Source organism: Armigeres subalbatus, unplaced genomic scaffold (genome assembly GCF_024139115.2).
Source record: "Armigeres subalbatus isolate Guangzhou_Male unplaced genomic scaffold, GZ_Asu_2 Contig1306, whole genome shotgun sequence".
Classification (NCBI taxonomy): Eukaryota; Metazoa; Arthropoda; class Insecta; order Diptera; family Culicidae; genus Armigeres; species Armigeres subalbatus.
In genome coordinates, this window is record NW_026942073.1 from 5,176 (window position 1) to 76,499 (window position 71,324).

General features: G+C 40.1%; 4 protein-coding genes, 3 long non-coding RNA genes and 3 pseudogenes across 13 annotated transcripts; 6 read left to right on the forward strand and 4 right to left on the reverse strand.

Annotated features, from left to right (window-relative positions):
• Positions 1-3,360: 3,360 nt before the first annotated feature.
• On the reverse strand, positions 3,361-8,133 carry LOC134202607 (uncharacterized). 2 transcript variants are annotated; one of them, XM_062677633.1, is made up of 7 exons: positions 7,971-8,133; positions 7,576-7,700; positions 7,384-7,457; positions 7,065-7,220; positions 6,109-6,210; positions 4,540-5,602; positions 3,378-3,925 (listed from the first exon to the last, which is right to left on the reverse strand). In XM_062677633.1, exons 2-6 carry the CDS (start codon positions 7,589-7,591, stop codon positions 5,165-5,167), a joined length of 786 nt encoding a protein of 261 aa, XP_062533617.1. In that variant the 5' UTR covers positions 7,592-7,700; positions 7,971-8,133; the 3' UTR covers positions 3,378-3,925; positions 4,540-5,164. The 2 variants fall into 2 exon arrangements, with proteins under 2 accessions (XP_062533616.1, XP_062533617.1); XM_062677632.1 differs by lacking the exon at positions 7,384-7,457 and having other exon boundaries at positions 3,361-3,925.
• A 341-nt stretch (positions 8,134-8,474) lies between these two features.
• LOC134202617 (uncharacterized) lies at positions 8,475-9,390 on the forward strand. The gene is made up of 3 exons (XR_009977277.1): positions 8,475-8,594; positions 9,063-9,175; positions 9,252-9,390. It is a non-coding gene; the product is annotated as an uncharacterized LOC134202617 (long non-coding RNA).
• Positions 9,391-13,934: 4,544 nt separating this feature from the next.
• LOC134202609 (uncharacterized) lies at positions 13,935-15,954 on the forward strand. Its single transcript, XR_009977275.1, has 3 exons — positions 13,935-13,993; positions 14,097-15,460; positions 15,538-15,954. It is a non-coding gene; the product is annotated as an uncharacterized LOC134202609 (long non-coding RNA).
• Positions 15,955-24,086: 8,132 nt separating this feature from the next.
• On the reverse strand, positions 24,087-25,319 carry LOC134202610 (RNA-binding protein spenito-like; annotated as a pseudogene).
• Positions 25,320-28,052: 2,733 nt separating this feature from the next.
• Positions 28,053-28,796, forward strand: LOC134202611 (caldesmon-like). Its single transcript, XM_062677634.1, has one exon. The coding sequence runs from the start codon at positions 28,053-28,055 to the stop codon at positions 28,794-28,796; it is 744 nt and encodes a 247-aa protein (XP_062533618.1).
• Positions 28,797-28,888: 92 nt separating this feature from the next.
• On the forward strand, positions 28,889-34,172 carry LOC134202612 (uncharacterized). The gene is made up of 4 exons (XM_062677636.1): positions 28,889-29,272; positions 29,348-30,355; positions 30,442-31,155; positions 31,221-34,172. Exons 1-4 carry the CDS (start codon positions 28,889-28,891, stop codon positions 34,170-34,172), a joined length of 5,058 nt encoding a protein of 1,685 aa, XP_062533620.1.
• A 1,197-nt stretch (positions 34,173-35,369) lies between these two features.
• Positions 35,370-36,522, reverse strand: LOC134202615 (uncharacterized). The gene is made up of 3 exons (XR_009977276.1): positions 36,339-36,522; positions 35,849-36,273; positions 35,370-35,783 (listed from the first exon to the last, which is right to left on the reverse strand). It is a non-coding gene; the product is annotated as an uncharacterized LOC134202615 (long non-coding RNA).
• A 1,911-nt stretch (positions 36,523-38,433) lies between these two features.
• On the reverse strand, positions 38,434-43,196 carry LOC134202606 (transformer-2 protein homolog alpha-like). 6 transcript variants are annotated; one of them, XM_062677627.1, is made up of 6 exons: positions 43,051-43,196; positions 42,714-42,942; positions 42,592-42,656; positions 42,051-42,303; positions 39,070-39,428; positions 38,434-39,014 (listed from the first exon to the last, which is right to left on the reverse strand). In XM_062677627.1, the coding sequence occupies exons 2-6, from the start codon at positions 42,741-42,743 to the stop codon at positions 38,885-38,887; spliced, it is 837 nt and encodes a 278-aa protein (XP_062533611.1). In that variant the 5' UTR covers positions 42,744-42,942; positions 43,051-43,196; the 3' UTR covers positions 38,434-38,884. The 6 variants fall into 6 exon arrangements, with proteins under 6 accessions (XP_062533611.1, XP_062533612.1, XP_062533614.1 ...); XM_062677628.1 differs by having other exon boundaries at positions 43,066-43,156; XM_062677630.1 differs by having other exon boundaries at positions 42,051-42,297; positions 42,714-43,175.
• Positions 43,197-44,826: 1,630 nt separating this feature from the next.
• Positions 44,827-47,109, forward strand: LOC134202613 (RNA-binding protein spenito-like; annotated as a pseudogene).
• Positions 47,110-51,014: 3,905 nt separating this feature from the next.
• LOC134202614 (RNA-binding protein spenito-like) lies at positions 51,015-56,825 on the forward strand (annotated as a pseudogene).
• The last annotated feature ends 14,499 nt before the right edge of the window (positions 56,826-71,324 follow it).

Consider the following 71,324-nt stretch of genomic DNA (forward strand, 5'->3'; position numbering starts at 1 on the left):
ATAAACGGGAGCGGAACAGACAAAACTCGATTTTCCGGAGGAAAAAGCGCCAGCAGGAAGATCGAGACCGTGATGAGACGGAGCAACTGTACCGCGCTAATAACACACGAAAGTTCTATGATAAGTACTACAAGTGCTACAGCCTGGTATGTAAAAGGACATAAACGGGAACCTTCTTACGAACGAGCGTGAGGTGATCCAAAGGTGGCAGCAGCACTACGAGGAACACGTGAATGGTAATGTGGCAGACAAAGATGGCGGTATGGTGATGGACCTGGGAGAACGCGCGCAGGTCATAATTTTACCGGCTCCGGATCTCCAGGAAATCCAGGAGGAGATTGGCCGGCTGAAGAACAACAAAGCCCCTGGGGTTGACCAACTACCAGGAGAGCTATTTAAACACGGTGGTGAGGCACTGGCTAGACCGCTGCACTGGGTCATTACCAAGATTTGGGAGGAGGAAGTTTTGCCGCAGGAGTGGATGGAAGGTGTCGTGTGTCCCATCTACAAAAAGGGCGATAAGCTGGATTGTGGCAACTACCGCGCAATCACATTGCTGAACGCCGCCTACAAGGTACTCTCCCAAATTTTATGCTGTCGACTAGCACCAATTACAAGGCAGTTCGTGGGCCAGTACCAGGCGGGTTTTATGGGCGAACGCTCCACCACGGACCAGGTGTTCGCCATTCGCCAAGTACTGCAGAAATGCAGCAAATACAACGTGCCCATACATCATCTATTCATCGACTTCAAAGCCGCATATGATACAATCGATCGGGACCAGCTATGGCAGCTAATGCACGAAAACGGATTTCCGATTAAACTGACACGGTTGATTGAAGCGACGATGGATCGGGTGATGTGCTTAGTTCGAGTTTCAGCGTCATTCTCGAGTCCCTTCGAAACCCGCAGAGGGTTACGGCAAGGTGATGGTCTTTCGTGTCTGCTACTTAACATCGCTTTGGAAGGGGTTATACGAAGAGCAGGGATTAACACGAGTGGTACAATTTTCAATAAGTCCGTCCAGCTATTTGGCTTCGCCGACGACATGTAAATTATAGCACGTAACTTTGAGAAGATGGAAGAAGCCTACATCAGACTAAAGGGTGAAGCTAAGCTGATCGGACTAGTCTAGCTAAGTGGATCGGACTAGAGGACCGACGCGCATTTGGAGTTTTCGAAAGGAAAGTGCTGCGTACCATCTATGATGGGGTGCAGATGGCGGACGGTACGTGGAGGAGGCGAATGAACCACGAGTTGCATGTGCTGCTGGGAGAACCATCGTTCACACCGCGAAAATCGGACGACTGCGGTGGGCCGTGCACGTAGCCAGAATGTCTAACAGTAACCCGGTGAAAATGGTCTGACAACGATCCGACGGGCACAAGAAGGTGAGGTGCGCAGCGGGCAAGGTGGATCGATCAGGTGGAAGATGACTTTCGGACCCTCCGCAGACTGCGTGGTTGACGACGCGTAGCCATGGACTGAGCCGAATGGAGAAGACTCTTATATACCGCACAGGCCACTTCGGCCTTAGTCTGAATAAATAAATAATAAATTGATTACCAGCTTCTGGTATACTCAAAGTTTGTTCCAAAAATTAGGTGTTGAATGGCCTTACATAGTTGCATAAGAAGTAAATTAGCAAAAACTATACCTAACTAGCTGACCCGGCGAACTTTGTCTCGCCCAAAACTGATCAATTTGCTGATATATTTTTTTACGTACACAATTTATCTAAAAAACAAACCGGTTTTTTTTAAATATTTTTTCCTTTTTTCGACATTATTTTATCATGACACTTTTCGAATTAATTTAGTAGCCAAACCAAAATTAATTAACAAAAATCGATCTTTCCGTTATCTGATGATAATGTCAACTTAGATGACATGATTTGAAATTATCATACAAAATGCACGACAAACCATTTCATCGGAGAGATTTTATTTCGATTGTCAATTTTTTTCAACTTCATCGTAAATAAAAAAAGAAAGGGATATAAATTAGCAAAAATTGAGCTGTCTATTCTTGAGTCATGCGCGGTCGTACAAATGCCAACTTTGTTTTATATATATAGATGATCAAAATTGAAAAAAAAATCATGCAAAATTGTACGAAAAACTATTTCAACGAAAATATTGGGCATTGAGCTGCAAAGTATTCCATTCCATCTTAACATTTTTCCTCGTAAATTAGCAAAAAATGGGTTGTCTTTTCTTGAGTGATGCGCGGTTGTACAAATGCCATCTTTGAAGAAGAAGAGATGATCAAAATTTTAAAAAATCATGCAAATTGTACGAAAAACCATTTCAACGAAAAGATTGGGCATTGATCTGCAAAGTATTCCATTTCATCTTAACAATTTTCCTCGTAAATAGAAGAAGAAAAAGGGATGTAAATTAGCAAAAATTGGGTTGTCTATTCTTGAGTGATGCGCGGTCGTACAAACGCCAACTTTGTTTTATATATATAGAAGATATTATTGACATATCAGCCGGATGACACACAGCTATGCTTCTGCCTCCAGCATAAAATTCGCGTAATTATTTTGCTGTGGACGTTATTTTCTGATACAAAGTTGTTACCAAATATTCACATTTGTTTTGTATTGTACTAACCGTGTTGTGTTGAATGACGGTGTTATTACAATTAAATTGAAAATCGAACACATTATACATACCATGGTACAAGCTATCACGAGTGTGTCATTTTGTATCATACTAGTACAATTGTAATAATATATAATAATAATAATAATAATAATCATATATATAATAGCCCTGTTTGTCTGTCCGGTGACTAGGTAGTATATAAAAATTATGCACTAGAACTAGGGTATATATAACCATGGTATACCAAACATCTTTTATTGTATAAAGTATTTTCTTTGAATACCAAATTAATAATACAAAAAGTTTTAAAAGTTAAGTTAAGTTAATAATACAAAAAGTTAATAATCTTACCTATAGGTAACATCAGAGGGCATGCGGGAAGTATATATACGATATTTAAATGGACAGGGTTCTGCCAAATCGCGCGCCTTAAACAAACTTTTTTTTCAGCCCAAGCTTTCGTTTAGCAGATTTAATTGATCACAATATCCCTCAACCTAGGCCTGCACCCCCTATCTGAGGATATCCTACAACAAAAATGTACGTATGAATCAGTGGCGTAGCCACGGGGGTGGTTTTGGAGATAACCCCCCCCCCAGAGACAAAAATTTTAGAAAAAATTTTTTTTTTAGAAAAAAAAATGTTCAGAAACCCCCCCCCCCCCCCCCGACCAATTTTCTGGCTACGCCACTGGTATGAATTGATATGAAATGATTTCCGATTTTCTTTTATGAATAAAATATCATAAGTCAGTCAAAATGCCGCTTATTTCGATTTGGCAGAACCCCGACAAATATGGTTGAGATATTTATGAGCTTTATACATTTAACATTACAACTTCTTACCATGTCAGCTGATTCTTTGGGGAAGCGTAGTTTTATGCAATTGACATAATTCTCCAGCATAAACTTTGAAAGCTTCCGTTTGTTGGAATCTGGGTGACTCCGGGAACTATCGAGGTGGTAGGCAGCAATGATGGAAGCGAGCTCTTTTTTACTGTCAGTGGACAAGATGTTTTTGGAATTTTCTAGTAAACGTTTGCCGATGTCTGTTTGCTTTAGAAGTTCCGTGAGCCCATTCGGTGTGAAAAAAATACTTGGCGCAACATTTTTCAACTCACCGACCACTGTGTCATCTTCTTCCACCCCCGATGATAATGAATTTTTCTTTTCTGGTACTACTGCATCCTCACGCACATGGTTGACATGCTGATCAACTTGGGATTTTTCGCTGGAAAGTACTGTCACTTTATTTGATGCGGACAAGCTTTCTATTTTTGCTGTACCATGTTGCTTCTTGGACGTTGATGGATGCTGAAAAAAAAGTATAAGAATCGTTATAGCATATATAGAAGAATTAGAAAACGAGTTTGTGTTATTCATAAAATAGGCCACATCAGTAATGAATTAAAATGTAATACAAGAAACTTATTTTTGAGAATTTCAATTATAAGTGTCATCAGATAAACTTCAACAAAAACAAAAGTATTAGAATAGGTATGTAATATTAATGAAAGAACAATGCTTAGTAATCATATTATTCTTTATCTTCTCTTTGTTGGCATTACATCCCCCACTGGAACATTACCGCCTCGCAGCTTAGTGGTCATTAAGTACTTTCACAGTTTATCACTGCAATGTATCTATAAGCCAAGTTATCATTTATGCATTCGTATAGCAAGAGGGCAACACGATGAAACTTTTATGCCCGGGGAAGTTGAGACACGAAACCAACCGGAAATTTTCTAGACCGAACCGGGAATCGAACCCAACCATCCGCAACATGGTCTTGCTTTGTAGCCGCGCATCTTACCGCTAGGCTAAGGAGGGTTTCAATAATATTATTATTGGGCATCATTTAATCAACAAGAGCCTTAAAATTATTAGATTCGTTATGATTTTGTCACAAACCTTACAAGTTTCCTCACCTGATAATCTATGCCTTTTGTAGATGACTGAGTTCCGATATGCTTATTGTCATTTTTGTTCTCCACGGTAGCAATCGATTCCGACGATACACTACCGAATATTGTGGGATTTTTCGGCAATAACTCAGGTATAACTTCAACCTGTCGGACAATCGTATTCAGTTGGATTGTTTTCCTCATAGGTGCACTTGTATCGATGCCGTCGTATGCTTCAGACTTTTTCGGCGAGCAATCAGGTGTAGGAATGTGGGTCACTGTCGCGCATCGTGATGAACTGGGTGTACCTCCAGAAAAATCAAACAGCTCAGTTGCTCCGGTTGGTGGAACAGCCGCACCGGTAGGCAGCTCATTTGAAGCTGCGGTCGCATTCGTTTCTGATTGTTGCTCAACAGATAGATTGTTTTGTCGATTAAATCCACTTGCATTATGCGGAACATCCTCAAAAAGAACGGTTGCATTTGGCAAGCACGCAGGTTGAGGTAGAAATTTTCCGGGAGTAGTAATATGTGTCACTGCACAGCTGGTCTCCTTAAGCGACAGTTCAAGTGTAGGTTGTGCCTGACGAGGCAAACTACTCTGATGATGCGGGTTGCTCACAGCACTACACGTTCCGAGATCGACACTTTTAAACGATACGGGTTTCTCCAGCAAATTTGGCAGGTGCTAGTAAAGACCTCTCACATCTAGTAATGCTGGATGCCATGCATTCAGTCAGATTGAACAATGCACTTCGTGTTGAGTTTTCGTAAGACGGGTCTGTTCTGATATGTTGGCGAATGTAGCATACATCAGGTGCACTCGATTTGGACAATACACCTACAGAAAATTCCGTTTCATTCGGTGGCATAGGCTGCGATCCCTCTAATACAGGTGTACGTGCAAATGTAACGGATGATCCGATCTCGGGAAGAAGACAATCCCCCGGCGGCTGCTCAGGTCGGCCTCCGGTTTGCCGTAGGCTCTGTTCTACAGGTCTGCTTCTTTCGCACGGAACGGATTTTTTTAGAAGAATCTTCGAGGATGATGGAGATCGTTCTAACGAATTTGCTTCCGCCAATGATTGCTATGAACCAGAAAAAGACATGAATTAGAACTACATCGAGACCTTTTTGCGATTATGGCGAACATGATTTTGTAAAAAAACATTGGATGGCAAATAAGAACCAGCAAATATCTATTGTATCCAGCAAGAGGAGCTTTCCTCTATCAGAAAGGGAATTAGTTTTGAAAAAACGCTTACATTCCACGGAATCGATAGAACGTTGTTTGTTTATAAAAATAACACACGCCCAAATAAGGATTGCTGACATTTAATCATCTTTCCCTTGCACACGCACGGCAGGGATGGAGCTTGTTTTCATCGGGAAACGATTCCGAAGCGTTTCCCGATTAAAACAAACTCCATCCCATCCGTCCGCGTGCAAGAGAAAGATGATTAAACGTCAGCAAGCTTTATTGAAAAATAATTCCGAATATATTCTCTGCTGTCACATATCAGAATTTTTCTTTTTGACCGCACATCAGCGTTAAAACTCATTTGTAGTCAAAAGATTGCCTAAGTTTAGTTACCTGATCCTCTCCCGGGTCGCGTTCTGTTGAACAGCTATCCGATGCTCCACCGGAAAACTCCGCTTGATCTGTACATTTCTTCGCACTAGTCACAAATGTTCGCTATAATTAAATAACAAATAATAAACAATAAAAAAACTATTTGAGCGATTTTTAAAACGTAGCAGAAAAATAATGATGTCTATATTGGAAGAAAATAAACAACGACCTGTCAAAATTATCACAATGCGTGAACACTGAGTGAACTCAACAGATTATACTTTCCAGGGGACTGAAGAGAAGGCTAATACGCGTACCCACCATTCATTCAATATGGCATTCAATGTTTTTATTTTAATTTCATTTTATTCATAATAACAAAACTTTGGAAGTATCGATGATCTATTTTTCGACATAAAGAAGCCATAGAAACACAAAAGGCTCGATGTACCTCGATTTAATGCAAGTTTTCGCCAGAAACTGGGTACCAAAAACAGAAGGATGAAACACGATGTTGGGTAGAGTGCCATTGTACCGCGGATGACAGGCGTTTCACCCTCATGATACTTTCCAAGGTTTCAAGCAAGAGTAACATTCAAAATAGGACATAAGCATTTCTATTTTTTTAAAGAATTACGGAGAAAATGCATTGTTTAACGAGGACTCAATAAATAATACTGAACTAAACTGCACTGGTTATGATTGATCACTAGAAGTGTAAGTGTACCAGCAGTTTATAATAACGCTACAATAATTTTCTTTTATAAAATTACGAACTATTAATAACTAGTTACGTACTACGTAACTTTCAACTACAATAGTAATGTAAATGAGTGTGGAATGAAGCGAAGAGAAAAGTTATCTTTTGTATTTATTAAAGTAGAAAAAAGTTGTATTACTTTGTATTACATTAACGAAAATAATATCCAGGAATTATTTTCTAATCGCCTTATCATGGTATATGTGTATTTACTCACCGGTTCGATCACCCCCGGAGGATCTTCATAAGTTTTCTGATCGCGACAAGCTTTTGCCGTACGTATTATTCCATCAGCTGGCTGTGTTTTGTGTACTTGCATCAGTACACATGACGCTTCCAATGCAGGAATGCACGGTTGTTTTTCGCCAATCCCCTGAAAAAGTAAATAAAATATAGGGGAACTGTTCCGATCTCAATCTCACTGTACATATATCAATCTCATCGCTAAACAAAGAAATACGGCACCAAATTCGTCGCTTCTTTTTGTCAACATGCGTGCTCACTGCTGAAAAAAATCACAAAAATAATAAACAAACCAAATTCCTTTCCATTTCTTTGTTTTTGATGGGATGGAAATAGGAGCTATGAGATGAAGTGGCGAACCGTTCCCCTATATAATTATTTTTATCAACTGAATGAAATCTTCTCTCTCTCATTAAAACTCGAAAGTAAACTAGTTTGTATAGGATTAATTTCAAAGTTCGTTACATAGGGTCTTGAATGCTTACCATTTGCCGTTTCCATTTCGATATAGCTTGATGTACGGAAGTGGCGTCTATCGTGGACCCATCTAGAACCCACCTCCACTCTTCCACGGAAAGGGAACCGAACGATTCCGCGGGAAGCTGTTGATCTGTGGGAAATAATGAATGATTCAATATAACAGTGACTTGAATAAATATCGTGATGAAAATAGTGGCTTTGGTAAAAATGCTCCTATAAATAACCGGCAAAACTGTTTTCTAAAACATCTTAACTTGGCATGCCTTTTTCCTGTGACCATTGAAAAATAAAATGTCAATGAAAACCTTGGTGTTATCATAGAAATAAATCTACCAACATTGTTTTCATGCTATATGTTTGTTTCATGTTGTTCGGGGTTTGGATATTTTTAGAAACTTACCCATTAATGCTACAACCACATTATGCGGGAGGTTTATAGTTGTAGCCACACGAATTAGGTACTGAAAGTTTTGATCGACTACTCTAACGTCCATATTTTACCATTTTAATTAAACTTGCACTTTTTTCACTTCATACATCACGAGCTATCAATTGCAAATGGCGCAGCTACGGGCTCTTAGGTGCGGCATGAGTTGTGGAATAAACAGTTAATATATTTGACATATTCATTTTGAATGATTTTCGTAAAGGGGCCCAGCCATGATCATAAGCATTCCAATTCATTATATAAATCATTTGCATTACAAGTCATTTGGTTACGGAATGCGGGAGAATTCATTTTTCATACCGACATTCATTCAGTGTTTGTATAAAAGTTCATCCAAACATAAAAAGATTGTCATCCAGTTTGTGGTCATACGGTTGTCGTCTGATCGTCACACTGAAATAAGATTTTCAGATTTTGATGAGGACGGTCGTACAAATCTTACGAATCAAGGAGGATGTTTCTGTTCAGTGTAGTGAAGAGATGAAAATAATGAAACTGTATGGTGCAGAAAGTGTCTTTTTCATTACAGTTTCTGCTGCTGGGCAAGCGGTAGATCACTATGGCTTCTGTACCGTGGTAAGTATCTGAAGTGTTGAAGCGCGTTTGAGCATTATTACTGGGCGCATTATTACTGGGCGATCACCCTCACTGTACTGTCATTTTAGATTAGTCACTCTTTTTCGCATCGGTCACTATTTTCGGTATTTTCGGTTATCATTTTGGTGGCTGCATTCCGTATCGGTGACGTTCGACGTTTGATAGTTCATCAAATAGTAAAGCTGTTATTTGGTCAATTTGGTCACCTGTCAGCTGCGCTACTGTTTTAGCAGCGCGTTTAGTAGCGACCGGTAAAGTGTCAAGTAATGATACTGCGCTGACAAACGGTTTATACTCACCACCGGTAATCGTAATCTTATATGTACTACAAAAGTTCAATGTACATAATGAACGCAGTGGTTCATCCCGAACAAAAAATAAATGAAAATTTTATCATCATAATACCTGATGACATGCCTGGTAACATGTATCCTTGTTCCTTTACAGAAATGAAGCTTATGATAAATAAAATCCTGCTGCTTGCTGGTCACTGATTCAAGATCGTTCAGTGGCTACCATTGGCCAATCTCACCAACAGGATATAATAAGAACTGATGCAGGTAATTTTTTCTTTTCTTCTCGACGTATTTTTTTCTAATAAAACTGACATTCTTTTATAATTTACATCTTTCACAGGTTTATATCTAAATGTATTGTCTATTCGAAACAAAGTTAGTACGCTTTTTAAACCGATGTTGGATTTTTCTCCAGATACAGGCAATCCACTTAACTTTGGAAGTAGTGCGCTGGATTCGTCTGAAGATATGCTAAACAACCGAAGAAAAATAAAATAATTTGTGAAACAATTAATTGTATTGTATTTTTATTGTAATATTGGAGTATAATGTATTCTAAATCCTGTTGTATTTCTATTGTAAAACAATAGAAACAGTAATTGAAAACATTTGAAACACAATATTTTCTATTGTTTTGTCGCTCGAAATCATCCCATTGAAATACCGTAAAATCAATTGTTTTGCTCCGAATTTTGTATGGAAAATTTTCGATTTTTTTATTGTAAAGATACATAACAACCCCCTTTTTTAATTGTAAAAGTCCCATTTACCATTCATTTTATCGTGGAAAACCATTATTCCTCATGTGATTTTATTGTCAAAATTCCATTATATTCAATGGTAAAAATTATGTTTTGAATGGTGTTGTAACAATAAAATTTATGATATTTTAATGATATTTTTTATCCGGGTAGTTTGAGTATGCAGAAAGTAGAAATATTTATCAATGATCTCCAGATTCCCTTTTCCGCAAACAGACCAGTTTCATTCATATTCTTGTACCTAAAAAAGGAAAATGTATTAGTAAATTTTTATATGATTTATTGTAGCCCATTTGAAAACTGAAATTCTTTGATGTTTTGATGTTTTCCACGAATCTATGCCTACTAGAACAGTGCTATAAATTGTACACAGCAAATGTCAAAACTGGACTACCATAGTTGATCCGTGGCTATAATAAAAAGCTGGATTAGAAATAGGGCAATCCTACTTTCAGCATGCATTGATGACAGATATGCAAATATCGTATAACGGTTTGGTTGCTGTCGTAGCCAAGCAAATTCGTCTTCCGATTTGCTTCTTACCAACGAAAACAAGCGCGGAACACCGAAGGATAATTCGCATGTTCACGCCTCAAAAACAGAACACTGAATGATCGTTTATTTTCACCGTTCCTGTCAGCCTACTGAGATTGAATTTCAAATTTCTTCTCATTAGCTTCTTAGTATGCTGGCATTTCAAATGCCAACTACGATTGAATTTCAAATTCGTTATCATTTATTCTATTAATGTCATTTTTGAATATTTTTGTATATTTCATTATTTTTATCATGAAATAAGAAATACGTTCCACTTTATCCATCAATGTAACCAACAAATGCAAATGCATTTTTCGGACTCACTTTATTCCCCACAATATTCACCGTCTCTACTCTTTCTTTTTTTTTCGGTTAGGAAATTTTTTTTTGAGCTGTTATTACGAAAACATAAATTTAATTGTATTCTTTTTTTCATACCGGCGCAGTAGTTTATATATCAATAACAGCTGTGAATTTATTATTTGTGGCACTAAAGCATTGACGCTGTCCTTAAACTGTCCTTAAATTCTATTGAAACTATTGATTTACTAAACCATTAACTAAACCAATCTAACCCAAATCTAATCCACATTCTACACAAATCCAATCCAAATCCAATCAGAATCCAATCAGAATCCAATCCAAAACTAATCCAAATCCAATCCAAATCCAATCCAAATCCAATCCAATCCAAATCCAATCCAAACCCCATCCAAATCCAATCCAATCCAAACCCCATCCAAATCCAATCCAAATCCAATCCAAATCCAATCCAAATCCATACCAAATCCAATCCAAATCCAATCCAAATCCAATCCAAATCCAATCCAAATCCAATCCAAATCCAATCCAAATCCAATCCAAATCCAATCCAAATCCAATCCAAATCCAATCCAAATCCAACCTAAATTAAATCCAAATCCATTCCAAATTCAAATCCAATCCAAATACAATCCAAATCCAATCCAACAAATCCAAACCAACCAAACCAATCCAACCAATCCAAACCAATCCAAACCAACCAAACCAATCCAAACCAATCCAAACCAATCCAAACCAACCAAACCAATCCAATCCAAACCAAACCAATCCAAACCAATCCAATCCAAACCAATCCAATCCAAACCAACCAAACCAATCCAACCAATCCAAACCAATCCAAACCAATCCAAACCAATCCAAACCAACCAATCCAAACCAATCAAACCAATCCAAACCAACCAAACCAACCAAACCAATCCAAACCAATCCAAACCAATCCAAACCAACAAATCCAATCCAAATCCAATCCAAATCCAATCCAAATCCAATCCAAATCCAATCCAAATCCAATCCAAATCCAATCCAAATCCAATCCAAATCCAATCCAAATCCAATCCGAATCCAATTTCAATCCACATCCAAACCAAATTCAAATCCAATCCAAATCCAAATCGAATCCAATCAAAATCCAATTCAAATCCCATCCAAATCTAATTCCAATCCACATCCAAACCAAATTCAAATCCAATCCAAATCCAAATCCAATCCTAATCCAATCAAAATCCAAACCGAATCCAATACAAATGCATTTGGTACCTGGTAAGTCGCAAAAATATAGGATTCTGTCAGGTCTGTCAGGCTTATCCAAAAAGTTTGAGAACTTCTGATAACAACGTTATAGGAAACGGCTACTCACCGAATCTCACATCTCTGGAGGTCGAGCTCACGATCTTGAGATCAATAGCCTTTAACTCTTTATACGTCCAGTTGGATTTCACCTTTCAAATTCTGCCAATATAATGAATTGCAAATTATGTTGAACACCCACTCGATGATTCTAATATTCTAGACAACTTTGTAGAAGACGCTAATTTTGCAATCGCCTGATTTTTGTTTGTTTCACCCGCGATCGCTCGTCTTTATTTCTTTGCCTACCAACTAAATTGACATACTCTTCTTTTGCCGATTCATCTATGAACTTGTCTGCATGGCTTACCATAATTTTTTTGCCATATCGTTTTCTTTTCTCTGGCTTACCATTTTCTTTTGCCAGTCATGGCTTACCACAATTTTTTGCCATTTTTGTTGCCGGTAAGCCTCAAACCATTTTTTTTTTCGCTCCACATATTATGGCTCACCATTATTTTTTACCATTATATTTTCCAGCTTACCTTTATTTTTTTGCCTTTCAGACCTCATGGCTTATCATAATTTTTTTGCCAAATTTTCCTGCGTCCTAGGCTTATCATTATTTTTTGCCCAAATTCTTTCCTTTTCAATCTCCTGCTAACTTATCTTACCATTCGTGGGAGCAACGACCACGTCATTGTCGTAGCCAAGCAAATCCGGTCACCAACTTATTTTGTTGTTGAAAATAAGCGTTGGACACTTGCAAACAAATGACGTGTTCACGCCTCAAGAAACGAACACTGAATGATCGTTTATTTTCACCGTTCCTGTCAGCCTACTGAGATTGAATTTCAAATTTCTTCTCATTAGCTTCTTAGTATGCTGGCATTTCAAATGCCAACTACGATTGAATTTCAAATTCGTTATCATTTATTCTATTAATGTCATTTTTGAATATTTTTGTATATTTCATTATTTTTATCATGAAATAAGAAATACGTTCCACTTTATCCATCAATGTAACCAACAAATGCAAATGCATTTTTCGGACTCACTTTATTCCCCACAGTTGCCAACATTGACTAGTAAATAGCAGGCCTCTTTCCTCGTCGGGTAACCAACGAAGTTGCACCATTGACGAATACATAGACGGAGGGGTGGCCATTTTTCCGGGCACCACTATATACCCCTGGGGAGTGACGGGTTACAATTATTACAATCACTCGACCATTGAGAAGCCCCTCAATTCGAATCACGTCAGTTTGACAACAGTTGTCATTTCCAAGGTTGTGGACTGTCGTTTTCGTTTGCAATGAGTGTTTTTGTTGGCAAAAAATTGGGGAAGTTTTTTCATTTTCAGGTAGGTAAACGAATATTTCTTTTAAACTAATTAGAAAGTACGATTCATATTGACCCGAACACGTTAATTTATGGATGTTCCCTCATTCGGCTCCAAATGTACATATTTTTCTAATATCATTTATTGAATCGTATGGAATTTAAAATGTGAGTGAAGACTGATTTGGTTTCTTCTTCCAATTTTAGGTTTCTCAAAAAAGTGGCACGGCTTCCACTGCGCCAGTATCTAATGGAGGACTATTTTTACATTGCTGCCAAATTTGCTTCCACTTCAACCAAAAGAACCGCCGATGTCGGGATGGTCTGGCTGGAATGTTTAACACACCCAATGTTGAGGAACAACAAACGCAGAAGGATAAGCAGTTGGCAAACGGAAGAACGATCTATTAGAGCATCATTATTGGTCGCGAGCATTTTAATCACCCGCGCAGCGCTTTCATTTTCGTCACTCGTTTTCGTATCGGTCACTATTTTCGGCTCTCAATTTGGTTGCTGTATTCCGAGGTATTCCGTACCGTGATGTACTGTCAACTGTCAAACGTCACCGGTACGGAATACAGCAACCAAATTGAGAGCCGAAAATAGTGACCGATACGGAAACGAGTGATGAAACTAAAATGAAAGCTGCGCGGGTGATTAAAATGCTCGCGACCGATAATGATGCTCTTAGTGGGCGAAAATGTTTTGAGTCAAGTCACGTTCTAGCCGAAGAACACGAACAGCATAACTCTATCACGGAGGATTTCAAAATCAGGAAGGACATGAGCAGAATAACAAGCAGTAAGGATCAGTCCCATCATCAGCCAGCAATAATGTAAGTATTCCAAAAATCTTTCCAAACCCATGTATTTTGAAACTAATAATTTCAGATAAAATTATAATAACAATATTTTGTAATGTCTGTCTCTAAATTTCAGCAAATGAATTGTTTTCGAAGGAAACGAAACTTTTTTCAAGGCAGAAATCGGTGATGAGCCAGCCGGAGCCAATTAGGATGGTGATGGCAACTAGGGAAGCCCTCCCAGGTTAGGTCAAGAAACTCGGACCACGAATGTCAGGAAGGCCAAAAGCAACCAGGAAACGTGTGAAGACATGTGTCCGAAGAAGAAACATATTGTTATATGCATGTTTCAAGTGGCATCATACGGAACCGAGGAATGCTCTCATATTGATCACGAAAAGGCGATTAACAATAGTCGAATAGTTCGGCATCAGGAGGCTGCGTTAGCGATCAAGTTGCATTCGGAGAAGGGCATGACGCTATATACTGTCAAGGATTATGAATGTGAGCGAAGACGCGAACGGTATCATGACCTGGGGCTGATGTGGATTCGCTGTCCGAATGAAGTGGAACTCCTGGTTTGGGTGGTGCTGCTTAAACGATAAGAACCTATTCGGAAGTGAGCTAGATGGGCAAAGGAATTTTACATTCGAAGGAGATGCGATTCGTGATGCAAACCAATTTTGCAATTAAATGACTATGTCAAGTTCTTCCGCTTGGTTCGACAAGCTACTCACATGAATGCTTACATTTTATTACTATTCATCAAATTCATACACTTGGCTTGGAAACCATGTTGATGACCTACACGTATCAGAGCACCTATTTCCGAGAACGCTGAACACTGCTGCGCTGCTACTTCGTTTCTGTCTGCGTATGGTCAACGAGTCTTTGGGGATCATCTGGGGTCTCAAATAATACAAGCGGCCAGAAATTCGATACCAACTGGAAAGAGGAAACAAGAACCAGAAAACCTTTTAACGTCGGATAAGCCATTTGCGGGAAACTTTGGGAGAATTGTCAGTCCTGGACGATTACCAACTTGAAACCAGTTTCCCTAACTCAGGATACTTTCGAAAAGATTTGTACCACGCCATTCTAAATCCGATCGAGCTTAATAGACCCTAGAGCCCCGAAATTATTGACGACGACAAAGGGATTCCGAATAGAATTTTAAAGAGACGAAAATCCGACTAAATGACGTATTCCGAAAATAATCCTTTGCAATTAATCCGTCCATTGAATCTTTTAATCCTGTAAAACTAGTCTTATGCTATTTTTGTATTTAATTTCAAACAGATAAAGCTATATGCGGGCTCCACTCTCTTATGAGCCAAACACAATGGATACGTTTGCGTGGGTTTTGACAGTTTTCCTATGGGAAATCTGTCAAAACGCACGCAAACGTACCCTTTGTGTTTGACCCTTTACTTTAAGAGCATAATTGACTGGCGCGAGTATTCTGAGCATACGGATCATGCATAAAACAATGCACCTAAGGTAAAAAATATGAATTTCTTTTTTAATGCACTGTCAAACAAACATGTTTTCCTTCGTAATCATCGGAAATCGTGAAGACACTAATAGAGGCGTTCATCTTACGCATAGCTGCCCGTCGTTCGTCGCGCGTCTCACGTTTAGCACCCTTATCACAAGAGACTTCGATTCGACAGTAATCCCTATGCCACATGCTGGTGTCTCGTGAATCCTCGAACGTTTCGCAACAGGTGCTGTGATAGACCCTTAACACCATTTCGGCTGTTCAAATCTGTACTTACATTGGACGACATTAATCTTCGCAGAATTCACCAACGGGTTGCAATAATCGACAATGTAATTGTGTAGCACTTCCTCTATACATCCGAATAGACCTACAGAGTTTTCGTATTATAGTGTCCACTATTCTTTGCTTGGCCGAGTCCTGTTAACTGTGCCAAAAGAGTTGTTTTGTTGATTGCTTGGTTAATTAGTTGGTTGCTTGCTTGATTGGTTGATTAGTTAGTTGGTTGCTTGATTGCTTGGTTGATTGGTGGCTTGTTTGACTGGTTGGTTGCTTGATTGGTTGGTTGATTATTTGGTTGGCTGCTGCTTGATTTGTTAGTTAGTAGTATGGTATGGTTGATTGGTTGGTTGCTTGACAGGTTGATTGATTAGTTAGTCGGCTGGTTAGTTGATTATTTGTTTTGCTGATTGCTTGGTTGATTAGTTAATAACTTGATTGGTAGCTTGCTTGAATTGTTGGTTGCTTGATTCGTTGGTTATTTGGTTGGTTGGTTGTAGCTTGATTTGTTAGTTGGAAGAATGATTGATTGGTTGGTTGCTTGATTGTTGGTTGGTTGCCAATCCAACCAACCAATCAGGTTATTTGGTTGCTTGACTGGTTGATTGATTGGTTGGTCGGCTGGTTAGTTGATACTGTTTTGTTCAACCGTCTAAGACGAGTTTAGGACTCTCCATTTAATTCCACCAATTATTTTGATATCTTTGCAGATACGTATTTCGACCACAACTGTGTGGTCGTATTCAGTGTCTTGTACTTGACTCGACTGTTTTGTTGCTTGCTTGATTAGTTCGTTTGTTGAATAATTGATTGGTTGATTGGTATATTGCTTGATTGATTGGTTATTTGGTCGATCGCTTGATTGATTGCTGCTTGATTTGTTAGTTGGTTGAATGGTTGATTGGTTGGTTGGTTGCTTGATTGTTGATTGATTGTCAATCCAACCAACTAATCAGGTTATTTGGTTGATTGGTTGCTTGATTGGTTAGTCGGCTGGTTAGTTGATTAGTTGTTTTGTTGTTTGCTTGATTGATTGGCTAATAAGTTGATTGGTAGCTTGCTTGAATGGTTGGTTGTTCGATTGGTTAGTTGATTGATTCGTTGGTTATTTGGTTGTGGTTTGATTTGTTAGTTGGAAGAATGGTTGATTGGTTGGTTGCTTTTTTGTTTATTGATTCCTTGATTGGTCGGTAATTTGGTTGATTGGTTGCTTGACTGGTTGATTGATTGGTTGGTCGGCTCGTTAGTTTATATGTTGTTTTGTTGATTGCTTGATTGGTCGGTAATTTGGTTGATTGGTTGCTTGACTGGTTGATTGATTGGTTGGTCGGCTCGTTAGTTTATATGTTGTTTTGTTGATTGCTTGATTGGTTGATTAGTTGGTTGGTTGAATGATTGCTTGGTTGATTGGCAGCTTGCTTGAATGGTTGGTTGCTTGATTGCTTGGTTGATTGGTAGCCTACTTGAATGGTTGGTTATTTGATTGATTGCTGCTTGATTTGTTAGTTGACAGAATGGTTGATTGGTTGGTTGATTGCTTGATTGGTTGGTAATTTGGTTGATTGGTTTGCTTGACTGGTTGATTGATTGGTTGGTCGGCTGGTTAGTTGACATGTTGTTTTGTTGGTTGCTTGGTGGTTGATTAGTTGATTGGTTGCTTGATTGCTTGCTTGATTGGTTGGTTGCTGCTTGATTGTTGGTTGGTTACTTCATTGTTGGTTGATTACTTCATTGTTGATTGGTTGCTTGACTGGTTGATTGGTTGGTTGCTTGTTGGTTAGCAGGCTGGTTAGTTGTTTAGTTGTTTTGTTGGTTGCTTGGTTGATTGGTTAATAAGTTGATTGCTAGGTTGCTTGATTGGTTAGTTATTTGGTTGATGGGTTGGTTGGTTGCTGCTTGATTTGTTAGTTGGTAGGATGGTTGATTGGTTGGTTGCTTCATTGTCGGTTGATTGATTGATTGGTTGGTAATTTGGTTGATTTGTTGCTTGACTGGTTGATTATTTGGTTGCTTGATTGGTTAGTAGGCTGGTTAGTTGATTAGTTGTTTTGTTGGCTGCTTGGTTGATTGGTTAATAAGTTGATTGCTGGATTGATTGGTTATTTAGTTGATTGGTTGTTTGATTGGTGATTGGTTGGTTGCTTGATTGGTTGATTAGCTGGTTGGTTGTTTGATTGCTTGGTTGATTGGTAGCTTGCTTGAATTGTTGGTTGCTTGATTGTTGGTTGGTTGCTTGACTGGTTGATTGGTTGGTGGCTTGATTGGTTAGTCGGCTGGTTAGATGATTAGTTGTTTTGTTGGTTGCTTGGTTGATTGGTTAATAAGTTGATTGGTAGCTTGCTTCAATGGTTGGTTGTTTGATAAGTTAGTTGATTGATTCGTTGGTTATTTGGTTAGTTGGTTTGCTGCTTGATTTGTTAGTTGGAAGAATGGTTGATTGGTTGGTTGCTTTTTATTGATTCCTTGATTGGTTGATAATTTGGTTGATTGATTGGTTGGTCGGCTCGTTAGTTCATATGTTGTTTTTGGTTTGCTTGAATGGTTGATTATTTGGTTGGTTGAATGATTGCTGGGTTGATAGGTAGCGTGCCTTAAGGGATGGTGATCTGATTGATTGATGCTTGATTTATTAGTTGGTAGAATGGTTGATTGATTGCTTGATTGGTTGGTAATTTGGTTGATTGGTTGCTTGACTAGTTGATTGATTGGTTGCTTGATTGGGTGGTCGGCTGGATAGTTGACATGTTGTTTTGTTGGTTGCTGGGTGGTTGATTAGTTGGTTGGTTGGTTGGCTGCTTGATTGATTGGTTGATTGGTAGCTTACTTGATTGGTTGGTTGCTGCTTGATTTGTTAGTTGGTAGTATGGTTGATTGATTGGTTGCTTGATTGTTGGTTGGTTACTTCATTGTTGGTTGATTGGTTGACTCGTTGATTGGTTGGTTGCTGGTTGGTTAGTTGATTACTTGTTTTGTTGGTTGCTTGGTTGATTGGTTAATAAGTTGATTGCTAGATTGCTTGATTGGTTAGTTGATTGATTGGTTAGTTATTTGGTTGATGGATTGGTTGGTCGGGGGCAGCAGGGACTATGTCCAAGGGCTTGACGATCCCTCCCCAGGCCATCTGCGAGTTGTGGCGCCTGCCTAGGATGTGGTGGGGTTTGACAGTAGGCCCTGTTTAACCTCTATAAAAAGCTGCATGTTTCCGCAAGTAGGCTCCGCCAAAGCGACCGTGTGCTGCTCAAAGCGCACAAGCCCAAGTCCTGGTGTTAGGTGAGACGCTAAACAGCCCTGACACGACGGCCCTCCGACGAGACAGGAGGTTTGCACAGGCCCAATAAGCCGCCTTTAAAAACAACCATTACGAACGACATAGAAGATAATACGACTCGATAAAACCGGCAACGACCGGGGCGACGAATAAAGGACCACGATTGGAAGCTTGGAACATGGAACTGCAAGTCGCTAGGCTTCGCTGGTTGCGACAGGATAATCTACGATGAATTACATCCCCGCAACTTCGACGTCGTAGCGCTGCAGGAAATCTGCTGGACAGGGTTGGTTGGTTGCTGCTTGATTTGTTAGTTGGTAGAATGATTGATTGGTTGGTTGCTTCATTGTTGGTTGATTGATTGATTGGTTGGTAATTTGGTTGATTGGTTGCTTTACTGGTTGATTGGCTGGTCGGCTGGTTAGTTGATATGTTGTTTTGTTGGTTGCTTCAATTGCATGGTTGGTTAATTAGTTGATTCGTAGCTTGATTGATTGGTAGCTTGCTTGAATGGCTGATAGTTGGATAAATTGGTTGGTAGCCTAATTGGTTGGCTATTTGGTTGATGGGTTGCTTTACCGTTTGATTGAATGGTTGGTCGGCTGATTGGTTGATTAGTTGTTTTTTTGGTTTCTTGATTGGTTGATTATTTCATTGATTGATTGATTGGTTGGTTGTTGCTTGATTTGTTAGTTGGTAGAACTGTTGATTAGTTGGTTCCTTTATAGTTGGCTGGTTGCTTCATTGTTTGTTGGTTGCTTGGTTGATTATTTAGTTGATTGGTTGCTTGATTGGATACAGCCATACAAGCAAGCTACCAATCAATCAAGCAACGACTCAACTAATCAACCAACCAAGCAACCCACAAAACAACATATCAACTTACCAGCCGACGAGCCAATCAACCAAGCAACCAAATTACCAACCAATCAATCAACCAACCAACAATGAAGCAACCAACCAATCAACCATTCTACCAACTAACAAATCAAGCAGCAACCAACCAACCCATCAACTAAATAACTAACCATTCAAGCAAGCTACCAATCAACCAACCAAACAACTAATCAACTAACCAGCCGACTAACCAATCAAGCAACCAACCAATCAACCAGTAAAGCAACCAACCAACAATTCAAGCAAGCTACCAATCAACCAAGCAATCAAGCAACCAACCAGCTAATCAACCAATCAAGCAATTAACCAATAACCAATCAAACAACCAATCAACTAACTAACCAACCAATCTAGCAATCAACTTTCTAATCAATCAACCAAGCAGCCAACAAAACAACTAATCAACTAACCAGCTTACTAACCAATCAATCAACCTGTTAAGCAACCAACCAATTAACCATACTACCAACTAACAAATCAAGCAGCAATCAACCAAATAATCAACCAAGCAATCAAGCAACCAACCGACCAACCAATCAAGCAACCAACCAACCAATCAAGCAACCAACTAACTAATCAACCAACAAGCTAATCAACCAAATAAGCAACCAACCAATCAACCATTCAAGCAACCAACAAAACAACTAATCAACTAACCAGCCGACCAACCATTCAATCAACCAGTAAAGCAAACAATCAACCTAATAATCAACCAATTAAGCAACCAACCAACTTATCCAGCAATCAGCCATTCAGGCAAGCTACCAATCAACCAAGCAATCAAGCAACCAACCAACTAATCATCAACCAAGCAACCATTGAAGCAACCAACAAAACAACATATGAACTAACCAGCCGACCAACCAATCAAGCAACTAATCAATCAACCAGTAAAGCAACCAATCAACCACATAACCTGATTAGTTGGTAAGATTGAGAACCAATCAACAATCAAGCAAACCAACCAACCAATCAACCATTCTACCAACTAACAAATCAAGCAGCAACCAATAAACCGATCAACCAAATAACCAACCAATCAATCAACCAACCAATAAAGCAATCTAACAATCAACCAATCAATTATCCAACCTACGAACTAATCAAGCAAGCAACAAAACAGTCGAGTCAAGTACGAGACACTGAATACGACCACACAGTTGGGGTCGAAATACATATCTGCAAAGATATCAAAATAATTGGTGGAATTAAATGGAGAGTCCTAAGCTCGTCTTGAACGGTTGAACAAAACAGTATCAACTAACCAGCCGACCAACCAATCAATCAACCAGGCAAGCAACCAATCAATGAAATAACATGATTGGTTGGTTGGATTGGCAACCAACCAACAATCAATTGGTTGATTAGTTGTTTTTTGAGTCTTGATTGGTTGATTAGTTGATTGATTGATTGATTGGTTGGTTATGTTTGATCAGTTAGTTGGTAGAACTGTTGATTAGTTGGTTCCTTGATAGTTGGCTGGTTGCTTAATTGGTTGGTTGGTTGGTTTGTTTAGTGGTTTGTTTATTGGTTGCTTGGTTGGTTATTTAGTTGATTGGTTGCTTGATTGGCTAATCCAGCAATCAGCCATTCAAGCAAGCTACCAATCAATCAAGTAACGAATCAACTAATCCACCAACCAAGCAACCATTGAAGCAACGAACAAAACAACATATCAACTAACCAGCCGACCAGCCAATCAAGCAACCAAACAATCAACCAGTCAAGCAATCAATCAACCAAATTACCAACCAATCAATCAATCAACCAACAATGAAGCAACCATCCAATCAACCATTCTACCAACTAACAAATCAAGCAGCAACCAAACAATCAATCAATCATTCTACCAACTAACAAATCAAGCAACCAACCAATAATCAGGCAACCAACCAACTAATCTACCAATCAAGCAATCAACAAAAACAACTAATCAACCCATCAAGCAACCGACCAACAATCAACCAACCAACTAATCAACCAATCAACTAATCAAGCAACCAATCAACTGAATAATTAACTAGTCAACGATTCCAGCAACCAACCAATCAAGCAAGCCACCAATCAACCAATCAAGCAAGCCACCAATCAACCAATCAAGCAACCAACTAATCAGCCATTTAAGCAACCCACAAAACAACTAATCAACTAACCAGCCGACCAACCAATCAATCAACCAGTCAAACAACCAATCAACCAAATAACCAACCAATCAAGCAACCAAACAACTATGAAGCAACCAACCATTCAACAGTTCTACCAACTAACAAATCAAGCAGCAACCAACCAATTAATCATTCTACCAACCAACAATCAACTAACCAACCAATCAAGCAACCAATCAACTAAATAACCAATCAATCAACCAACAAACAATGAACCATCCAATAACCAACTATCAAGGTACTAACTAATCAACAATTCTACCTACTAACAAATCAAGCAACAACCAACCAATCAACTAATCAATCAATCAGTCAACTATTCAACCAATCAAGAAACCAACAAAACAACTAATCAACCAACCAGCCGACCAACCATTCAATCAAACGGTAAGGCAAACCCATCAACCAAATAACCAACCAACTAATACAGCAATCAGCCATTCAAGTAAGCTACCAATCAATCAAGCAACGAATCAACTAATCAACCAACCAAGCAACCAACAAAACAACATGTCAACTAACCAGCCGACTAACCAATCAAGCAAGCAATCAACCAACCAATCAATTATTCTATCATCTAGCAAATCAAGCAGCAATCAATTAAATAACCAACCATTCAAGCAAACTACCAATCAACCAAGCAATCATTCAACCAACCAACTAAAATACCATTCAAGCAACCAACAAAACAACATGTAAACTAACGAGCCGACCAACCAATCAATCAATCAGTCAAGCAACCAATCAACCAAATTACCAACCAATCAAGTAATCAATAAACAAAAAAGAATCCAACCAATCAACCATTCTTCCAACTACCAAATCAAGCAGCAATCAGCTAACCAAATAACCAACGAATCAATCAACTAACTAATCAAACAACCAACCATTCAAGCAAGCTACCAATCAACTTATTAACCAATCAACCAACAAAACAATTAATCAACTAACCAGCCGACTAACCAATCAACCAAGCAACCAATCAACCAGTTAAGCAACCAACCAACAATTAATGCAAGTTACCAATCAACCAAGCAATCAAGCAATCAACCAACGAATCAACCAATTAAGGAACCAACCATTCTACAAACTAACAAATCAAGCAGCAACCCATAAACCAAATTACTAATCAATCAAACGACCATCCATTCAAGCATGCTACCAATCAACCAACCAACCAATAATCAAGCAACCAACCAACTAATCAATCAATCAAGCAACCAACCAATTAGCCATCCAAGCAACCAACAAAACAACTAATCAACTAACCAGCCGACCAACTAATCAAGTAACCAATCAACCAACCAGTCAAGCAACCTATCAATCAAATAACCAACCAATCGACCAAATAACAAAAACAACTAATCAACTAACCAGCCGACCAACAATCAATCAACCAGTCAAGCAACCAACCAACTATCAACCATTCAATAGTTCTACCAACTAACAAATCAAGCAACCAACCAACTAATCTACCAATCAAGCAATCAACAAAACAACTAATCATCCCATCAAACAACCGACCAACAATCAAGCAATCAACTAATCAACCAACCAATCAAGCAATCAATAAACTGATTAATTAACTAATCAACCATTCCAGCAAGCTACCAATCAAGCAACCAACCAATCAGCCATTCAAGCAACCAACGAAACAACTAATCAACTAACCAGCCGACCAACCAATCAATCAACCAGTCAAACAACCAATCAACCAAATAACCAACCAATCAAGCAACCAACCAACTGTGAAGCAACCAATCATTCAACAGTTCTACCAACTAACAAATCAAGCAGCAACCAACCAATTAATCATTCTACCAACCAACAATCAACCAACCAACCAATCAAGCAACCAATCAACTAAATAACCAATCAATCAACCAACAAACAATGAGCAAACAACCAACCAGCTATTAAACTGATCCAAAATTATCTATCAGATCGCTCACTGCTAAATATTTAGGACTTCTGCTAGATCAAAAATTAACTTTTAAAAATCACATTGAAGGCCTTCAAGCCAAATGTAACAAATATATTAAGACTCTATATCCACTTATAAACAGAAAATCAAAACTTTGTCTTAAGAACAAATTTTTGATTTACAAACAAATTTTTAGACCAGCCATGTTGTATCCTGTGCCAATATGGACTAGTTGCTGCAATACCAGAAAAGAAGGCACTTCAGAGGATTGTTCCTCCTCGGACCACCACGATTACCAGATGGTCTTCCTTTAGTCCCTCCTCGGTGAGGTTGTGACATGTTCGTTTCAACAATTCTGTCGAAAAATCGCATGGCGGGAATGAGTAGAGCACACCGGTTGCTTCCGTTTCTTTATTGAGTAAGGATATAACGCCGGCCGCTTCTTTCTGCTTCAGGTAGGACACGAGATTACGCAGTGGACGCGTCTGAACGCTGGCATCATCCGACGATGCTACCGATGACGTAGATCCTGGCAGGCCGAGGAAGATTGCGTGTGACGATGACGTCGATATGCGCTTCTGCACATCTTCCAACTTTGGTTGATCGAGGCGTAGTCGCTGAGTAATACGAAGGTGGTGTTTACCTTCCTCGTCCTTCATCAGGCTGTCCACTTTTTCGTTGTCTCCGTCCCTTAGGTGCAACTTGGCGGGGAATAGTGAACTCTTCAAAATCAGCGCCCCTTGCCAGACTGTGGTAGTTTTCCGAGCCACTTCTGGTAACGTTCCTGCATTCGATCACATGCCATTCCTACAAGAAGACGAATCAGAATCAGCCGGACTGCGTCGCCTCGGTGAACAGGAGCGAGATCTATCGATTCCTGGTTCACGTGATCCAGAACGACGGCGTGAATCATATTCGCCATCGGCTCCTGATCGACGCCATTCATCATTGTCCCCGTGGTGCGGTGGGCCATCACGATGAAAACCGCCACGGAAACCACCACATCCGCGGAATGCTCCACGGCCGCGGAACGGTCTTCCACCATACCCGTACGATGAATTTTCCTCGTATGATGCACCGCCTTCCGGATATTCGTAGTCGGGGCCGCGACGATACTCACCGCCTTCCTCAAAACCTCCACTGCTCTTCGAGTACGATGGTGTTGTTCCGTTATCAGCAAAATCGATACGAATACGAAATACGACGATCCGGTGCCTCTAACAGGAATCCACGCATTTCCTTCACAGCAGCGGTAGCAGCCTGGGTGTCCCCTTTGTTATATTCGATCTTTTTGATGGCACCAAAACGGTCGAACTCACGCTCATGTCATGTTTTCGATACGGATTCAAGACAAAATTTTCAAAACGACTTATCTGCTTTTGTAAACAAAGATTCAAACGACGATTTGACGAATCGGATAGCTCTCCCACGCAAACCAACACCATCAACAGGTAGCGGAAACCTTCATCTACCTATTGGTGGTGCTGGTTTGCGTGGGAGAGCAAACAGATTCGTCAAATCGTCGTTTGAATCTTTGTTTACAAAAGCAGATAAGTCGTTTTGAAAATGTTGTCTTGGATTAATATTTATGCTTCGATGCAAAGCCGAAACGACGTCGCAAAGGTGAGGGAGAAAAACAAACAGACAAACTGTCAAAACGTCAAGAGGGGTAAGTCAGCGCTCGTAAATATTTATGTATAATGTAATTCGTCACCCACGAGGGGTATTTTCTTCAAAATGAAGAAGAAGACATGGTGCCCGATTTTCTGATGGCTTTGTACCGGACATTTCGGTCTATGTATTCGTCAATGGTTCAATCCCAGGTTCGTTGTAACTGAATTTTCATATTTTTTGTTCCGTTTTCTACCAAAACGATCCGTTCCTTCTGCACGAAAAATTCCAAAAACTTCCTAAACCTATAGCAAATCTGCGTCTTTCCTAATCCAGTGATCGTAATTTTCACTCATTCTCACGAGAAGAGAATGCTCATTCACGCAGATTTTTGCATAGCATTCTTTTTACGGGGAAAAAACAGGTGTTATGAGCAGGGTTTGCAGAAATCCTCTCAATAGATAACGAACAATGATAAAAGAGAGGCAAAAACTGTTCCGAATCATAACAAGCCATGATAACAAATTTATCAAACTTGTATTTATCGTATATGTATACAAAGATGATAAGTGAGAGACTTGCTCTTTCTCTTTAGGATTCAATCCCTGGTTATGAGTGATAGATAACCATGTTTCCCCGAGCAGCACAAGTCAGACAAAAATGGTTACCACAACTTGATTGTGACTGACTTGATGGTCACATATAAGTTGCAACAACCTATATGAAACATGTGTGCTGTTAGGGTCGTTCACTTTCAGTGGCGCAAAAGTTTTATTTTCTCGCAGGACTACTCATAATTTTGAATAGTCCTGCTTTTGACTGCTATTTAGTGAAATAATTAAAATTGAGCGTCTTAGGGGGAAATATTACAAGGTTAAAATACTTCAAATTTCCATTTGCCTCCGCTGTATTCACTTATGTATCATCAGATACGTATTTCGTTTTCTAAGAAGTTTTCAAGTAGAAAACGAAATACGTATCTGATGATACATAGGTGAATGTAGCGGAAATGAATGGAAATTTGAAGTATTTTAACCTTGCTATTTAGTAAAATTTCCTTGGGATAAAAAGAGAGGGCAAAAGTTAGCGTGCACGATCTCCGTTTCTTTTCTGAGTTCGTTATGAGAGAGTGGTCAGTGAAAGATGGTTTCCGCCACAAATTACGGAAAAAAAAATTCTCCCTCGACTCAAAAACGCTTAATTCCGTCTCATCGAAATTGCAACTAAAACTATGAAAGTCACTATTTGGTCACTTTTTCTGCAACTGAAAGTCACTATTTGGTCCCTTTTTTCGACAACTTTGGTCACTAAAGTCACTATTTTGAGCGGCATTGGTCGCTACCCGCCCTGAAATGTACTATTGGTTCAATAGTGTAAACAATGGAATTACTATACAATATACGGTATACAATAGGATACATTGTTTCTTGTTGGTTGCACAGATTGTAACAACACTGAGGATACAATACATCAACATATTTCTCTAATGTAACAATACTTGCAATTGTTTTTGAAACGTTTTCGTACATAAGAATCATACAATGATAACTTTTGAAACGTTTCATTGCATTGCATATAAACTATAAAACAATTTTTGCCTCATAGAGCCAAATATGCATTTTTTTCCTTTAAATTGCATTGTTGAACAGTAACGCTACTACTAGTGATCACTACTGAGAAATAAAAAATCGTATTGTTTTACTATACAAATACAATACAATCAATTGTATTTTGAACAGTTTTGTTCGGATATTTCAACAATATATTAACCATACACTCTATTGTGTGACGAAAAAAATGTATGGAAAAATCTCAGATTTTGTATAGTTACGATACTTATCAACCCGTACATTCTATTGCGAAAACTTCATTTACAGTAAATGAGTTGAGTAAATGGTTCATAACAATGCATTCTAATGTATTTCTTTGGTTTCATTTACAATATAATTTATTACCAATTTAATGTTATTAATAGTAGTGTTACAATAAAATGTATTGTTATTCTACTGTATTTTTTGTTCGGGCAGCAATTCCAATAAGACATTGATACGAAATGATTCGATATCTGTCAATAGTAGAGCGAGCAGGGTTATTCGATAATTATTGAATTGTCACTTTTAAGTTTAATTTCAGTTTAATTCTCCAAATGAGACAGACCCTAAGAACACACCTGTGGTACTTGTACCATGGTACAAGAGGACAAGAAAATTATTCCAAGACAATTGACCCGTTTACATATTCGCTAATTCTAGCGGGCAATGCACTGTCCGACAATACTAGCGCGAAATTAGCATAATGTAAACACTATTAGCAGATGACAATTCCTGTTTACTTTGTGCTAATATCGCGCTAGTATTGTCGGATAGCGCATTGACCGCTAGAACTAGCGAATATGTAAACGGGCCATATCTTTGATAAACACAATAATTGTGTTGTGGCAAGCAAGGATGGATGGTGAAAAATCCCAAAACCCGGACGCCCCACGGAACTGCCAGTCCTGCGATCGGCCCGATACAGCGGAGAGCGAGATGGTCCAGTGCAGCGCCTGCAAACTATGGGAGCACTTCGGATGTGCTGGAGTCGATGGGAGCGTGAAACAACCCGACATAAGGTATGTCTGTGAGAAGTGCATGGCCAAGCAGGGACCTTCTACCGGAGGGGCCCTCCAAGTCCCCGGGGACAACAAGACGAAGAAGAAAGCCGCGAAAGGAAGTTCTAGAACAACGTCGAAAAGGGGGAAAACGGCTGCTAATCCACCGAAGAGTGTCTCGTCCAGTATCCGGGAGAAGATATTGGATGAAGAGTTAAAGGTCGTCGCGGAAGAGCAGCGGCTGCAAGAAGAAGCACTACAGGAGCAAGAAGATATTCGACGGCGCCAGTTGGCCGAAGAGGAACGCCGACTGGAGGAAAAACGGCGACTAGCGCAAGAGGAAAGTGAGATGCGCGAGCGAAAACTGCAGGAAGAGCTGGAGTTGAAGCGGAAGAAGATGCAGATTCGGAAGGAGTCGCTCGAGAAACGCCAGGCTCTCATCCGAGAAGCGGCGTTGACGAGCAGCAGAAGTGGTTCGGTCCAGGATTCAAGCGAGAAGGTGAAACAGTGGCTAGATTTGCAGAACGGTGTTGGAAGATCCAAAGGAGAACTAGGGACGACGGCAATGGACAACGACAGCCTGCCAATCACGATCCACTAGAAAATCCTGTGGACCCAGCACTCGAATACCCCGATATCGGAGCGCTTTCGGTCGTGCCGGACCTTTCCCGCTTTCCGAACGCGTCAGCTCAAATGATGCAAAATCCTTTGCGGCGCTCGTCAAGACAGTCTGCCGATCACGATCCACGGGAACATCCCGCGGACTCAGCATTTCAGTACCCTGGTATCGGGGCACTTCCGGTCGGGCCGGACTTTCCCCGCTTTCCGAACGCGCCAAGTCAATTGACGCAAAATCCTTTGCAACGCTCATTGCCCATTCGTCCACCGGTTCACACGCTCACACAGGTGCAAATCGCTGCGCGGCAGGTTCTGGGAAAGGAGCTTCCTACTTTGAGGGAATCCAGAAGACTGGCCTATCTTCATCAGCAACTTCGAACAGTCCACAGCAACCTGTGGATACTCAGAAGCGGAGAATCTAGTCCGTCTTCAACGATGTTTGAAGGGGCACGCGCTGGAGTCGGTTCGCAGCCGACTTCTCCTACCAGGAAGTGTACCGCACGTCATTCAGACCCTGCGTACGCTTTACGGTAGGCCAGAGCTGCTTATCCGTACTCTGATGACGAAGATCCGCCAGGTTCCAGCTCCTACGCACGATCGAATGGAAAAACTGATCCAATTCGGTCTCTCGGTGCAAAATCTGGTCGACCATATCAAAGCAGCAAACCAGCTGAACCATCTTTCGAATCCGGCGTTGATGCAGGAGCTTGTAGAGAAACTGCCTGGTTCGATGCGACTCGACTGGGCAATCTACAAGAACAAAACCAGCCGGCGACCCTCGAAACATTCGGGGACTTCATGGCCGGGCTGGTAACGGCGGCGAGTGAGGTGTCTTTCGAGCTCCCAGGAGAAAGTGCAACAGCAAGAAATGACAAGCGAAAGTCCAGGGAAACCGGGAACGTCTACGCACATTCCGGTGAACGAATCCCCCTTTCCGCGTCCGGTGGATCAGCTACCCCTGGAGCAACCGGCGGGCTAAATTCTCCAGTCAACACGAAGGCTAGCAAGCCATGCGCAGCGTGCGGTCGGAGCGGCCATCGGGTGGCAGAATGTCATCAGTTCAAGGGTGCGACTTTGGACGAACGCTGGAAACTTGTTCAGCTGAAGGGTTTATGTCGGACGTGCCTGAATAACCACGGCAAATGGCCGTGCCGTTCCTGGAATGGATGCGGCGTCGAAGCTTGTAGGCAAAAGCACAACACCCTCCTACACACCTCCTCTCCCCCCTCGGGAAACGTAGGAATGTCAGCGAGTCACGTGTTGTCGGACGATTTAAAATGGCCACTCTTTCGCATCGTGCCCGTCGTTCTTTTCAGCGACAGATCCTCCCAACCAATATTCGCCTTCATCGATGAGGGCTCTTCCTACACTCTGCTGGAGGAATCAGTCGCGAAGCAGCTAGGAGTTAGAGGTCAGCTAGAGCCACTAACACTCCAATGGACCGGCAACGTACAGCGGAAAGAGGCGAAATCACACCGTGTCCAGGTCGAAATCGCCGGAAAGGGTTCCGCCAATCGGCACAAGCTGGTGGATGCTCGTACGGTCAGCCGGCTTGTTCTACCTTCGCAATCTCTGAAATATGGGGAACTGGCTAATCGGTTTCCTCACCTTCGTGGTCTTCCCTGGAGGACTACGAACTCGTCCAACCTAAGTTGCTGATAGGGCTAGACAATCTCAGACTGTGCGTCCCGCTGAAGCTGCGAGAAGGAGGACCGAAGGATCCGATCGGGGCGAAATGTAGACTTGGGTGGAGCATCTATGGCTGCATACCCGGTCAGCCGCCGCAAACGGCAATCGTTAGCTTTCATGTCGGGGCGGCATCTGATCCGGATCGAGAGTTGAACGAGCAGCTACGTGACTACTTCACCTTGGAGACTGCAGGCGTTTCGGGTCCTCGTGAGATTCCGGAGTCGGAAGAAGATAAGCGTGCTAGACAGCTGCTGGTGGACACAACGCGCCGCGTTCCCTCTGGATCGGGGTACGAAACCGGATTGCTTTGGAGAGCGGACGATCACAGTTTTCCCGATAGCTACCCCATGGCTGTACGTCGGTTGGAGGCGCTAGAGCGAAAGCTGCAGCAGAATCCAGAATTGGAACGACGAGTGCGAGAGCAGATCGTGGAATACGAGCGTAAGGGATACGCCCACAAAGCAAGCCTGGCTGAACTGACGTCCGTAGCAGCTGAACAAGTCTGGTATCTCCCGTTGGGCGTCGTTACGAATCCCAGAAAACCCGGCAAGGTGCGGCTAATCTGGGATGCAGCAGCCAAAAAGAACAACGTTTCCTTCAACTCCAAGCTGCTCAAGGGCCCGGACCTACTGTCCCGCTTCCGCAAGTTCTCCGTCAGTTTCGCCAGTTTCCAGTCGCCGTGTGTGGAGATATCATGGAGATGTTCCACCAAATAAAGATTCGAGCACCCGACTGCCAGTCGCAACGGTTTCTGTTCCGCGACAACCCGTCGGATCCACCTAGGGTGTATGTGATGGACGTCGCCACGTTTGGTTCGACCTGTTCTCCAACCTCTGCACAGTATGTCAAAAACCTCAACGCGGAAGAGTGTTCATGCGAATATCCGCGGGCTGCCGCGGCTATCAAAAACAAGCACTACGTGGATGACTACCTGGACAGCTTCGAGACAGTCCAGGAGGCGATCGAGGTCGTCAACGAGGTTAAGTTGGTCCACTCTCTGGCTAGTTTCACGCTGCGTCACTTCTTGTCCAACGAAGCAGGTGTTCTCGAGGGAATCGGTGCGACATGCGAAATTGAGCCGAAGAACCTGGACCTAGAACGTGGAGAAAAGCTGGAATCGGTGCTCGGCATGAAGTGGATTCCATCCGACGATGTCTTCGTGTACACGTTCGGCCTGAGGGAAGATCTACAGTCCATACTCGCCGAAGGTCACATTCCGACAAAGAGGGAAATCGCCAGGATTGTGATGAGCTTGTTCGACCCTCTCGGGTTCATCGCCTTCTTCCTCGTACACGGTAAAATTCTGTTACAAGACATTTGGGCGAAAGGAACGGAGTGGGATCAACAGATACCGGAGGACATATATGAGCGGTGGCAGCAGTGGTCAAATCTCTTCGGACGACTGAGTGAGCTTCGAATTCCTCGGTGCTATTTCCGCTCGCCCTTTCCTGCAAGTCTCGACGGTCTTCAAGTACATCTATTCGTCGACGCCAGCGAGTCAGCATTCGCCTGCGCAGTGCACTTTCGCCTGGAGACAGACAGTGGTATACAAGTGGCGCTCGTCGGCGCTAAGACCAAAAGTAGCTCCGCTAAAACGCTATCTATCCCTAGACTCGAGCTGAAAGCAGCCGTCCTCGGCGTTCGACTGTTAGAGACCATCCAGAACCAGCACAGTTTCACGATCAGCCGTCGCTTCTGCTGGAGCGATTCGGGTACGGTACTTGCGTGGATTCGCTCCCATGATCACAGGCGCTTTCACAAGTTTGTCGCCGTCCGCGTCGGTGAAATCCTGACTTCCACAGAGCAACGTGAGTGGAGGTGGGTGCCTACGAAGCTCAACGTCGCCGATCTAGCTACCAAGTGGGGATCTAGTCCGCAGTTAACCATGGACAGCCCTTGGTTCCAGGGGCCAACCTTCCTTAAAGACCCTGAAGAGGACTGGCCGCAACAACGAACGATCACTTCAACTGACGAAGAGCTACGACCTGCAAACTTTCTCTCTGCACATTTCAATCCGATTGTGGATTTAGCTCGGTTTAGCAGTTGGACCAAATTACACCGTGCAACAGCCTACGTGCTGCGTTTCGTCGACAACATTCGCAGAAAGAAGCAAGGACTTGCGTTGGAGCTTGGCGTTCTCAACAGTGACAAACTACGGCGAGCAGAAGAAATGCTGTGGAAGCTCGCCCAAGTCGAGGCCTACCCTGATGAAGTCGCCGTTCTCGCTACATCTCAATGTCCGCCGGATCGCCGTCACGTCGTGGTGAAGAAGTCCAGCAATATCTACTCGAAATGGCCTTTCATTGACGAGAGAGGAATTCTGCGGAGTCGTGGTCGAATCGAAGCTGCCCCCTACGTAGCGATGGAAGCGAAGTTTCCTGTAATTCTCCCCAAGCAGCATGCGATCACTTTCTTCATCGTTGACTGGTTCCACCGCCATTTCCGTCACGCCAACCGAGAGACGGTTGTTAATGAGATTCGCCAGCGCTTCGATATCCCGATGCTAAGAAGATTGGTGGATAAGGTAGCTGGTAACTGCGTAGTGTGCCGCATCGCAAAGTCGGCTCCAAAACCACCCGCGATGGCTCCGCTTCCCGAAATGCGTCTGGCAGCGTTCAATCAACCGTTCACGTTCACCGGGTTGGACTATTTCGGCCCAGTGCTCGTCAAGATAGGCCGAAGCAACGTCAAGCGGTGGGTGGCCCTATTCACCTGCCTGACTACCAGAGCAATCCATCTGGAGCTGGTACACTCCTTGAGCACGGAGTCATGTATCATGGCTGTTCAACGCTTCGTTTCCCGCCGCGGACTTCCAAGAGAATTCTGGACAGACAATGCCACATGTTTCAAGGGAACCAGCAACGAGTTGAACAAGCTTACCGAAGAAACGAAGAAAGCCCTGACCGAGAAGTTCACCACAGCGCAGACAACCTGGAAGTTCATCCCACCCGCTACTCCGCACATGGGTGGAGCGTGGGAGAGACTTGTGCGTTCAGTTAAGGTGGCGATCGGGGCAATAATAGATGGACCACGCAGACCGAACGACGAAACGTTGGAAACGATTCTGCTCGAGGCGGAGGCAATGATCAATTCTAGACCTCTGACCTACGTTCCGCTTGAGTCTGCAGATCAAGAGGCCCTGACGCCCAACCACTTTTTGTTGGGCAATTCCTCTGGAATGAAATTTCTGGCTACGGAGAACTTGGACGTTCGTTCGACTCTTCGTAGCAGCTGGAAGCTAGCCAGGTACATCACCGGCGAGTTCTGGAATCGGTGGCTGAAAGAATACCTGCCGGTCATCACGCGCAGATGTAAGTGGCTCCAGGACGTCAAAGATATTGCGGTAGGAGACCTGGTCTTAGTGGTGGATGGGAAGGCAAAGAACCAGTGGATTCGGGGCCGAGTCGAAGAGGTCTACCCCGGACGAGATGGTAGAGTACGGCAAGCTTTGGTCCGAACATCGACAGGCGTTATCCGAAGAGCAGCCGCGAAGCTAGCTGTTCTAGATGTCGTGGAGGAACGTAAACCTTTCCCTGGAGTTTCGGATGTTCCTGATCCTCACCAAGGTTTACGGGCGGGGGTATGTGCCGACAAGACCCCTCGTTTCGGTAACCCAGGCCGGCACAGCGCTATGCTTCCTGATGACAGTGCGCAAAGAGAAGAAAATTGATGTACGTCGCCAGAGAACACCATACATCTACGTAGTGTACAAGACTAAACAAAAGAGAATGGAATAGAAAAACCACCCATGTCGAAGTTACTAATTCTATTGTCTAAAACTTAATCCTAAAGTAAATATAAACTATTAATTGAAATATTAAAGCTATTGCCTAATTGCTAATAGTACGGATTGATCTTTGGTATGTAATAAGCCTAAATTTAAGTATCGTGAAGATATATATATATAATCGAATATGCTATTCTGTAGGCACATTGTTGTAACTGCTTGAGAATCTGCGACCCACACCTCCTTTGTTATCGGTCAACCAAAATTGTAAGTTTTGATGAATAATTAACTGAATTAAACCTAATAAAATCTAATTTAGCTTTAAGCTAACGTACCACACAATATCTGCGTTTGCTGAACGGAATTGGGAATCCGAATAAAACCAACAAATTGGTATGGTGCTCATTTCAAGATTCTTGTACCATGGTATAGTAGACGTTCGATAACTGCAAGTCATTTAACTGCAATGCTTTTTAACTGCAATTCGATAGTTGCAACAGTTTTCCAGTTATCGGACCGCTAAACATCAAACTGATGTCAAACTTAATGACAGCTGCATTGTGCTGCACATTTATGCACTTTTATTGCATCTGACGTCGATTGACAACCGTTTGAACCGTCTAGAATGCGTTGCAGTTATCGAACGACATCCCGCATAGTTCTGGACTATTACATTACTGTCTCCCATATAATTCAAAACCATTCCAAACAATACTTTGAAAACAGTACGAATCATCTATCGCAACAATACGTCTACACTGCTTCAGATTGTTTCAACAATACGATAAATGGTATTTCACCAATTTACAATATGTGGAAAGGGCGGTTAAGTTATGTTACTATAAAAAATCGGTCATTTTCTCGAACAAAATTTACCTCATATTATACAACATAATGTTGAGATATCATCCGCTTTACGAGATTCGAACAATAAGTCTTATTTTAAAGTTATAATCGGAGCATATCAGGAGAATTTGTACAACGGTACCCCTTGCGTTATATTATTGCTTCAGAATTTATTTTCAATTTCTTTCATCTTAATAATCATTTATATCAACCGAGACATCAACTTACAGACAATTTATTTAAAAAATTCAATAAAACTTATAAGATAATAAAAAAATAGATTTAAATCACGGCAAATGGATGGTAAAGCGTAACATTGGTACTTCACGCACCTGAAGGAATAAAATAGACCTAATCTCGTGGCCCTCAGCTTCTTACCCAGCAACTCCCATCGTTCTATCCCTACATCCCCGTGGTGCTGGCCGGTGTACGAGCCACCTTAGGGAAGATCGGGTCACCAACTCCGGTGGGAACTAGGGTCGTACGCTGACAGGGAAGGGGGAGGTTTGATCCTTTCCTGGGGTCCAAATCCAATCGAGCGTCTATTCTCCATGTTAGAAGCGGCTCACACCAGCGTCTGTTCCCTATTTTAGGAGAGGCTAATCATCGTCCGAGTGCCGGCGAGGATCTTCAAGCAAAATTGTGCTCCATAGTCCACCGGAAATTTAGGTCTTCCGAAAATTCAGGGGACAAGCCCTGCTAGTCAGCCTTAAAATAAAACAAGAAACGAATAATCAGCAAGAGAATAACAAATGCAAATCATTTAAACTTACCATTATTCATTCCACTTGGATGGAATCTTCATTGTACATTGTTGCTTCGCGCCCCTGAAGGAATAAAATAGACCCAATTTTGTGGCCCTCAGCCTCTTACCCAGCAACTCCCATCGTCCTATCCCTACATCCCCGTGGTGCTGGCCAGTGTACGAGCCACCTTAGGGAAGATCGGGTCACCAACTCCGGTGGGAACTAGGGTCGTACGCTGACAGGGAAGGTGGGAGGTTTGATCATTTCCTGGGGTCCAAATCTAATCGAACGTCTGTTCTCCATGTTAGAAGCGGCTCACAACAGCGTCTGTTTCCCATTTTAGGGAAAGCTGATCATCGTCCTAGTGCCAAACAAAATTCTGCACCATAGGCCACCGGAAATTTTGGTGTTACGAAAATTTAGGGGGTTGGTAACAAGCCCCGCAAGTCAGCCTTAAAATAAAACAAACAACGAATAATAAGCAAAAGAATAACAAATGCAAATAAGTTAAACTTACCATTATTCATTACACTTGGATGGAATTTTAATTGTAGCACTTGAACCAACTTGATGTACTGAACTTTTTTTAACAATAAATACGATGCACCGAACGGGAAGTGTCAACATCTTTCGATAGACGGATTATATACAATTATTCATCAACTAATCTCCGAGCTTTAACCATATGTATTGTTGTGCAAATGATGTAGTTCATAATCTGAATAATCATAATCCTGAAAAGCAATTATGGTATTAATGTAAATGAACAACAACGTAAATGTTAACGGTGTGTATTAAAATGAGTTTATAATCAGTACATTAGACGAAATGGTTTTTTTTCTATGCGGGATTCGTTAACTGAAAAGTAAACATTTTGCAGTTATAGAACGGCTACTGTACACTCAGCGAACTGAACTATAGAAATTCATAAGTCGCGCCTTATGAATATTCGACTGATAATTCCATCAACAGTGCTTCTTATACGCAGTTACCTCCTCGAATACCCAAGCGTCGATGGGCGTGTGGTATACATACCGGCCTCCCGATCCCGACGTCCATGGTTCGAACCCAGTCTGCCGCACTTCACTTTTTAAATAAAAATCATCATTCATAAGGCGACATGTTGAAATTCATACCGATTCCTTGTGGCAAATTTCCATAAGGCGTTTTATTGAAAATTGTACGCCCATTTTCATCAGTGACATATACCACCAGTGCGTCATTAGTAGGGGAACCGCTTCTTGAATTCATACCGTGTACCCAAATCAATACCATTCGAAAACAAAGAATTGGTGCGCCAATTGTTTTATTTCTCATTTTTGTGATTTTATTTTCAGCAGTGAGCACGCCGGATAACAACACGACACAAATTGAGCCTAAATTGCCTGTTTTGCGAATGTTATTGATATAGGAGCATGTTATTAATAATGGCACAGAGAACAGATACCCTATAAATTGATATTCAAATACCGTGACCTGCCCTAATACCGCGCATCGCCTAATACCGTGGTTTTCATCAAAAATCAGAACCTGGCTATCATGGACATCGTATTATTTGGTGAAATGTTCAAGCATATTATGTTTGAACATTTCACCAAATAATGGGATATCCATGATAGCCAGGTTCTGATTTTTGATGAAAACCACGGTATTAGGCGATGCGCGGTATTAGGGCAGGTCACGGTACATAGATGAACAATAATAAAAAAAATACTCAATCCTGTTGAAAACCGGAATGGGCGACTAGCGAAGTTGAATTTTTCTCTCAATCCGTTATATTAAACTTAACTTCGGAAGTGGTTGGCTGTATAGCGTTTCGCCGAATGAAAACAGCGCATTATTTCCGAAATTATGTTTAACGTAACGGATTGTGAGAAAAATCTAACTTCACTAGTCGCCCATTCCATATATTGTTTAACACATTCAAACACAAACGCTAACCGTTTTGAATCAAAATGCTTTTAGCTTTTCTTAGAAAACATAAAAAAATGCTTCGTGTTCTCACCGCGCACTTTTTTACTCAAATATCAGCTTCTTCATGTAATATTAGACCGTCAATAACTGAATCAGAAACTAAATTCTAGTTGAGAAGATCCAGGAAGGATGTATTTATGCGATTGTCATACTTATAATGGAAGAGAATAAGGCAGCAAAATGAGACATACCGACTGTTTTCTTTGATGAAATTAAATTTACTTCCAGTTGGCAGCATCGGTGAACAGTGTAAACTACAACCTTCCGTTCACCATGTTAACGCGTTAACGCACTCGTCACCACGTTGGGTCATGGATCAACCTGCGGAGGTTCAACAAAAAGGTAACCCAAGTAGGGGAAAGACGGCTTTGGCAGGTTTTGTTCTATTATTGTCAGGGGGGGTTTTTGTCGACCAAATTTTATGAAATTTGGCCACAATATTCTTTGATATGCAAAGAATGTTTAGGCCAAATTTGAGCATAGTCAGTCATAGAAAACTCCCCTGCCAATAATAGAACGAATTCTGCCAAACCGTTGATAAAAAATTCAAATTTATTGAGAATCGAAATCTCATCCATTCCAACTCTTTGCACATATTATAAATAATCGATGAATATTTCGGATAATAATAATAATAATTGTATTCAAAACTTCAATATAGGTATATTTGTTTGATTTTATGATTGTGGAAAATACCACAAGCTGCAACTGAAATACATGCTTGACTCAACGATAAAAACATATCAGTTACGCTTTAAAACTAAGATTTTTTATGGATAATTATTAGATATGATTTCATCGGTTGAAAAGCTGCATTAGTTTATACTAAAAAGGTGTTATATTTCCTGTGAAATTATCATTGCAATTGTTATTTAACTTATTTCATGTTGACATAATTAGTAAAATGTTCGTGCATAACAGTTTCATTTGATGTTGTGCATTGCATGCACCATAGAAGATTGGCCTTTGATTGAGAAAATGATGATGCTTAAGAGAATACAAATTATTGTGGAACATAATTTACGAAATGACCTTAATTTTGAAACAGAACTTCTTCTGATCATTTGGCGCAACAATCGGTAACCAACGTCAGCGGACACCTGCACCTCCTCGGTAGTAGTCATTCCGTGACCGAGACGGAGCCGACCGTTCACGGCTACGCATCTCGTTTGTTCTCGAGCCAGAATACTTGTCCTGGTAGTAGTACTCTCTTTCTCTGCTGATTAATACATTCTTAGCAGTCGCATAACAATTTTCTTAAGCAAGTAACTTACCCATTTCCGTAGCGTCGCGAGTCCCGTTCCCATCGTTCACGCTCGCGCGCTTCGATCTCGCAGGCCCGACAGTGGTAGTATCCACCGGGTGCTCCCATGTTGCCTGCCATCTGGGCCGGTGGTCCCAGAGATCTTCCACTATCGTAGCCGCCGCCGCTGGAACCGCCGCCTCCCCCCTTTGGGTAGCTTGCTTTGCCGTAATACACCCCCGGGGTCGGATCATGGGGCTTTTCCGTTGCTGAATAGTCGACCCGTATTCTGCGGTCGCCGATTTCGATGCCATTGGCTTGCACGTGTGCCACCTTGGCGTCCTCGGTGCTCTCGAAGTATACGAAACCGAACCCGCGGGAACGACCGGTCTGTTGTGAATGAACGGACAGCAAAAGAAAAGATGGTTAGCGTGATGATAGTTTTAGACTCGAATTTTTGATGCTTGGAAAAAATAACAAAATATATTAGAGCTCAATTTGAATCAGCAAAAATTTAATTTTTCATTATGGTCTGAATTAAAACCAAAGTGGCAATCGTGTTCTTTCCCGTTTTACGATGTCTCAAAATAATAGTGCCCGTCTGTAGTATCGAACATGCAAAAATACCACTCGCTATCGTATGTTGTCGCGATATCATAAAATGCGAAAGCTTTAAAATATACTAGATTTGATAAGACATTCTCGTGTTTTAGTTATTTGTTAAACATATGCTCATGTTTCGAATTTCCTGCACAGCATTGTAGCCTATTTAGATTACGCCATTTATTATAATAAAATTTATTTTAATTAACTAAATTAGCCTATTCAGATTAAAAAATTTATGATAATAAAATCATGATAAAGAATAACTTGGTGCCAATCCCCATACTTTAAATTTCTGAAACAGTTATCTACCTGTCTCTACCTGGGAACCTGTAGAAGGGGACATTCAGTTTAAGTGCAAAAACCATTCATTCGACAGCTCTTTCATTGTGATTTTTTATCAAGAAAAGAATCATAAATATAAAATGCACCACAGACCCCATTCGATTTTGGCAACACGTTCGAAACATTTATGTTGCCAAAATTGAATGGTTTTTGTTTTTTTTCATGATTTTTCACGACATTTCTTCACTTTTTTTAACGCATTTTTTTACGAGGATATTTACTTGTTTTATAGGCAATATCAAAAATTAAGAAATATATAAAAAAATATTGTGCTGCCAAAATCGGATGTTGCCAAAACCGAATGTTGCTAAAATCGAATGTGGTCTGTAGTGATGACTCTGACCACTTCCCGGACATTTACATTAGAAAATGAAAATTAAACATTTGCCAAGAATCCAACAGCTGAGATCTCGGCAATGATTTCAACGAATCTCGGTAAAAATTTCCCCTAAATTTCGAAAAACTTTGCTAAGTAATTGATAATTGTTACCATGATCTAGGCAAGAAATCATTTGAGCTGAATTTCGGTAATATATTGAAAAGATTCCGCCAAGGAATTAACAAATTCGGTAAATTTGTTTCCTGATGTCTCGGCTGTTAGAATCTCTGTGAAAATTTTGATCAGGTCGGCAAAATAATTTTATTATGTTCGTAATGCTCCAAGAGAACTTATAGAAGGGCACATATTCGTTTTGACGCCGAACCCAGTCATTCGACGGTTCTTCATCCATGGCTTATTCTCAGTTTTTATGGATAAATACAATTAGTTCCATCATCCCAATTCTTGTATTTTATGAGTGCAAATGAAACATTTCTCTATGGTGCATTAAATGTTACATTTATGATTGATGTATTTTTGTTCAAGTCAATGATCCGCTAAGTGTGGGTTTCCAGACCCGACCAAATGTGGATGTGCTGAACAATTGCTTCAGATGAGAGACGATAATATTCATATTTGATGTATCGTAATAAGATTTACTTGATACAGTAAATCCTCCATGAGTCGATATCGAAGGGACCATCGACTCACGGAAATATCGAGATGAGGAATAGAAAATCCTTGGAATGAAATTTTTTTTTTGATATAAAATAAATTACTTCCATGAGTCGATATCGAGTCATAGAACAACGACACATGGAGGTTTTACTGTAGCCTTAAAATACATTGGAAATTCAAGTAGATCCCTTTAACAAATGAATGTGAAACCAAAAGAAAAACATAATAGGTATCTAAATTATTGATTAAAATACAACCTGTATAATATTCAGCTCCATGCATTGGATCCTTCGAATCTGAAGTTCCGATAAGTATCACTCAACCATCTTTCTTCTCAACCATATTTTCTTAAAGAAAACTTAGAACAATTCTCAACTTTAGCTCAAGACCACTACAATAAGAAAGCTAATCTTCTAATATGCAGATCATCAGTTTTCTCCGTTGGTTTTCTTCAATTCTTCTTTTTGACTTCACAGCAACAGATCTTCTCGTTTCACTCAATTTTAATCCATCTTCTGATCTTCTCTCTTCCTTGGAATCTTCAATCTTCGCAATAACATCTTCTCAAATTATGGCTTCAATTCTTCATCTTCTCCGTATGATTGACTTCTTACCATTCATTGATTTTTTCTCAGAAATATTTCTGCAACACCTTTAGAACTTCCAGAAATACGCTTCTTTAAAATTTTTTCGCTACAATTAAATTCTTATTCCTCATAAATGGCACACAAAAATTAAAAGATAATTTCTCTTCAAACATAATAATGTCAATTGCAAGATTAAATCATTCGTTGAAAGGCACTCCAACTGAATCTTCCACCAAACTTATAAATTTTCGCTGTTTGGGAGGGCCTTTAAAGAAATGTTATATGCTTCTCACATTTCTTCCTGAAATCCCCCAACATCGAACGATGCTTCTGTAGCCAGAACTCACACGGGGCAGAACTTTTCCGATATCTTCGATAAAGCTACCAGCACGTTAAAACAAACGAACCATTTGTTCTGGCGATATTCTCTTCTTGCCACACAGCAATTCTCTCTATGCACTAACCAGGATCAGAGCCTACCTTCGCGTCGATCACTACAGTTGCTTTCTTCAGTGGTCCGAACTTGGTAAACATGTCGAACAGCTCGGATTCGGTGGTATAAATGCTCAAATTGAAGACCGCCAGAACGGCCTTGCTTTCGTCGTACTCCGCCGCACTGTGATGTGATTGGTGGGGCTCGGCGGCATGCGATTGTCGTGAGCTTCGAGGGCGGTAACTTCCGCTGTCTCTGCCCCCGGCATAATCAGATCCACCAGCGTAGGATGAGCTGTATCTAGGAAAAGATTTATAAAAAATAAAAATTGCCATGTATCAAGAAAAGCTTTATACAAATATAGCCTGATTGTGATAAAATAAGCAACAAGTTACGATATTATTAGGAATTGTGGTTTGAGTCGTTTTACCTTAATGGTAACTCATTTAACACTCATTGCACCACGGTGTGGTGTGCTGTCAACTAAATAATCTGATGTTTAACTTTCTGAAATCTTGTTTACGGTACAATTAAATTTAAATATCAAAAATCTGTTTTTGATCATCGTACGCATTTTGTTCGACTCACCGATAACTATCCTCGCGGCTTTCCCGGCGATACTTTCGATCACGGCTGCGGGAACGAGATCTTTGCTGCAAATGGTAACACAAAATATACGTCAACATCAACAAAATTATCAGAGATCTTACCTCATAATATTGGCCCCTGGAGTAGCTCATTTTATGTTGCTAAGAAACTGTAGATATTGTAGATTCAATTGCACTTTTATTTTTAGCAATATTCTTCAAAATATTCTCAAAAAACACCAATCATTAAGCATCATCTATCACCACTTTCCGCACTATATTTTTCCGTTGATTTGATTCTGTCGCGTAAGCAAGAACTCACGTCACATGCTCTCACTTTGTAACTCAGCCCCTGCCAAAAGGTGAAGCTAAAAATTATCTGAACTTGATTTTTTTTTCTACGAATATTAACACTTCTACACTTTCACCATAACGATTTTTTGTTGTTTTCACTACTTACACTACTTATTCAAACCTTTTACAGATTTTTCAGGTAATTTTACTTTGCATTACCGATAAAAACCAGAAAAGAAAATAAAACTTCCGGAGAGGCAAAAGATGCTGATATTTACAAGCATTTGACAGCCACACACCACTCACTTCAATATGTAGCAAAACATTGATATGCTACAAAGAAACAAAAAGCCTATACCATGTTGCGCCGCATACCACCCACACCACACGCTTAAATCGATTTAGTAAAGCGAGCGAGGGGCTACCCACTAGTGTATGTATAAAAAAACAGTCCGGTGAACCATTCGTCAAACTCACCCCCCTGGCGTCCTACCACAAGGGGTTTGACAATCAGGGATGCCAGATGATATTTTCCAATGTCTTCACAGTCGTTTAAAAATGTCTTCAAATGTCTTCAATATTAAGCTTATGATTTCAACCCAATAACATCCTAGACCGGACCGAGAATCGAACTCGCCATCTTCGGATTGGCAATTCTACGTCTTTGCTCGCAAGGCTACTGGAGACCCCAATAGGTGTGTACATTGTATTACTGATGTTGAATAATGTTTATTTTTTAACATTCAAATTGTTAGAATTCAAGAGAATATTTTTTAAAATTACTTATTTTTTTAAATTCCCGATGGAGCTTCTTATAACTTTCTTCTGGATAGAGCTTCTTATTATTTCTGAGAGAGGAATTCCTGTTGGAACATCCAAAGGTTTTACTGAAGGAACTTCTGGAGAAAGTTCTGAAGGAACTTCCGGAGGAATACTTGGAAGAACTTAAAAAGGAATTCCAGCAGAATCTTCAGGATGAATTCCGGAGGGATTTTCTGGAGGAATACCTGAATGAGTTTCCAGATGAATTTTTGAAGGATATTCCTGACGAATTATTGAAGCAATTTCCGGTGGAATTCCAAAAGAAACTTCTGGAGAAATTCTTGGAGGTAGTTGGAGAAGCTTCTTGAGGCATTGCTGCAGAAAATTCCGAAAGAAATCCTGGAGGAAATAGAAGTATACTTCCGGAGGCATTCTTAGAGAGTAATTCGGCAACCTTGAAGGATCTTTCAGAGGAGGAACATCCGGAGGTATCCCTGGAGTAGCTTCCGCAGAAATCCCGGAGAAAACTTTTAAGAGAATTCCTGGAAGAACTATTGGAGAAATTCGTGAAGGAACTACCGAAGGAGTTCTAGAGGAACTTCTGGAGGATCTTCCAAATGAATTCCTGGAGGATTGTTCGAAAAAAATCTCTGAAACTTCCGGACAATTTCCTGGATGAATTTCGGAAAGAATACCAAAACGCATGTTTGAAGAAATTCTTGAAGGAATTCTCATAGAAAATACTGGAAGAATGGTCAAAGATATTTCTAGAAGAATTGCCAAAGGAATTCAAGGAAGAATTTAACGAAAGTGTGTAACAATTTTTTTCTGATTTTGCTACTTAGTATTTAATCAAAAATCCCTTGATTCTTTTGTGGAATTTCTCTGAATTATTTAAGGAAGATTTTCACGTAGAAATTTACCATGGAAATAATGAGAAATAATCATTTAACACCAGAACTAATTCAATTTCTTTTCAACGGTTCTAGCTCAACGGCCGAATAGATTAAATCAAGTAATAGAAGTATTCAATCAATTTTTGCGTTCTGATGTAATAATCGAAATACCTTTTTACATACACGTCAAAAACGCCGCCGCCAAGAAAAAATCAAACAAATTCTGCCATAGGGAATTTTTTACCCAGCGCACAACTCAAAGTTAAGTGCGTATGAGGTCTGAAATGCGTTGCAGTTATCCGCCGCTAGTGTGAAGTAATTTTGTAATGTAATTTTTTTTGTATAATTTACAGACGGCTTTGGCAGGTTTTGTTCTATTATTGGCAGGGGGGGGGGGTTTTGTGTACCGTCAACTGGGGGGAAGATGATCATTGAGGTGAAGATGATCATTTGATGTGTTAGTCAAAAGTGCCAATTTTTTTATGAAACGGTAGTCAACAATATTCTCAGTTCAAGTAATGTTACCGCTAGGTAGAAATCCGAGTTTTTCGATTATAATCAAGAAAATGTATTTTGTGGAAGAAAGAGAGAGATAGTCATAAATGACGCTATTTTCGTTTCAAATGTTGACTTCGTGGACTTCTTTACGTAGGAAATTCAACACTCATACAAATAACCTAGTGTATTTTGACTACTAGGTCATAATGATTTTAGTAGAGCTGTCTTGATCAACTTCACCCCAAACCAGATTACTCAAAAAATGTTTGATAATTTAATTTATTTTTATAAATGCGAATGCATTTCAGAAAACTAAAGTTGTTGATTATTGCAACGTATAGCAGTACATGTTTTGAAAATATTTGTTTCGATTTAAAATGTAAACACACATTGTTATTGCATGTTTTGTCTTAAAAATGATCATCTTCCCCCCAGTTGACGGTACCGAATTTTATGAAATTTGGCCACAATATTCTTTGATGTGCAAATAATGTTTGGGCCAAATTTGAGCATAATCAGTCATAAAAAATCCCCCTGCCAATAATAGAACAAAACCTGCCAAAGCCGTCATTACCCCTATAGAAGTCGCAGAATTTATAAATAAAAAATAAAATTGTTCTTTCCACTTATTATTGATTGTCTGCAGGTATTTTCAAATAAGTTAATAAGTCTTCAAATATTTAGAAATGTCTTCAAAATGTCTTCACGAAATAAATGTCTTCACAGAGATTCAAATGTCTTCAAATTGAAGACATGTCTTCAAATCTGGCATCTCTGTTGACAATAGCCACCATGTCCACGGACGGTAGCTCATTGACGAATACATAGACCGAAATGTCCGGTACAAAGCCATCAGAAAATCGGGCACCATGTCTTCTTCTTCATTTTGAAGAAAATACCCCTCGTGAGTGACGAATTACATAAATACGAGCGCTGACTTACCCCTCTTGACGTTTTGACAGTTTGTTTGTTTTTCTCCCTCACCTTGTGACGTCGTTTCGGTTTGTTTGTTGTTTATTCGTTTCGTTACTCAGTTGGAGCGTGAGTTCGACCGTTTTGGTGCCATCAAAAAGATCGAATATAACAAAGGGGACACCCAGGCCTATATTCTGTACGATTCTATTGATGCTGCTACGGCTGCTGTGAAGGAAATGCGTGGATTCCCGTTAGGGGCACCGGATCGTCGAATTCGATTTTGCTGATAACGGAACAACACCATCGTTCTCAAAGCGGAGGTTTTGAAAAAGGCGGTGAGTATCGTTGCGGCCCCGACTACGAATATCCGGAAGGTGGTGCATCATACGAGGAAAATTCATTGTACGGCTATGGTGGAAGACCGTTCCGCGGACGTGGTGGTTTCCGTGGCGGTTTTCATCGTGATGGCTCACCGCACCACGGGGACAATGATGAATGGCGTCGATCAGGAGCCGATGGCGAATTTGATTCACGCCGTCGTTCTGGATCACGTGAACCAGGAATCGATAGATCTCGCTCCCGTTCACCGAGGCGACGCAGTCCGGCTGATTCTGATTCTGATGGCATGTTATCGAATGCAAGAACGTTACCAGAAGTGGCACGGAAATCTACCACAGTCGGGCAAGGGGCGCAGATTTTGAAGAGTTCACTATTCCCCGCCAAGTTGCACCTAACGGACGGAGACAACGAAGTAGTGGACAGCCTGATGAAGGACGAGGAAGGTAAACACCACCTTCGTATTACTCAGCGACTACGGCTCAATCAACCCAAGTTGGAAGATGTGCAGAAGCGCATATCGACGTCATCGTCGCACGCAATCTTCCTCGGCCTGCCGGGATCGACGTCATCGGTAGCATCGTCGGATGATGCCAGCGATCAGACGCGTCCACTGCGTAATCTCGTGTCCTACCTGAAGCAGAAAGAAGCGGCCGGCGTTATATCCTTACTCAATAAAGAAACGGAAGCAACCGGTGTGCTCTACTCATTCCCGCCATGCGATTTTTCGACAGAATTGTTGAAACGAACATGTCACAACCTCACTGAAGGAAGACCATCTGGTAATCGTGGTGGTCCGAGGAGGAACAATCCTATGAAGTGCCTTCTTTCTGGTATTACAGCAACTAGTCCATATTGGCACAGCATACAACATGGCTGGTCTAAAAATTTGTTTGTAAATCAAAAGTTTGTTCTTAAGACAAAGTTTTGATTTTCTGTTCATAAGTGTCTAGACCAGAGGTTCCCAAACTTTTGGATAAGCGACCCACCTAGTAGAATCCCATATTGCTTGCGACCCATCAGGTAGCAAATGCATTGATTTTGTGAAATTAGAGATGAGATCGCGATAGATTGGACAAATCATAATAAATTGCTTTATATCCCATCATTGTATTTGGCAAAACTACGTCAAGGTTTTTGGATTGGATGTGGATTGGATTTGGATGGGATTTGAATTGAATTTGGGTTGGATTTGGACTGGATTTGAAATTTATTCAGATTGGATTTCGATTTGATAAGGATTGGATTTGGATTGGATTTGGATTAGATTGGATTTGAATTAGATTAGGATTTTAAATAGATTTGGATTTGATTTAGATTGGATTCGAATTGGATTAGGATTATTTTTGGATTGGGTTCGGGGTTTAGATTTGGATTGTATAAGACTTCGTTTGACTTGCCCAAATATCGTATAACAAAAAAAGGTTTGTTGTTCTTTAATCATCCAATTACTTAGATCCTAATTCTAAATATGGAATAGATTTGTGGGACAAAATAGTAACAAAACCATTTGTCATAAGACGAGTTTGTACCATCCCATTTAATTCCACCACTTAATTGTACCTTGACAGATACGTATTTCGACCTTACTGCTGAGGTCGACATGCGTATCTAAAAACTCAAAATAATTTTCTAAACAGTAACAAAATTATGAATTAAAATTTGTCTTTCGCGACCCACCACTGAACAGCCCACGACCCCCCTGGGGGTCGCGACCCACAGTTTGGGAACCTCTGGTCTAGACACTTAATATATTTGTTACATTTGGCTTGAAGGCCTTCAATGTGATTTTTAAAAGTTAATTTTTGATCTAGCAGAAGTCCTAAATATTTAGAATTCTGATAGTTTACCTGCAGTGAGCGATCTGATAAATAATTTTGGATCAGTTTAATAGCTGGTTGGTTGTTTGCTCATTGTTTGTTGATTGCTTCATTGTTTGTTAGTAGATTGATTGGTTATTTAGTTGATTGGTTGCTTGATTGGTTGGTTGGTTGATTGTTGGTTGGTAGAATGTTTAATTGGTTGGTTGCTGCTTGATTTGTTAGTTGGTAGAATTGTTGAATGGTTGGTTGCTTCACAGTTGGTTGGTTGCTTGATTAATTGGTTATTTGGTTGATTGGTTGTTTGACTGGTTAATTGATTGGTTGGTTGGTTAATTGGTTAGTTGATTAGTTGTTTTGTTGGTTGCTTGAATGACTGATTGTTTGGTTGCTTGATTGATTGATTGGTAGCTTGCTGGAATGGTTGATTAGTGAATTATTCAGTTGATTGATTGCTTGATTGGTTGGTTGATTAGTTGATTGCTTGATTAGTTGGTTGGTCGATTGCTTGATGGGTTGATTAGTTGTTTTGTTGATTGCTTGATTAGTTGGTTGGTTGCTTGATTTGTTAGTTGATAGAATGATTGATTGATTGGTTGGTTGCTGCTTGATTTGTTAGTTGGTAGAACTGTTGAATGGTTGATAGTTGGTTGGTTGCCTGACTGGTTGATTGATTGTTGGTCGGCTGGTTAGTTGATTAGTTGTTTTGCTATTTGGTTGATTGGTTGGTTATTTGATTGATAGGTTGCTTGACTGGTTGGTTGATTGGTTACTTGATTAGTTGGTCGGCTGGTTAGTTGATTAGTTGTTTTGATGGTTGCTTGATTGATTGATTAGTTGGTTGGTTGCTTGATTATTGGTTGATTGGTTGATTGGTAGCATGCTTGAATGGATGGTCGTTTGATTGATTAGTAATTTGGTTTATGGGGTGCTGCTCGATTTGTTAGTTTGTAGAATGGTTGGTTGCCTAATTGGTTGATTCGCTGGTTGATTGCTTGGTTTGTTGGTAGCTTGCATTAATTGTTGGTTGCTTGATTTTGGATGGTTGCTTAACTGGTTGATTGGTTGGTTGCTTGATTGGTTAGTCGGCTGGTTAGTTGATTAATTGTTTTGTTGGTTGCTTGGTTGATTGGTTAATAAGTTGATTGGTAGCTTGCTTGAATGGTTGGTTGTTTGATTAGTTAGTTGATTGATTCGTTGGTTATTTGCTTAGTTGGTTGCTGCTTGATTTGTTAGTTGGAAGAATGGTTGATTGGTTGGTTTCTTTTTTGTTTATTGATTACTTGATTGGTTGGTAATTTGGTTGATTGGTTGCTTGACTGATTGATTGATTGGTTGGTCGGCTCGTTAGTTTATATGTTGTTTTGTTGGTTGCTTGAATGGTTGATTAGTTGGTTGGTTGAATGATTGCTTGGTTGATTGGTAGCTGCTTGAATGGTGGGTTGCTTGATTGCTTGGTTGATTGGTAGTTTGCTTGAATGGTTGGTTATTTGATTGATTGCTGCTTGATTTGTTAGATGGTAGAATAATTGATTGGTTGGTTGATTGCTTGCTTGATTGGTTGGTCGGCTGGTTAGTTGACATGTTGTTTTGTTGGTTGCTTGGTTAGTTGATTCGTTACTTGATTGATTGGTAGCTTACTTGAATGGCTGATTGCTGGATTAGTTGGTTGGTTATTTGGTTGATGGGTTGCTTTACCGTTTGATTGAATGGATGGTCGGCTGGTTGGCTGATTAGTTGTTTTGTTGGTTTCTTGATTGGTTAATTAGTTGATTGATTGATTAGTTGATTGGTTGGTTGTTGCTTGATTTGTTAGTTGGTAGAATTGTTGATTGATTGGTTATTCAGTTGAATGGTTGCATGATTGGTTGGTTGGTTGATTGTTGGTTGGTAGAATGATTAATTGGTTGGTTGCTGCTTGATTTGTTAGTTGATAGAACTGTTGAACGGTTGGTTGCTTCATAGTTGGTTGGTTGCTTGATTATTTGGTTGATTGGTTGTTTGACTGGTTGATTGATTGGTTGGTCGGCTGGTTAGTTGATTAGTTGTTTTGTTGGTTGCTTAAATGGCTGATTAGTTGGTTGCTTGATTGGTGGCTTGCTTGATTGGTTGGTTGCTGGAATCGTTGACTAATTAATTATTCAGTTGATTGGTTGATTGATTAGTTGATTGGTTGATTAGTTGGTTGGTTGATTGTTGGTCGGTTGCTTGATGGGTTGATTAGTTGTTTTGTTGATTGCTTGATTGGTAGATTAATTGGTTGGTTGCCTGATTATTGGTTGGTTGCTTGATTTGTTAGTTGGTAGAATGATTGATTGATTGTTTGGTTGCTGCTTGATTTGTTAGTTGGTAGAACTGTTGAATGGTTTATAGTTGGTTGGTTGCTTAATTGGTTGCTTCATTGTTGGTTGGTTTCTTGACTGGTTGATTGATTGTTGGTCGGCTGGTTAGTTGATTAGTTATTTTGTCGGTTTCTTGGTTGATTGGTTAATAAGTTGATTGCTAGGTTCCTTGATTGGTTAGTTATTTGGTTGATGGGTTGGTTGGTTGCTGCTTGATTTGTTAGTTGATAGAATGGTTGATTGGTTGGTTGCTTCATTGTTGGTTGATTGATTGATTGGTTGGTAATTTGGTTGGTTGGTTGCTTGACTGGTTGATTGTTTGGTTGCTTGACTGGCTGGTCGGCTGGTTAGTTGATATGTTGTTTTGTTCTTGATTACTTGATTCGTTGCTTGATTGATTGGTAGCTTGCTTGAATGGCTGATTGCTGGATTATATAATATAAATAATATAAACAATCGATTGAGCGAATAAAAAATGTTGACGGGAAAGGTCAAATTGAAACCATCAAATATTTTTTTAAAAATACAGAAATCCATAGCCACTTCTGAAAATTCGCAAAGATGTTTGAAGACATGCTTCTAGGAAATGATCTACCGAAGCGAGTTTTATAACTTATCCGAGGATGTCTGAAAAAATATTTTGAAATATGAGAGGACCTTCGGAAAGTCTTTGAAATTCAGTTTTTGTCCTACCCTCGTCTCGGAACGTGACCGCGCCTCTGTAGTTGTTGATTAGTTGGTTTCTTGATAGTTGGTTGGTTGTTTAATTGGCAGGTTGGTTGCTCATTGTTTGTTGGTTGCTTCATTGTTTGTTGGGTGCTTGGTTGGTTATTTAGTTGATTGGTTGCTTGATTGATTGGTTGGTTGATTGTTGGTTGGTAGAATGAATAATTGGTTGGTTGGTGCTTGATTTGTTAGTTGGTAGAACTGTTGAATGGTTGGTTGCTTGACAGTTGGTTAGTTGCTTGATTGGTTGGTTATTTGGTTGATTGGTTGCTTGACTGGTTGATTGATTGTTGGTCGGCTGGTTAGTTGATTAGTTGTTTTGTTGGTTGCTTGGATAGCTAATTGGTTGGTTGCTTGATTGATTGATTAGTTGGTTGGTTGGTTGATTATTGGTTGGTTGCTTGATTGGTAGCATGCTTGAATGGATGGTCGTTTGATTGATTAGTTATTTGGTTGATGAGTTGCTGCTTGATTTGTTAGTTTGTAGAATGGTTGGTTGCTTAATTGGTTGATTAGCTGGTTGGTTGCTTGATTGCTTGGTTGATTGGTAGCTTGCTTGAATTGTTGGTTGGTTGCTTGACTTGTTGATTGGTTGCTTGATTGATTGGTAGCTTGCTTGAATGGCTGAATGCTGGATTAGCCAATCAAGCCACCAATCAACTAAATAACCAACCAAGCAACCAACAAACAATGAAGCAACCAGCCAACTATCAAGGAACCAACTAATCAACAGTTCTACCAACTAACAAATCAAGCAACAACCAACCAATCAACCAATCAAGAAACCTTGATTGGTGAGTCGGCTGGTTAGTTGATTAGTTGTTTTGTTGGTTGATTGGTTAATAAGTTGATTGGTAGCTCGTTAGTTCATATGTTGTTTTGTTGGTTGCTTGATTAGTTGGTTGGTTGAATGATTGCTTGGTTGACTGGTAGCTTGCTTGAATGGTTGGTTGCTTGATTGTTTGGTGGATTGGTAGCTTGCTTGAATGGTTGGTTATTTGATTGATTGCTGCTTGATTTGTTAGTTGGTAGAATGGTTGATTGCTTGCTTGATTGGTTGGTCGGCTGGTTAGTTGACATGTTGTTTTGTTGGTTGCTTGGTGGTTGATTAGTTGGTTGGTTGCTTGATTGGTAGCTTACTTGATTGGTTGGTTGCTGCTTGATTTGTTAGTTGGAAGTATGGTTGATTGATTGGTTACTTCATTGTTGATTGGTTGGTTGCTTGTTGGTTAGTAGGCTGGTTAGTTGATTAGTTGTTTTGTTGATTGCTTGGTTGATTGATTAATAAGTTGATTGCTAGGTTGCTTGATTATTTGGTTATTTGGTTGATGGGTTGGTTGGTTGCTGCTTGATTTGTTAGTTGGTAGCATGGTTGATTGGTTGGTTGCCTCATTGTTGGTTGAATGATTGATTGATTGGTAAATTGGTTAATTGGTTGCTTGACTGGTTGATTGTTTGGTTAATTGATTGGCTGGTCGGCTGGTTAGTTGATATGTTGTTTTGTTGGTTGCTTCAATGGTTGCTTGGTTGGTTGATTAGTTGATTCGTTGCTTGATTGATTGGTAGCTTGCTTGAATGGCTGAATGCTGGATTAGCCAATCAACTAAATAACCAACCAAGCAACCAACAAACAATGAAGCAACCAGCCAACTATCAAGGAACCAACTAATCAACAGTTCTACCAACTAACAAATCAAGCAACAACCAACCAATCAACCAATCAAGAAACCAAAAAAACAACTAATCAACCAATCAGCCGACCAACCATTCAATCAAACGGTAAAGCAACCCATCAACCAAATAACCAACCAATTAAGCTACCAACCAACTAATCCAGCAATCAGCCATTCAAGCAAGCTACAAATCAATCAAGCAACGAATCAACTAATCAACCAACCAAGCAACCATTAAAGCAACCAACAAAACAACATATCAACTAACCAGCCGACCAGCCAATCAACCAGTCAAGCAACCAATCAACCAAATTACCAACCAATCAATAAATCAACCAACAATGAAGCAACCAACCAATCAACCATTCTACCAACTAACAAATCAAGCAGCAACCAACCAACCCATCAACCAAATAACTAACCAATCAATCAACTAACCAATCAAACAATCAACAAAACAACTAATCAACTAACCAGCCTACTAACCAACAAGCAACCAACCAATTAACCAGTCAAGCAACCAACCAACAATCAAGCAACCAACAATTCAAGCAAGCTACCAATCAACCAAGCAATCAAGCAACCAACCAATAACCAATCAAACAACCAATCAACTAAATAACCAACCAATCCAGCAATCAACTTATTAACCAATCAACCAAGCAGCCAACAAAACAACTAATCAACTAACCAGCCTACTAACCAATCAATCAACCTGTCAAGCAACCAACCAATCAACCATACTACCAAATAACAAATCAAGCTGCAATCAACCAAATAATCAACCAAGCAATCAAGCAACCAACCAACCAATCAAGCAAGCAACCAACCAATCAAGCAACTAACCTACTAATTAACCAATCAACTAAACAACTTATCAATTAACGAGACGACCAACCAATCAAGCAACCAATCAACTAAATAACCACAACCAATCAATCAAGTGAAGCAACCAATCAACCAAATAAGTAACCAACCATCAATCAATCAACTAAGCCAGCAACCAACCAATCAAGCAAGCTACCAATCAACCAACTAAGTAATTAACCAATCAACCAACAAGCTAATCAATCAAATAAGCAACCAACCAGTCAACCATTCAAGCAACCAACAAAACAACTAACAAGCCGACCAACCAATCAATTAATCAGTCAAGCAACCAATCAACTAAATAACCTACCAATCAATCAATTAAGCAACTAATCAACCAATTAAGCAAATAACCATTCAACCAACTAACAAATCAAGCAAGCAACCAACCAACCAGTCAACCAATCAAGCAACCGAATAACCAACCAATCAATCAACTAACAAATCAAGCAACCAACAAGCTAATCAACCAAATAAGCAACCAACAAAACAATTAATAAACTAGCCAGCCGACCAACCATTCAATCAACCAGTCAAGCCAGGCCTATGCTAAGAGCTCATGTTTAGCGTAGCCAACACCAACACCAACGCCGAGCAACGGTCAAATCTAAAAAAGCTTAACATCATAAAACATCCAAATTCAGCTTTCTTCAATATGCAACTTTAATCGGGAATATTCATTAAATATGATTAATGAGTTTATTTGATTCAAAACTTATCTACATGATCAATTTTGATTTTACTTACATGGAGAACAACAATTTGTCTTTTATTTCACCGTGAAAAGCTTGAGCAGAATTTAAAAATAAATCCTAATCAAGCAACCAACCATTCAAGCAAGGTACCAATCAACTTATTAACTAATCAACCAAGCAACCAACAAAACAAATAATCAACTAACCAGCCGACTAACCAATCAACCATGCCATACTACCAACTAACAAATCAAGCAGTAGCCAACCAAATAATCAACCAAACAATCAAGTAACCAACCGGTCAAACAAGCCATCAATCTACCAAGCAATCAAGCAACCAACCAACTAATCAATCAATCAAGCAACCAACCAACTAATTAACTAAGCAATCAACAAAACAACTTATCAACTAACCAGCCGACCGACTAATCAACCAATCAACTAAATAATCACAACCAATCAATCAACCAGTAAACCAACCAGTCAACCACTCAAGCAACCAGCCATTCAACCATTCAAGCAAGCTACCATACCAATTAATCAACCAAGCAACTTAGCTGAGTCGATTGATGTGTAACAATATGGATCTTCGGGCCTCTCAACAAAAGTTCGTTTTGAAGCGATCTTAAAACAGGTATGTATTCGTAATCATTACGGTAATTTATTACATATTACGGTAGTGTGGGCAGCAATGCGAGTCACCAAGTCATGCTAATGTATCTCCGTAAATATAATCAATGAAAAATGAAAAATTGAGCGCATCTGGCGAATATTGTTTTCATTAGCTGTTTCACTAATTTTCTGCTCTCGACGAGTTTCCGAATTTGGCGAGACAATATTCCCATTGACGAATACATAGACCGAAATGTCCGGTACAAAGCCATCAGAAAATCGGGCACCATGTCTTCTTCTTCATTTTGAAGAAAATACCCCTCGTGGGTGACGAATTACATTATACATAAATATTTACGAGCGCTGACTTACCCCTCTTGACGTTTTGACAGTTTGTCTGTTTGTTTTTCTCCCTCACCTTTGCGACGTCGTTTCGGCTTTGCATCGAAGCATAAATATTAATCCAAGACAACATTTTCAAAACGACTTATCTGCTTTTGTAAACAAAGATTCAAACGACGATTTGACGAATCTGTTTGCTCTCCCACGCAAACCAGCACCACCAATAGGTAGATGAAGGTTTCCGCTACCTGTTGATGGTGTTGGTTTGCGTGAGAGCTATCCGATTCGTCAAATCGTCGTTTGAATCTTTTGTTTACAAAAGCAGATAAGTCGTTTTGAAAATTTTGTCTTGAATCCGTATCGAAAACATGACATGAGCGTGAGTTCGACCGTTTTGGTGCCATCAAAAAGATCGAATATAACAAAGGGGACACCCAGGCTGCTACCGCTGCTGTGAAGGAAATGCGTGGATTCCTGTTAGAGGCACCGGATCGTCGTATTTCGTATTCGTATCGATTTTGCTGATAACGGAACAACACCATCGTACTCGAAGAGCAGTGGAGGTTTTGAGGAAGGCGGTGAGTATCGTCGCGGCCCCGACTACGAATATCCGGAAGGCGGTGCATCATACGAGGAAAATTCATCGTACGGGTATGGTGGAAGACCGTTCCGCGGCCGTGGAGCATTCCGCGGATGTGGTGGTTTCCGTGGCGGTTTTCATCGTGATGGCCCACCGCACCACGGGGACAATGATGAATGGCGTCGATCAGGAGCCGATGGCGAATATGATTCACGCCGTCGTTCTGGATCACGTGAACCAGGAATCGATAGATCTCGCTCCCGTTCACCGAGGCGACGCAGTCCGGCTGATTCTGATTCGTCTTCTTGTAGGAATGGCATGTGATCGAATGCAGGAACGTTACCAGAAGTGGCTCGGAAAACTACCACAGTCTGGCAAGGGGCGCTGATTTTGAAGAGTTCACTATTCCCCGCCAAGTTGCACCTAAGGGACGGAGACAACGAAAAGTGGACAGCCTGATGAAGGACGAGGAAGGTAAACACCACCTTCGTATTACTCAGCGACTACGCCTCGATCAACCAAAGTTGGAAGATGTGCAGAAGCGCATATCGACGTCATCGTCACACGCAATCTTCCTCGGCCTACCAGGATCTACGTCATCGGTAGCATCGTCGGATGATGCCAGCGTTCAGACGCGTCCACTGCGTAATCTCGTGTCCTACCTGAAGCAGAAAGAAGCGGCCGGCGTTATATCCTTACTCAATAAAGAAACGGAAGCAACCGGTGTGCTCTACTCATTCCCGCCATGCGATTTTTCGACAGAATTGTTGAAACGAACATGTCACAACCTCACCGAGGAGGGACTAAAGGAAGACCATCTGGTAATCGTGGTGGTCCGAGGAGGAACAATCCTCTGAAGTGCCTTCTTTTCTGGTATTGCAGCAACTAGTCCATATTGGCACAGGATACAACATGGCTGGTCTAAAATTTGTTTGTAAATCAAAATTTGTTCTAATGAAAAAGTTTCGATTTTCTGTTTATAAGTGGATATAGAGTCTTAATATATTTGTTACATTTGGCTTGAAGGCCTTCAATGTGATTTTTAAAAGTTAATTTTTGATCTAGCAGAAGTCCTAAATATTTAGCAGTGAGCGATCTGATAGATAATTTTGGATCAGTTTAATAGCTGGTTGGTTGTTTGCTCATTGTTTGTTGGTTGATTGATTGGTTATTTAGTTGATTGGTTGCTTGATTGGTTGGTTGGTTGATTGTTGGTTGGTAGAATGATTAATTGGTTGGTTGCTGCTTGATTTGTTAGTTGGTAGAACTGTTGAATGATTGGTTGCTTCACAGTTGGTTGGTTGCTTGATTGGTTGGTTATTTGGTTGATTGGTTGTTTGACTGGTTGATTGATTGGTTGGTCGGCTGGTTAGTTGATTAGTTGTTTCGTTGGTTGCTTGAATGGCTGATTGGTTGGTTGCTTGATTGGTAGCTTGCTGGAATGGTTGATTAGTTAATTAATCAGTTTATTGATTGCTTGATTGGTTGGTTGATTAGTTGATTGCTTGATTGTTGGTCGGTTGTTTGATGGGATGATTAGTTGTTTTGTTGATTGCTTGATTGGTAGATTAGTTGGTTGGTTGCTTGATTTGTTAGTTGGTAGAACTATTGAATGGTTGATAGTTGGTTGGTTGCTTGACTGGTTGATTGATTGTTGGTCGGCTGGTTAGTTGATTAGTTGTTTTGTTATTTGGTTGATTGGTTGGTTATTTGATTGATAGGTTGCTTGACTGGTTGGTTGATTGGTTACTTGATTAGTTGGTCGGCTGGTTAGTTGATTAGTTGTTTTGTTGGTTGCTTGGATGGCTAATTGGTTGGTTGCTTGATTGATTGATTAGTTGGTTGGTTGCTTGATTATTGGTTGGTTGGTTGATTGGTAGCATGCTTGAATGGATGGTCGTTTGATTGATTAGTAATTTGGTTTATGGGTTGCTGCTTGATTTGTTAGTTTGTAGAATGGTTGGTTCCTTAATTGGTTGATTCGTTGGTTGATTGCTTGATTGCTTGGTTGATTGGTAACTTGCATTAATTGTTGGTTGGTTGCTTAACTGGTTGATTGGTTGCTTGGTTGATTGGTTAGTCGGCTGGTTAGTTGATTAATTGTTTTGTTGGTTGATTGGTTAATAAGTTGATTGGTAGCTTGCTTGAATGGTTGGTTGTTTGATTAGTTAGTTGATTGATTCGTTGGTTATTTGGTTAGCTGATTGCTGCTTGATTTGGTAGTTGGAAGAATGGTTGATTGGTTGGATTCTTTTTTGTTTATTGATTACTTGATTGGTTGGTAATTTGGTTGATTGGTTGCTTGACTGATTGATTGATTGGTTGGTCGGCTCGTTAGTTTACATGTTGTTTTGTTGGTTGCTTGAATGGTATTTTAGTTGGTTGGTTGAATGATTGCTTGGTTGATTGGTAGTTTGCTTGAATGGTTGGTTATTTAATTGATTGCTGCTTGATTTGCTAGATGATAGAATAATTGATTGGTTGGTTGATTGCTTGCTTGATTGGTTAGTCGGCTGGTTAGTTGACATGTTGTTTTGTTGGTTGCTTGGTTGGTTGATTAGTTGATTCGTTGCTTGATTGATTGGTAGCTTACTTGAATGGCTGATTGCTGTATTAGTTGGTTGGTTATTTGGTTGATGGGTTGCCTTACCGTTTGATTGAATGGTTGGTCGGCTGGTTGGTTGATTAGTTGTTTTGTTGGTTTCTTGATTGGTTGAATAGTTGACTGATTGATTGATTAGTTGATTGGTTGGTTGTTGCTTGATTTGTTAGTAGGTAGATTTGTTGATTAGTTAGTACCTTGATAGTTGGTTATTGGATGGTTCATTGTTTGTTGGTTGATTGATTGGTTATTTAGTTGATTGGTTGCTTGATTGGTTGGTTAGTTGATTGTTGGTTGGTAGAATGATTAATTGGTTGGTTGCTGCTTGATTTGTTAGTTGGTAGAACTGTTGAATGGTTGGTTGCTTCATAGTTGTTTGGTTGCTTGATTGGTTGGTTATTTGGTTGATTGGTTGTTTGACTGGTTGATTGATTGGTTGGTCGGCTGGTTAGTTGATTAGTTGTTTTGTGGGTTGCTTAAATGGCTGATTAGTTGGTTGCTTGATTGGTTGATTGGTGGCTTGCTTGATTGGTTGATTGGTGGCTTGCTTGATTGGTTGGTTGCTGGAATCGTTGACTAGTTAATTATTCAGTTGATTGGTTGCTTGATTAGTTGATTGGTTGATTAGTTGGTTGGTTGATTGTTGGTCGGTTGCTTGATGGGTTGATTAGTTGTTTTGTTGATTGCTTGATTGGTAGATTAGTTGGTTGGTTGCCTGATTATTGGTTGGTTGCTTGATTTGTTAGTTGGTAGAATGATTGATTGATTGTTTGGTTGCTGCTTGATTTGTTAGTTGGTAGAATGGTTGATTGGATGGTTGCTTCATTGTTGGTTGATTGATTGATTGGTTGGTAATTTGGTTGATTGATTGCTTGACTGGTTGATTGTTTGGTTGCTTGATTGGCTGGTCGGCTGGTTAGTTGATATGTTGTTTTGTTCGTTGCTTCAATGGTTGCTTGGTTGGTGGATTAGTTGATTCGTTACTTGATTGATTGGTAGCTTGCTTGAATGGCTGATTGCTGGATTAGCCAATCAAGCAACCAATCAACTAAATAACCAACCAAGCAACCAATAAACAAACCACTAAACAAACCAACCAACCAACCAATTAAGCAACCAGCCAACTATCAAGGAACCAACTAATCAACAGTTCTACCAACTAACTGATCAAACATAACCAACCAATCAATCAATCAATCAACTAATCAACCAATCAAGACTCCAAAAAAAAAACAACTAATCAACCAATTGATTGTTGGTTGGTTGCCAATCCAACCAACCAATCATGTTATTTCATTGATTGGTTGCTTGCCTGGTTGATTGATTGGTTGGTCGGCTGGTTAGTTGATACTGTTTTGTTCAACCGTTCAAGACGAGCTTAGGACTCTCCATTTAATTCCACCAATTATTTTGATATCTTTGCAGATATGTATTTCGACCCCAACTGTGTGGTCGTATTCAGTGTCTCGTACTTGACTCGACTGTTTTGTTGCTTGCTTGATTAGTTCGTAGGTTGGATAATTGATTGGTTGATTGTTAGATTGCTTTATTGGTTGGTTGATTGATTGGTTGGTTATTTGGTTGATCGGTTTATTGGTTGCTGCTTGATTTGTTAGTTGGTAGAATGGTTGATTGGTTGGTTGGTTGCTTGATTGTTGATTGGTTCTCAATCTTACCAACTAATCAGGTTATGTGGTTGATTGGTTGCTTTACTGGTTGATTGATTAGTTGCTTGATTGGTTGGTCGGCTGGTTAGTTCATATGTTGTTTTGTTGGTTGCTTCAATGGTTGCTTGGTTGATGATTAGTTGGTTGGTTGCTTGATTGCTTGGTTGATTGGTAGCTTGCCTGAATGGCTGATTGCTGGATAAGTTGGTTGGTTGCTTAATTGGTTGATTATTAGGTTGATTGTTTGCTTTACTGGTTGATTGAATGGTTGGTCGGCTGGTTAGTTGATTAGTTGTTTTGTTGGTTGCTTGAATGGTTGATTGGTTGGTTGCTTATTTGGTTGATTAGCTTGTTGGTTGATTAGTTAGTTGGTTGATTAGTTAGTTGGTTGATTGATTGGTTGGTTGGTTGGTTGCTTGATTGCTTGGTTGATTATTTGGTTGATTGCTGCTTGATTTGTTAGTTGGTAGTATGGTTAATTGGTTGGTTGCTTAACAGGTTGATTGATTGGTTAGTAAGCTGGTTAGTTGATTAGTTGTATTGTTGGCTGCTTGGTTGATTGATTAGTTAGTTGATTGGTTGTTTGATTGGTTATTGGTTAATTGCTTGATTGGTTGATTAGCTGGTTGGTTGCTTGATTGCTTGGTTGATTGGTAGCTTGCTTGAATTGTTGGTTGGTTGCTTTACTGGTTGATTGGTTGGTTGCTTGATTGGTTAGTCGGCTGGTTAGTTGATTAGTTGTTTGGTTGGTTGATTGGTAGCTTGCTTGAATGGTTAGTTATTTAGTTGATGGGTTGGTTGGTTGCTGCTTGATTTGTTAGTTGGTAGAATGGTTGATTGGTTGGTTGCTTCATTGTTGGTTGGTTGATTGATTGGTTGGTAATTTGGTTTGCTTGGTTGATTGGCTCGTCGGCTGGTAAGTTGATATGTTGTTTTGTGGGTTGCTTGGTTGGTTGATTAGTTGAGTCGTTGCTTGATTGATTGGTAGCTTGCTTGTATGGCTGCATCCAATCAAGCAAACCAATCAACCAAATAATCAACCAAGCAACCAACAAACAATGAAGCAACCAGCCAACTATAAAGGAACCAACTAATCAACAGTTCTACCAACTAACAAATCAAGCAACAACCAACCAATCAATCAATCAATGAAATAATCAACCAATCAAGAAACCAAAAACAACTAATCAACCAATCAGCCGACCAACCATTCAATCAAACGGTAAAGCAACCCATCAACCAAATAGCCAACCAATTAGGCTACCAACCAATTTATCCAACTATCAGCCATTCAAGCAAGCTACCAATCAATCAAGCTACGAATCAACTAATTAACCAACCATGCAATTGAAGCAACCAACAAAACAACATATCAACTAACCAGCCGACCAGCCAATCAACCAGTAAAGCAACCAATCAACCAAATTACCAACCAATCAATCAATCAACCAACAATGAAGCAACCAACCAATCAATCATTCTACCAACTAACAAATCAAGCAGCAACCAACCAACCCTGTCCAGCAGATTTCCTGCAGCGCTACGACGTCGAAGTTGCGGGGATGTAATTCATCGTAGATTATCCTGTCGCAACCTGCAAAGCCTAACGACTTGCAGTTCCATGTTCCAACCTTCCAATCGTGATCATGTATTCGTCGCCTAGGTCGTTGCCGATTGTATCGAGTCGTATTATCTTCTATGTCGTTCGTAATGGTTGTTTTTAAAGGCGGCTTATTGGGCCTGTGCAAACCTCCTGTCTCGTCGGAGGGCCGTCGTGTCAGGGCTGTTTAGCGTCTCACCTAACACCAGGACTTGGGCTTGTGCGCTTTGAGCAGCACACGGTCGCTTTGGCGGAGCCTACTTGCGGAAACATGCAGCTTTTTATAGAGGTTAAACAGGGCCTACTGTCAAACCCCACCACATCCTAGGCAGGCGCCACAACTCGCAGATGGCCTGGGAGGATCGTCAAGCCCTTGGACATAGTCCCTGCTGCCCCCGACCAACCAATCCATCAACCAAATAACTAACCAATCAATCAACTAACCAATCAAGCAATCTAGCAATCAACTTATTAACCAATCAACCAAGCAACCAACAAAACAAGTAATCAACTAACCAACCAGCAACCAACCAATCAACGAGTCAACCAATCAACCAACAATGAAGTAACCAACCAACAATCAAGCAACCAATCAATCAACCATACTACCAACTAACAAATCAAGCAGCAACCAACCAATCAAGTAAGCTACCAATCAACCAATCAATCAAGCAGCCAACCAACCAACCAACTAATCAACCACCCAGCAACCAACAAAACAACATGTCAACTATCCAGCCGACCACCCAATCAAGCAACCAATCAACCAAATTACCAACCAATCAAGCAATCAATCAACCATTCTACCAACTAATAAATCAAGCATCAATCAATCAAATAACCAACCTTTAAAGCAAGCTACCAATCAACCAAGCAATCATTCAACCAACCAAATAATCAACCATTCAAGCAACCAAAAAACAACATATGAACTAACGAGCCGACCAACCAATCAATCAACCAAATTATCAACCAATCAAGGAATCAATAAAAAAGCAACCAACCAATCAACCATTCTTCCAACTAACAAATCAAGCAGCAACCAACTAACCAAATAACCAACGAATCAATCAACTAACTTATCAAACAACCAACCATTGAAGCAAGCTACCAATCAACTTATTAACCAATCAACCAAGCAACCAACAAAACAACTAATCATCTAACCAGCCGACTAACCAATCAAGCCACCAACCAATCAACCAGTCAAGCAACCAACCAACAATCAAGCAACCAACAATTCAAGCAAGCTACCAATCAACCAAGCAATCAAACAACCAACCAGCTAATCAACCAATCAAGCAACCAACCAATCACCAATCAAACAACCAATCAACTAAATAACCAATCAATCCAGCAATCAACATTAACCAATCAACCAAGCAGCCAACAAAACAACTAATCAACTAACCAGCCTACTAACCAATCAAGCAACCAAATAATCAACCAGTCAAGCAACAAATCAACCAAATTACCAACCAATCAATCAATCAACCGACAATGAAGCAACCAACCAATCAACCATCCTACCAACTAACAAATCAAGCAGCAACCAACCAACCCATCAACCAAATAACTAACCAATCAAGCAACCTAGCAATCAACTTATTAACCAATCAACCAAGCAACCAACAAAACAACTAAACAACTAACCAGCCTGCTAACCAACAAGCAACCAACCAATCAACCAGTCAAGCAACCAATCAACAATGAAGTAATCAACCAACAATGAAGTAACCAACCAACAATCAAGCAGCAACCAACCAATCAAGCAAGCAATCAAGCAACCAATCAACTAATCAACCACCAAGCAACCAACAAAACAACATGTCAACTAACCAGCCGACCAACCAATCAATCAACCAGTCAAGCAACCAATCAACCAAATTACCAACCAATCAAGCAATCAACCAACCAATCAACCATTCTGTCAACTAACAAATCAAGCAGCAATCAATCAAATAACCAACCATTCAAGTAGGCTACCAATCAACCAAGCAATCAAGCAACCAACCATTCAAGCAAGCTGCCAATCAACCAAGCAATCATTCAACCAACCAACTAATCAACCAATCAAGCAATCAACAAAACAACATATAAACTAACGAGCCGACCAACCAATCAATCAACCAGTCAAGCAACCAATCAACCAAATTACCGACCAATCAAGCAATCAACAAAACAACATATAAACTAACGAGCCGACCAACCAATCAATCAACCAGTCAAGCAACCAATCAACCAAATTACCGACCAATCAAGGAATCAATAAACAAAAAAGCAACCAACCAATCAACCATTCTTCCAACTAACAAATCAAACCACAACCAAATAACCAACGAATCAATCAACTAACCAATCGAACAACCAACCATTCAAGCAAGCTACCAATCAACTTATTAGCCAATCAATCAAGCAAACAACAAAACAACTAATCAACTAACCAGCCGACTAACCAATCAAGCAACCAATCAACCAAATAACCTGATTAGTTGGTTGGATTGACAATCAATCAACAATCAAGCAACCAACCAACCAATCAACCATTCAACCAACTAACAAATCAAGCAGCAATCAATCAAGCGATCGACCAAATAACCAATCAATCAAGCAATATACCAATCAACCAATCAATTATTCAACAAACGAACTAATCAAGCAAGCAACAAAACAGTCGAGTCAAGTACAAGACACTGAATACGACCACACAGTTGTGGTCGAAATACGTATCTGCAAAGATATCAAAATAATTGGTGGAATTAAATGGAGAGTCCTAAACTCGTCTTAGACGGTTGAACAAAACAGTATCAACTAACCAGCCGACCAACCAATCAATCAACCAGTCAAGCAACACCAAATAACCTGATTGGTTGGTTGGATTGGCAACCAACCAACAATCAAGCAACCAACCAATCAATCATTCTTCCAACTAACAAATCAAGCTACAACCAACCAACCAAATAACCAACGAATCAAGCAACCAACAATTCAAGCAAGCTACCAATCAAGTTATTAACTAATCAACCAAGCAATCAGCAAAACAAATAATCAACTAACCAGCCGACTAACTAATCAATCAACCTGTCAAGCAACCAACCAATCAACCATACCATACTACTAACTAACAAATCAAGCAGCAGCCAACCAAATAATCAACCAACCAATCAAGCAACCAACCAGTCAAACAAGCCACCAATCAACCAAGCAATCAAGCAACCAACTAACTAATCAACCAATCAAGCAAGCAACCAACTAATTAACCAAGCAATCAACAAAACAACTCTTTTGGCACAGTTAACAGGACTCGGCCAAGCAAAGAATAGTGGACACTATAATACGAAAACTCTGTAGGTCTATTCGGATGTATAGAGGAAGTGCTACACAATTACATTGTCGATTATTGCAACCCGTTGGTGAATTCTGCGAAGATTAATGTCGTCCAATGTAAGTACAGATTTGAACAGCCGAAATGGTGTTAAGGGTCTATCACAGCACCTGTTGCGAAACGTTCGAGGATTCACGAGACACCAGCATGTGGCATAGGGATTACTGTCGAATCGAAGTCTCTTGTGATAAGGGTGCTAAACGTGAGACGCGCGACGAACGACGGGCAGCTATGCGTAAGATGAACGCCTCTATTAGTGTCTTCACGATTTCCGATGATTACGAAGGAAAACATGTTTGTTTGACAGTGCATTAAAAAGAAATTCATATTTTTACCTTAGGTGCATTGTTTTATGCATGATCCGTATGCTCAGAATACTCGCGCCAGTCAATTATGCTCTTAAAGTAAAGGGTCAAACACAAAGGTACGTTTGCGTGCGTTTTGACAGATTTCCCATAGGAAAACTGTCAAAACCCACGCAAACGTATCCGATTGTGTTTGGCTCATAAGAGAGTGGAGCCCGCATATAGCTTTATCTGTTTGAAATTAAATACAAAAATAGCATAAGACTAGTTTTACAGGATTAAAAGATTCAATGGACGGATTAATTGCAAAGGATTATTTTCGGAATACGTCATTTAGTCGGATTTTCGTCTCTTTAAAATTCTATTCGAATCCCTTTGTCGTCGTCAATAATTTCGGCTCTAGGGTCTATTAAGCTCGATCGGATTTAGAATGGCGTGGTACAAATCTTTTCGAAAGTATCCTGAGTTAGGGAAACTGGTTTCAAGTTGGTAATCGTCCAGGACTGACAATTCTCCCAAAGTTTCCTGCAAAATGGCTTATCCGACGTTAAAAGGTTTTCTGGTTCTTGTTTCCTCTTTCCAGTTGGTATCGAATTTCTGGCCGCTTGTATTATTTGAGACCCCAGATGATCCCCAAAGACTCGTTGACCATACGCAGACAGAAACGAAGTAGCAGCGCAGCAGTGTTCAGCGTTCTCGGAAATAGGTGCTCTGATACGTGTAGGTCATCAACATGGTTTCCAAGCCAAGTGTATGAATTTGATGAATAGTAATAAAATGTAAGCATTCATGTGAGTAGCTTGTCGAACCAAGCGGAAGAACTTGACATAGTCATTTAATTGCAAAATTGGTTTGCATCACGAATCGCATCTCCTTCGAATGTAAAATTCCTTTGCCCATCTAGCTCACTTCCGAATAGGTTCTTATCGTTTAAGCAGCACCACCCAAACCAGGAGTTCCACTTCATTCGGACAGCGAATCCACATCAGCCCCAGGTCATGATACCGTTCGCGTCTTCGCTCACATTCATAATCCTTGACAGTATATAGCGTCATGCCCTTCTCCGAATGCAACTTGATCGCTAACGCAGCCTCCTGATGCCGAACTATTCGACTATTGTTAATCGCCTTTTCGTGATCAATATGAGAGCATTCCTCGGTTCCGTATGATGCCACTTGAAACATGCATATAACAATATGTTTCTTCTTCGGACACATGTCTTCACACGTTTCCTGGTTGCTTTTGGCCTTCCTGACATTCGTGGTCCGAGTTTCTTGACCTAACCTGGGAGGGCTTCCCTAGTTGCCATCACCATCCTAATTGGCTCCGGCTGGCTCATCACCGATTTCTGCCTTGAAAAAAGTTTCGTTTCCTTCGAAAACAATTCATTTGCTGAAATTTAGAGACAGACATTACAAAATATTGTTATCATAATTTTATCTGAAATTATTAGTTTCAAAATACATGGGTTTGGAAAGATTTTGGAATACTTACATTATTGCTGGCTGATGATGGGACTGATCCTTACTGCTTGTTATTCTGCTCATGTCCTTCCTGATTTTTGAAATCCTCCGTGATAGAGTTATGCTGTTCGTGTTCTTCGGCTAGAACGTGACTTGACTCCAAAACATTTTCGCCCACTAAGAGCATCATTATCGGTCGCGAGCATTTTAATCACCCGCGCAGCGCTTTCATTTTAGTTTCATCACTCGTTTCCGTATCGGTCACTATTTTCGGCTCTCAATTTGGTTGCTGTATTCCGTACCGGTGACGTTTGACAGTTGACAGTACATCACGGTACGGAATACCTCGGAATACAGCAACCAAATTGAGAGCCGAAAATAGTGACCGATACGAAAACGAGTGACGAAACTAAAATGAAAGCGCTGCGCGGGTGATTAAAATGCTCGCGACCAATAATGATGCTCTAATAGATCGTTCTTCCGTTTGCCAACTGCTTATCCTTCTGCGTTTGTTGTTCCTCAACATTGGGTGTGTTAAACATTCCAGCCAGACCATCCCGACATCGGCGGTTCTTTTGGTTGAAGTGGAAGCAAATTTGGCAGCAATGTAAAATAGTCCTCCATTAGATACTGGCGCAGTGGAAGCCGTGCCACTTTTTGAGAAACCTAAATTGGAAGAAGAAACCAAATCAGTCTTCACTCACATTTTAAATTCCATACGATTCAATAAATGATATTAGAAAAATATGTACATTTGGAGCCGAATGAGGGAACATCCATAAATTAACGTGTTCGGGTCAATATGAATCGTACTTTCTAATTAGTTTAAAAGAAATATTCGTTTACCTACCTGAAAATGAAAAAACTTCCCCAATTTTTTGCCAACAAAAACACTCATTGCAAACGAAAACGACAGTCCACAACCTTGGAAATGACAACTGTTGTCAAACTGACGTGATTCGAATTGAGGGGCTTCTCAATGGTCGAGTGATTGTAATAATTGTAACCCGTCACTCCCCAGGGGTATATAGTGGTGCCCGGAAAAATGGCCACCCCTCCGTCTATGTATTCGTCAATGATTGAACGCTCGACCTCCTGCTTATAATGCAGAACCGTCGGGCTCGTCTTCAAATTCAAAAGTTATCAAGATATAACGAATCTAACAAAATCTAAAAAAAATCACGATTGGAATCTTTTACATTTATGCTATTACGAATGCATAAATTATCATCACAATATATTTTGAAAAATTACAAAACATTGATCGAAGTGGATGTTGGGAGGGAATAACGGCTTTTATTTTCTCGTGTTCTTACAGCAAAATTACTTTGGGGATCCCTTACATATTTAAAGCATCGCCTTTCAATTCGATTGCAGTACAATCATAGATGCAATTATCATTATTTCGATTTGAACATAAATATTTTTATTTTACCAAAATATCACACGCTGAGAATCATAACTTCGTTAATAACTCAACAGTTATAACCGTGATTGTTGCGTCTGGTGCAAGATTTATACAATAATTGTTTATCACGCTCATCGGCAAACTACCGCAATTCGCTACAATGATAAAAAAAACCCAAATTAATCCACCTAGCGGTGACGATGCCTTTCTCGATTAAATCAAGATATACTGAAGGTGGTAACTTCGTTTTTCCAATTCCTATCTACCAAAAATGTTGGCAATTTTGTTTTTCTGTAAAATAAGCATAATACATTATGTTATAATCAAGTTATGACGATCGTGAAATTTTCTTTCATCCATTTTTGACAAAGAATTTATAACAAAATTATTTCAAGTATTGTTATTTGTAACACATATTGATATAATTGTTATGACTAACTTGTCGGGTTGGTATATAACATCATGGGTCTCCAAGACTTCTATAATAGGTTCGATTTCGGAGTGAAATGTACACGAACATTTTGAAAATTAAGCCAATAATTCTCAAGGCCGACTTAAATATGACGTTAAATACATTTAAGATTATTCAACCAACGACACCCCCACCCCCTTTCACCAAGGCAACGATGCCATTTTTGAACGATTCCTAAATATAAATAGAAGACTAACAAAACCGCATAGGGACACGGCAGGTATTTTCGTCTGTTCGTCATAGTCTCGAAAACCAATAAAAGAGACGCTTTTTTGTACAACTCATACGTACCAAATCATAAGCTCAGGAGAAACGTTCTGCTATAGTGGAGTTCTAGTAAATGTACGTTGCTTTCGTTGGTTTTAGCCCCTACGACGATGGACGGAAATACCTGCCGTGTCCCTACATAACATAATATGGAAATGAGGAGATGTATAAAACGAAAACTATATTCAAATTTGCCCTTGAAATCACCCAAACTTCACCATTACTCCACACCACCCAAACCAAACAGCATGTTGAAGCATCAATGAAACCCCTCTTTTCCCCTTCCAATGTATGACACAAAACAAACGCAAACACCATCATGACCACGAGCGTACGAACCAACATCGTGTCGTTATCGAGTGCAATTTCTGTTGCTGCAGCGATAAAACTTACAACTGTGTTGGTGCGAATGCTCCGATAAAGTATAATGGCAATAATCAACATCGAGTCCGCTCTCAACTTTAAAGCGCGTGCGTTGTTCGTCGATTAGTTTTCGTGTTCAACACGTTCCACATTGCAAGCTTTGAAAAGCTTTGCTCGTTGCGTTAGCGTTATCGATATTGCCGTAGCGAGGATTCTAACCCATCAAGCGAACGTAATTTATATTTTAGCATGGTAGCTGCTCAATGCTCGTAGTCCCGTTTATATGGGAAAAAATGGAAAACTGCCTAAACCATTTTCATTGTCAGCTGCGAACGCATTGATCAATCTTGATGAAATTAAATAGCATGTAATTGGAAGAGTGGCTCTGCGGAATGCAACTTGTTGCGATAAAATCAGTTAAGTCTAAGTACATGAAAATCGTGTGAGTTTTTGAGGTTGAAAAAGTGACCATACAGACACACAAACATACACACACACATACATACACACACACAGACATCATCTCGATTCATCAAACTGAGTCGAATGGTATAAGAAACTTTACTATCAGATGTTCCTGTAAAAAGTTCGTTTTCAGAGTGAAATGATAGCCTTTCGGTACAACTTTGTTGTACGAGAAAGGCAAAACATCGACGAAGAGCAATAGAACAAACTGAATTTATGTTTGGATTTACCTAAAATATTGTTGTTCCTAACGTAGTTTTTTCTGCGTAAGCTCCATCAGGAATTTATCCGGAAGTTGATCTAGAAATTTTACCGGAAGTTCCTTCAGAAAATTCTCTGGATGTTTCTTCAAGTATTTCACAGTAAATTTTGAATCCCAACAGGGTATTCTTTAAAAAGAAATTTGAAAGAATTCCACGTGAAAATTCAGTTAAAAATTCGCCTCAGTACAAAATCCAGGAGAAATTCGTCATAAAAAAAATTAAATAATTTTAAAGAATATTCTCTTGAAATCTAACAATTTGTATGTTAAAAAAATAAATATTATTCCACATCAGTAAAACAAGGAGATTATTGAATTTACAAACATATTGGATTTTGAAATTTCTAGCTAATAATCGTTATTTTAATATTGAAGACATTTGAATTTACATTTACAAGACAAAATGTAGTTCTCAAATAAACTATCGTTGATAGCTGAGTATAGCTCAATGGAAAATATGTTCATACAATCACGAATATCATTTCACGAGAAGTTTTCGCATATTGATACTTACCACTCCGCTAGTTCCGTTCAGGTTCCGTTAGCTCGTGATACATTCTGTGAGTGAAATCGATCAGCCTCCCAAAAATGTTTAGCCACCGCGCCATTCTCTGCCCAGTTGGTATTCAACCGTCGATGGCCGCTGCTCCCTGTTAGAACCTTATGGTATGAGATGGTCGCTCTGTCCGTGAATAAACTGGAATCTATCATGAGGGCACGATTTTCTTCGACATTCATTTCGAATCTTCTTCTCCCTGAATTATCTACAATAAGAATTTTTAATTAGTATAATCTCTTGTTTTTCAATAATTTTAATATTTTTTACTCTTTCATCTATGTGGACACTTTTTAATTTATTTTATTTTGCGGATAATTTTAGAAACTAATTTCAACAACTGAAAAACGTGGCGATCTCACTGAAAAAAGAAACAGTAGACAGAATGCAAACAAAACTATATTCACGTTATTCCGTCTTAGTATAACTTTTAATTTTAGGTAGTATACCTTTTATACTTTGTAAAGTATAAATGCTGAATATAAATAAAAAGTTTAATTTCAAAACTTTTAAGGATTTATTTTATTTCTGAGTGAAGACATTTTTAAACGACTGCGA

What these genes read in the sequence shown, in the direction of transcription:
- LOC134202612 (XM_062677636.1), top strand. Translation starts at nt 28,889, where the DNA reads ATGATGCAAAATCCTTTGCGGCGCTCGTCAAGACAGTCTGCCGATCAC. An exon ending in TTGAAGGGGCACGCGCTGGA is followed by an intron (nt 29,273 to 29,347) that starts GTCGGTTCGCAG and finishes GCTTTACGGTAG; the next exon opens with GCCAGAGCTGCTTATCCGTA. An exon ending in AGCTGGTGGATGCTCGTACG is followed by an intron (nt 30,356 to 30,441) that starts GTCAGCCGGCTT and finishes TCTTCCCTGGAG; the next exon opens with GACTACGAACTCGTCCAACC.
- LOC134202607 (XM_062677632.1), bottom strand. Translation starts at nt 8,064, where the DNA reads ATGGACGTTAGAGTAGTCGATCAAAACTTTCAGTACCTAATTCGTGTG. An exon ending in CTCCGGGGGTGATCGAACCG is followed by an intron (nt 6,211 to 7,064) that starts GTGAGTAAATAC and finishes ATTTAATTATAG; the next exon opens with CGAACATTTGTGACTAGTGC. An exon ending in GCGACCCGGGAGAGGATCAG is followed by an intron (nt 5,603 to 6,108) that starts GTAACTAAACTT and finishes TCTGGTTCATAG; the next exon opens with CAATCATTGGCGGAAGCAAA.
- LOC134202606 (XM_062677627.1), bottom strand. Translation starts at nt 42,743, where the DNA reads ATGAGCTACTCCAGGGGCCAATATTATGAG. An exon ending in AGCCGCGAGGATAGTTATCG is followed by an intron (nt 42,304 to 42,591) that starts GTGAGTCGAACA and finishes ATCTTTTCCTAG; the next exon opens with ATACAGCTCATCCTACGCTG. An exon ending in TCGCGACGCTACGGAAATGG is followed by an intron (nt 39,015 to 39,069) that starts GTAAGTTACTTG and finishes TGTATTAATCAG; the next exon opens with CAGAGAAAGAGAGTACTACT.
- LOC134202611 (XM_062677634.1), top strand. Translation starts at nt 28,053, where the DNA reads ATGGATGGTGAAAAATCCCAAAACCCGGACGCCCCACGGAACTGCCAG.